Raw genomic sequence first — 52,478 nt, forward strand, 5'->3', positions numbered from 1 at the left:
TGGAGGAGTCTGCAGAGGGGACCTAGGGCTGGACCCGAGGGGGAAAGGGAGCTGCAGAGGCAGGGATGGAGCTGGTGTTGGTGGGGATTGTCCCAAACTCCCAGGATGCCCTGGGACTCTCTGAAGGACCACCGGGGTCTCTGAGTCTTCATCCCTTCGCATCTCTTTGGCCTGCAGAGTTATTTCGGGGACAGTCCTCACTCATGCCAACTGTCCGCCTGATGCAGTCAGGGCTTTCCTCAAGTGGCAGGGAGCCGCCGGCAAGTTTGCACCGAGGCAGGCCCCGCCACGGTCAGGTGACTTGACCCCCCGGGGGGGGCCTTGGTTTTCACCTGTGCCGTGCCCACCCCTTCGCGAGCCGGGCGTGAGGGATTTTTTTTTTAAAAAAAATACCTGCCGTGGTCTGCGGCAAGGCCCAGCCCAGCGCGCCTTGCCCTGGCTGCTTGAAGGCAGGGACAGCCTGATCTCTGAGCCCTGCTCCCCCACCTCAGCCAAGACGGGGTGTAGCCCCTTCCTCGGTTCACTCGACCAGGAAGTCCTTCCTAAGGCTGATCCCGGTCCTCTCCTACCTCCCCAGACTAGGGCTGGGGGTGGGGGGGGGGAAGGGGCAGTTCCCTTTAAGGGCGGTGGGGGAGGGGGCTGCCGGCCGGCCCTCCTTCCGTCCCTCCCTGGATCCAGCCGCTCGGGGGCCCCCCGGGGGCCCTGGCCGGGTGCCAGCGCATGCGCCCGCCTGTGGGCGCTGTCCCGGGCTGCGAGGGCCGCCAGCGCACCGACAGACAGGCCGACCGACGGAGGACTGGCGGCGGGCCGGACAGACCGGGTAGCGCAGGGAGCTGGGATGAGGCGGGACAGTGACATGACAGGCCACATACAGCAGCCCGGAGGGCGCGGGAACCCCGGCCCTGCGCCCTCGCCTTCCCCGGGACCTGGCCCTGGCCCGGGCGCCCCCGAGCGGGTGGCGCTCAAGAAAGAGATCGGGCTGGTGAGCGCCTGCACCATCATCATCGGTGAGTGAGGCGCACACAGGGTGGAAGTCTCGGGGGACCCCTTTGATGGTCCTTCCTCCCGGGGGCCAAGGGCAGGAGACCTTCGAGCACCTGCTGCTGCTGGAGAATGCACTTGACCCCCACTCAGAACTCCCGGCGCGGCGGGCGCGGAGCCTCTTGTCCCCACTTCCCCAACTTCTCTGAAAAATTGCGCCTGGAGGGTGTGTGTTGGGGGGGAGGGTTGTGTGTGCTCCTCCTGCCGCCACCCTCCGCTGGCCTTGCCTTCTCTACGGGGCTTTGTCAGGGCGATTCATCCCTGTGCCCACCTAGGAAACCAATACTTTCCAGGCCTGCCTGGAGTGGGCAAGGTCTGGACTGCAGGGCAGCCTCTCTGCATCGCCACTGGGTGCCGGGTTCAAGCGCCAGGGCACTGAGGACGTCTGTTCTTGGAAAGCAGGGAGGACTGTGGGTAAATGGCAGGGGAGAGCCTAAACCAAGGGGAAATGGGGTCTGGGCTGTCCCTCCTGGCAGACGTGGCCACAGACTCCAAGGTGAGGCAGCGGAGTAGCTAGATGGCACAGCCCTGAGCAGAACAAGCCTCCAGGAGAGTGCCTGCTGGGTCCAGGGAGCTGAGTGGGCACCCTCGTGGCTTGGTGGCATCTGAGTGGGCGCTCTCTCGGCCTGGCCCTCTTGCTCTCCCTTCAGACAGATGGGGTTTTCTGTGTAGGTAGAACATTCAGGAACAAGGACAGTGATGGGAGCGCCTCCCCACCTCTCTCTGCCCCTTGATTCCTGAAGGACTGGACTAACCCTCTCGGGGCAGGGGCTTTTCTGTTCCCCTGTGCCCAAGAGTTTGGAGGATGGGTCTTGGAGATCAATAATTGGGGTCCTGATTGCCCTCTTCCCCACCCACTGGGAGAGGCAGCCCAATCACTGTTCTTCTGCCCTTTGACCTGGAGACCGAGAAAGGCTTGAGGGCTCAGAGGGGCAGAGCTGGGGTCTTCACCTCCTCCTGCTTTGTGCCCCTCGTGAGATAGTCTAGTTGCAGAGATGTAGCGTCTCTGTGTGCCCCTCAAACTCACAGCCAGAAGCGCCCCTGAACCCAAGCTCCAGACACTTCCACTGTCTTGCCCTCTTCCTTCTAGAACGGTTATCTTCCAGGAGCTGGCCCTGATGCCACCCAGGAACCCGGGCCTGGCTGTCTGATAGCAGGAAGGGCTGAATCTGGGGGCTTGGCTGGGTGCTGGTTAGAGCTTTGCCTCCAGCCAACGCCCTTTTCAGGGGCTGTACCCAGTCCCCCCAAGAAGGGAAGCCTACATGTCACTGGCGGTATAACCGGTCAAGGGGCTGGCCGTGTCTGGGGCCAGAGAGGTTCAGAGGGAAGACAGACACAGAGAAAAACAGAGAGAGAGTGAGACAGACAGACAGAGAAAGCCTGGGATCCATGGCTGTCCTGTTTCTGCCTTATCCGCCTCAAGTGAGTCAGAGGCCCCCAGGGTTCCAGCCCTCAAGAGGCCGAGGGTGGTAGTGTAGGGGAGAGAAGAGCGCCATCTTGCCCCTTCTGCAGTCCAGGCTTTGGAGACACTGTGCCCTGGAGCCTGGCTCTGGCCCGCTGGCTCCCTTCACCTTTCAGCCTCTTCTTGCTTCACTGTTCCCCTTGGCCTCCAGAAGCTGAGGAGGGTGGAAGGTCAACTCTGCTAACAAAGATGGTAGACTCGGGAACAGAACTCAAGTTCTCCCCAGCCCAGGGTACTGGGTGCAGGCTTATGGCACTCAAGACACCGGGCCAGGCAGGAGAGAAACCAGACAGGGGAGGTTTGTCCTCAACCAGGTGACTTGGGAGGAGGCCAGATCTGCACTGCTTTCCCCTCCCGAGGCCCCAAGTGTCCATCTCCCTCCATGCAAGGGCCTGGGGCCACTTCTCCCACAGCGCAACTTCCGGTCCTGGGTTCCTCTCCATTCTTAACCTGGGAGCTTGGTCAAAATCACAAGTCTCCAGTGTCAGATTTTAGCAGGACACACCTGCAGAGCGTCCCATCCTTGTCTGTGGGTGACTGTTTTTTATGGGTTGCCCGTTACTCGTTGGCCATTTCCAAAACGCCTGGTGGATCCTCCCAAATGACGCGTCATTCATTTCTCAATATGCCACCTGCCTCATCCCAGGCGGAGGAGTGAGGCTTTCGGGAAGTATGGAGGGTTGGCTGGAGAGAAAAGTGAGACTCCCCTTAACTGCAGGACAATGCTCGAAGCCGAAAGAGCAAGCAAACTGAGAAGGGATGAGGCAGGGAGGAAACAGCTGGCTGGGGTGGGGCTGCATAGGACAGCGGTGCCTCAGACATCCAGACTCTGAGCTCGCCGCCTGCAGGCAGCTCTCAACCCTACCTCCTTTGATTCTCATGCCCACCCTGTGGGAGGGCAGCTTTTGTACCCATTACACAGATAGAGAAACTGAGGCCCTGAGGCTGCAGCCTGCCCCGGGCCCAGATGTCTGTAGGACAGCGATGGAAGTCAGGCAACTCCAGCCGCAAGACTGAGCTACTCACTCACACACAGTCAGCGGTGCCAGGTGTGCTGGACATCCAACAGGAGACAAGGCAGGCCGTTCCCTCTGCTGCGGCAAACAAGGAATGGCCAGGCGTGCAGCCACGGCCAGGATAAGAATGGCGACCAGAAAACTGGGGCAGGGAGGATGGCAGGAGGTGCCGGGGCAGGGTGGAGACTGGAAGGGCTCGGTGGTGGGTTGTGAGCTACCGTAAAGACTTTGCCCTCCCCCACCCCCCGTTAGGAGGTGGGAGCTGTGGAAGAGGTCTGACCTGAGGAAAGATGGGATGGAACTTAGCTCACTATGGAGGAGGAGAGGCCACGGGGATAAAGGCTACAGAGTGGAGGCCAGGCAGGAAGCCACTTGGACAGAGGCGGTGGTGGTTCCGGATGGGGCAGCGGTTGGAGGGCAGAGGGAAGACTCAGTTCTGGATGCGCTTGGGATAGACTGGAAGTGGGGGCAAGAGGGGAGGGTCCAGGGTGACACAGGTGATGGCCTGAGGTAGGGTGGTTTGTCTCTGATTGGTCAGGACAACCTCAGGAAGGAACAGAGCCACAGAAGGGACGGGAATTTGAAGGGAGGCCCAATAGAGGGAAGTTTGTGGTCTAGGCTGAGTTCAGGGGGAAGGTCCCTGCTCCCGTTACAAATTTGGGAAATACCTCGGGGGGGCGGGAGGGGGTCAGGATGAGGTCTCCAAGGGAGCGATTATAGAAATAACAGGGCCAAGGGCCCAGGACTGAGCCCTGAGCACCCAGTGGTTAAAAGTCAGGCTTAAGAGGAAGGAGCTGCAAGGATTCCAAGAGACAGGGCATGGAGATCACACCCGTCATCCCTGCGATAGAGAGGATCATGAGTTCAAGCCCAGCCTGGGCTACATATTGAGATTTTGCTCAAACAAGCAAAGTAAGACAAACAAATAACCCAGCAGAACCCACATCTTAGGAGTCTGGCTAGGATGCTAAATGAACAGCCTGCAGCCTGCCAAGTAACACTAGTTAATGGAGGAAGATGCGGGCCGGGGTTTGCAGGTCAGATTGAGTAGCGGAGAGTCTCTTAGTGACCACAACAAATCCGGGCCTGGAGACTGGGCACAGGCAAGCTCGCCGAGCTTGGTGAGACTGGCCCGGGCAGGCCAGATGGGGCAGTCTCCGCATTTCTGCTCATTGACTCTCCGGAGGAAAGTGGGTTAGGCGAGAGGTGCATGCTGGCCGGTTGGCAACACAGGATACGTCCCGGATGCCCCCACTCACCTCGTTGGTATTCTACCAAGACCTCAGCAGGGCCACCGTCACGCCAGGGAGGGACTGGACACACACTTACTAGAAAGGCCTGGAGGAGGGAGGCAGGCTTCACCCAGGTCTGAGTGCTCACCCCAGGGTGTTGTGGACCCTCTGGGAATTAGACCTCCAGAGGAAAAGCTGGGACACGGGGACTGACTGGGCTTACGAAGGCGGTGAGAGCCATAAGGCTTCCCTTGGCGACCAATGTCCCAGCGAGGGTCAAAGCATGCCAATGTCAGCCGGACGTGGTGGCGGGCGCCTTTAATCCCAGCACCTGGGAAGCAGGGACAGGCTGATCCCTGAGTTCGAGGCCAGCCTGGTTTACAAAGTGAGTTCCAGGACAGCCAGGGCTACACAGAGAAATGCTGTCTTGAAGAACCAAAACAAAGAGAAACAAAACAAGCATGCCAGTGTGTAGGTATTATTAAGGAATCTCTTTATAGCCACCCTCTCAGGCCATGCGGATGAGGCAGGAATCACATTCTACGGGTGATCTGGGAAGCTGCCTGGGGGTTGGGTTTCTTCAGAAAGTCCAGTGATTTGGGCTGCACGCAACAGCAGGGGACAGGGAGCCTGACCAGGATCGATATCCTAAACAGTGTGTCTCCTCTCTGGCAATGTCAGCTCAAACCACCTCTCTGCTGCCCTCTAGCCACGTGGGTCCCACCAGCAGATGGAGAAACTGAGTCCCAGAAGAGAGCACTTGCTGGAGACACACTCCTGCATGTGTTTCTGTGGATCCGGATGTTGCCAATGTCCTGGTCTCCCTGTCCCTCCTCAGTCAGACTGTGTGTACGCCCACACAGGCACCCACGAGCACCTTCTCACGCCACGGGCAAGCGAGTGGCTCATTCTGCAGATTTGACCTCTAGAGTCTACCCCTGTGACCTCCACGTTCTGCCACTGCCTTCCAGAAATAGGTCAGCAAGCACCGTGCAGCAGCCCCAGGGAACAATGGCCCTTTCTTCACTCCTCCTGGAGGCAAGTAAGCCTCATCAGGCCAAACATCTTAATGTGATAAAACCACCCAGAGAAAGCTCAAGGAAGAGGAGTGGGAGGAGACTCGAGGGGCCCACCTGCCTGCCTGGGAGGACCAAGGACCAGAAAACAGCGGTCCCACTGAGGGGACAGGAATGGGGAGTCCTCTGGCAGTCAGATGCCCACCCAAGCACTCTTTAACATCTCCATCCCACATCTTCATAGCTTGGTCCTGATGGGTCAAGGATTCTTTCTCCTTCTCCTCTTTCTCTTCCTTCTCTTCCTCTTTTTCCTCTTCCTCGTCCTCCTGTTAGTCCTCTTTCTCTTCTGCCTCCTATTCCTCCTCCTCTTCCTCTTTCTCTTCTTCTCTCTCTTCCTCCTCATCTTCTCCCTTCTCTTCTCCCTCCTCTTCCTCCTTCCCTTCCTTTTCGTCCTCCTACTTCTCCTCTATCTCCTCCTCTTCCGCTCCTTCCTCCTCTTCCTCCTCATCCCCTTCTTCCTCCTCCTTCTCCAGTGAAGAACTCTGCAAGGGCTGGTTTGCCCACTGTAGGTCCTTTCCAAAAGACAGATCTACTGGGCTTGAGTGTGGGGTCCAAGAATAGAGAGCCCTTAGCCTGCCACTAGCTGAGAGAATGATCTAGAACAGCGCCTCTAGGGACCCTCCCCACATCCATAATCGTAACCATTCAAGCACATAGGACCACCCTCCTCAGCCCCGCCCTTAGCACCTCCCCCCGGCCATCCTCTGTTGCTCATGAGAGCCCACCACCCTCACAGCCCCTGCCATCCTCCCACTCACATGCCACCCAGAGCACCCAGTAGTGTGATGGTTGCTCTGCCACTTGCAAGCAGGAACCTGGAGCAGGTGCTAAAGGTTTGCCCTGGCAGAGCTCTCTGATGCCCCCACAGGACCTCAGAGACACTGGCCGGCACACGAGGTCCTCTGGGCCACATGAGAGAAGTTAAGTTCTGGGTGGCAGCCCGAAGCCACGTGTCCAGAACAATTGTGCACCTCCACATGCTCCCAGGCCAGCCCCGGAGTCTCGGCCACTTGGCTCAGAGCTAATGATGCCCCCGTGACCCCAAAGACCCTGTGTGAGGAGGCGGGGCTTCCCCGAGGGCCGCCCACAGGAGGTACCACCCGGCTGAGCTGTTTAGGGCAATGGGGTCTCCACGGGAGGGGGGGTGCCTTGGAGCCTTGGATGCCCCCAGCTCCAACATATCCAGCTCCTTCCAAGGCCACCCAGCCCCCGCTGGCTTCAAACCTCACTGGCTTTTGGCAAATCCTGTTCCGCCAGGTCCTGAGAACCGCTGCCGGATGGAGCAAACTCAAAGGCCCTTTACAAACCCAACAGCCCACCCAGGCCTCGGGCCCCTGAGATATGGAAGGCGGCTCCTCTCCAACTTCCCCGTCCCCGTCCCCAGAAAGCAGACCAGGGACGTGGCTTACCTCTGAGTGCCGGGACACAGGAACTATTCCCTCCTTATCTGGATGTGTTTGGGGCCCCTGGGATGTGACTGGAACATCAAGTAGGGCGCCGTAGCTGTCCAGACTGGAAATCTGTGTCGGCCAGGGGCGGGGGTGAGGGATGGCAGGGTGGACCTGGAGCGAATGCAGATTGGCAACCATAGCTATGTTCTCTGCCAGCCCGGCCTGTGGACCTGACAGGTGAAGTAAGCAGACACACACACACACACACACACACACACACACTGCTCTACTCGGAAGGAGCTGAGCTGCTGGCTCAACTCCCACACGTGGCCAGTGACTCTAGAATTCTTTCCTGTGAGCACATCCACGGTTTAGGACACAGACTTGCCGACTCTGATGCCAGTTACAGAATGTGGAACTGGGGCATAGAGTCTTTGGGCTTGCCCACTCGCCTTTCTAGACCCGTCTGTAGAATGGCTCATTGGAAAGGCTCAGAGCCATGCAGGCTTGAGCCCTCCTCTGGCTCACAGCATGGTGGTGAGGACGCCCACCTTTGCTCAGCTCCGTGCCCTGCCCTGTGCTGGTGCTCTCTGCAGGTGCTGGGTAAACTGACAGATGACGGCCTCTAGGCTCGGGCACAGAAGGTGGAGACAGAAGGTTCTGTCCGTCGCTGGTGTGGGTGTCTGTGGAGGAGTGGAAGGGGGCAGGCTCCCGAGGGTCATGCAAGGGGAGACTGCCGGAGTTCCGGAAGGGCTGCCTGGCACCCAAGGAAAGGCCTCGGCCGCTCAGCCATTGAGTGGAGAATACAGCTGTATGCTCTGGGCGTCTGGGAAGGGGTTCTGGTCCACTGCTTCTGCAGAGCACACCCTGGAGTAAGTGAGATTCTCAGCGTCCGTTTGACCTCATACACCTCAGCAGATGGAGCAAGGTGGGGCCACGTCTGGGTGTTTCGGGATTCAGCCTGTAGGATACAGCTGAGCAAAGGCAGGCGCCCTCACTACCTGCAGGTGGAGGTTCCCGGTAAAGACACCACCTTGGGAGCCTGCCTCTCTCAGAGTCTTTACGATAGGCCGTTTTACAGACCAGTCTGGAAAGGGCAGAGGGCAAGCCCCAAAGCTGTACGCTCCAGCTAAGGTTTCACATTGTGTAAATGGCAGCAGAGGGTCAGCAGCCTGTGTTCAAAGCCCAGGAGGGACAGGAATGTCTGTCATGGCCTAACAGGAATGTCTGTCCCAACCCAACCATGATGGCTGCTGACAGCCACTAGTACCCCTTTCTCTCCCTAATACCTAAACGTGTTAACAGCATGGGGAAGTAAGGTCTTTAGGTGGGTAGGGGTTGGTGTCTGTGGCCTGGGTTCTAAGTCCCCAGAGGAAAGGAGGAAACAATATGAAGAAATCAAGTAAGAACAAGGCTGCTCTTGGCGCCTTGGGTAGGTCAAGATGCCCCATGAGTGTGGCCAACAGGAGAAGGGCAGGCACTCAGACCCAGGCAGGTCAGGGTCTTGCTGTGGGAGGCCAGCTCTGGCCAGCAAGTGGGAGGGGAACAGATGGCTGGAGCGAGGGCCTGAGCCCAGCCTGTGAGGATTACACCGCAGTGCCTGTCCTCCGCCACTGTTCAGACGGCTGTCCAGACACCTCGCTCACCAGGAGTGGGAACCAGGGGATGGAAGAACTCAGGAACCAGTTCTGGCAGTGGGCCTGTCTAGCTGGGCAAGTGCTACTCCCCATGCCAAAGACTGAAAAAGCCCATGGTGACCCTGGGGAATGGGCTTGGCCAGATCTGAGAGACTCCAGGCTCATTACCGGCCTGCTTTCCTTCTACCTCGGGAAGCCTGAGCTACTGAAGGGACCTCGGCCTCACACAGGCCATCTCTCTCCACAGGGAACATCATTGGCTCAGGCATCTTCATCTCACCCAAGGGCGTCCTGGAACACTCGGGCTCCGTGGGTTTGGCCCTCTTCGTCTGGGTCTTGGGCGGGGGCGTGACAGCTCTGGGCTCTCTCTGCTATGCAGAGCTGGGCGTCGCCATCCCCAAGTCTGGTGGGGACTACGCGTACGTCACAGAGATCTTCGGAGGCCTGGCTGGGTGAGTGTGAAGCCCTGGCAGGGCAGGGGCTGCCCTCTCTGCTGTGGAGTGTGTGTGTGGGTGGACAGAAACAGTGGCCGGGGGTGTCTGGCGGCCTCCCGCAGAGAGCGTGTGTGGGTAACATCAGTGCCCACTCCATTGTGCTGGTGTCAGACCAGCGGTTCTCAGCCTTCCTAATGCTCTGGCTCTTTAATACAGCCCCTCACATTGTGGTGACCCCCAACTGTAACATTGGTTTGTTGTCACCTGACAACTGTAATTTTGCTGCCGTCATAATGCAAATGTCTGATCTGAGACCCCTGTGAAAGGGTCATTTGACCCCTAAGGGGGTCAAGACAGGTTGAGAACCACTGAGTTAGACCCTTGCTCTCTCTCTGAGTCTCCTTTTGCTTTATTTTACTTTCTCTTACTTGGCTTGGCATTCTGGGACGGTCTCACTGTGTAACCCAAGCTGGCCTTAAACTCCAGATCCTCCTGCGCGTCCCTCCCTTCTGGGCTCACAGGCCTGCCCACCTCAGGGCACTCAGTTCAGTGTCTATGGAAGGGACGCTCCTACTCTCTGAAGCCACTAGATGATGCTAGCACTCAGGTAAGGAGGGTCTTTGCTTTAGCAAAGCTATCTGCTGTAGGAGGAGGCAGGAGGGGGGCCAGGGAGCCCTCTCAGGTAATTCACTGGCTCTGTGCTGGGTTGCGTGCGAGCGCACACACACACACACACACACACACACAGACACAATTGTCCCCAAGCTCAAGTTTTTTACAGAGCAGAGAAGAGCAATCCCTCAAACGGGAGTCAACCTAAAAGATCCTTGCTCTGAGGGTGTGGCAAAAGCCAGCAGTTACGCAGCAAGGCCCGTGCACACCGTGTAGGGAAACCCCATTTACACGGCCCTTGCAAGAAAGACATGGTTTTGTTCTGTCATGTTTTAATTAACCCCCTTAGCGCGGAGAGCGTCTTTGTCAGGCTCTGAGAGTATGCGTGCTTCGAGGGTGTGGTGGTCTGCCCAGGGAGTCTTTTCTGCTGTGGGCAGAGGTGGGGCCAGATTCATAGCGGAGTGGGAGGAGATGGGGGACTGAAGTTGCTGTAGTTGTACAGACAAGCTCCATGGAGATTTTTAAGATTCTAACCTAACCCAGGAGGACATGGTAGCCCACGTGTCCTGAGGGTCAGGTGGCTGTAGCAGTGACATCCACCATCACATTCTAAAGGCTCTATAGATGATGGTCTCAGTGATAGGGAAGGGGAGATTTGTATTTTTGTGGGGGCCCGTGGAGGGACCCACAGAGAAGCCTGTTACTGTGGTCTGGGAAATACTACTCAGGGAGAAGGTGAGAGGGTCCTGGACTGCGCTTCATGGGCAGTCAGAATACAAGGGTGAGCAGAGGGGGTGGGCTATCGCTCTATAATGCGTGAGAAGCCAGGGGATTGGGCTATGCAAAAGGGTGGGTAGGGGGCACGGCCATGGATCTAAGATGAGAATCAAAAGGCATGTGCCAAGGGACGCTTCACCTCAGCGGTGGGCCAGGAGCTAACAGCATCCCCAAGATGCAAGCAGGACCACCGCTCTGGACGAAAACAGTCCCATTGCACATACCTAAGCCCCAGTCCCAGTCCCCCCAGGAGATACTGTGGAGGGGAGGTTCTGGTACAAGGGACATACATCACTCCTCTTCCGAAATCAAGGCAGGAACATCGCTCAGGACCAACCAACTTAAACCACGAATTGCTGAGAGCCCTGGATGATGCTCAAGCTTGAAGGCTGGGATTTGCCTGCCTGAGCTCAGGGAACGGCCTGGGGTCAGTTTCCAATGGCTCCAATACCACCTCCCCAGCCTCTGGCAGCTCACCAGCCCACAGGGAGCTGGTTCTCATCCATCCCAGACACTCCCATCCAAGCCAGGCAAGGGGCAAGCCTGTACCATGCTGACCCTTGCTTGTCTGCAGATTCCTGCTGCTCTGGAGCGCTGTCCTCATCATGTACCCCACCAGCTTGGCTGTCATCTCCATGACCTTCTCCAACTACGTGCTCCAGCCCGTCTTTCCCAACTGTATCCCCCCGGCCGCAGCCTCTCGAGTACTCTCCATGGCCTGCCTGAGTGAGTGTCCCTGAGTCTCTGTCCCCCCAACCCTGTGAGGAAAGTGGAGTGGGAGCTCCCAGCCAACACCACCTGTGACATCACCCTTGAGACCCAGGGTTCTGGGTCTGCCCCCCCCCCAACTGCATGGCCTAGATTTGGCCGTGGGCCACCGTGAAGGGCTCTGCCTCAGGTACCCACACCCCTGTCCTCTCCAGTGCTCCTGACCTGGGTGAACAGCTCCAGCGTCCGCTGGGCCACGCGCATCCAGGATATCTTCACTGGCGGGAAGCTGCTGGCGCTGGCGCTCATCATTGGTGTCGGCTTTGTCCAGATCTTCCAAGGTAGAGCCGGGGTGGGAGCACTGGAGGCACTGGGGAGACTGTGCTAACCCCCACGTCTGCACTCCGCAGGGCGCTTTGAAGAGCTCAGGCCCACCAATGCCTTCGCCTTCTGGATGACACCGTCTGTGGGCCACCTAGCCCTGGCTTTCCTCCAAGGTTCTTTTGCCTTCAGTGGCTGGAACTTCCTCAACTACGTCACCGAGGAGCTGGTCGACCCTCGCAAGTGAGTGAAGCACCTGGTGGAAACAGCCGCCCTCCCAGATCTGCTGTTACCCGAGGTTCACGCTGCCCCTCCACTGACCACGCTTGCTGTCGTGACGACAGGCCTCAAGGGAGATCCCTGAAGCTGTGTTCTTCCCTCTCTGCAGCTGCAGCCGGGCCCCTTGTGGGGCCTCGGAAAGACTTGAATGGCATTGTTCTGCTGTGTTCAGTGATCTGCATTTGGTCCAAAATTGTCCATATGCACACAACACGATACTCCATCGGGATGCTCAGCCAAGGACCTTGAGAGGGACAATGGCAGCAGAGGCGCAGGGGCGGGTGGAGAATCTCCAGGGAGACCTCAGACCTGAGGGCTGAGCTCTGAAGGCGTTTGGGAGATTTTCTAGGCTGACTCTGGCTGTATACAAGTTTTTCTTTCTGTACGGACATGAATTAGGCCCTGCCCTCATCCCAGGGGCCTCGGCCCTCATCTGCCCCTCCTTCTGTTAGCTTGTGCTCAGACGGGGGCTTGGGGAAAAGGCAGACAGCAGTATGTCCCTGCCCACCCCCTGGGTGGATGCAGATGGAACTCCAAGGATCCCCCACCATTGTGTCACCAGGAACTGACACTGATGCTCCAATCTCTGTCCCTAGAAATCTACCTCGCGCCATCTTCATTTCCATCCCATTGGTTACCTTTGTGTACACATTCACCAACATCGCCTACTTCACTGCCATGTCCCCCCAGGAGCTGCTGTCCTCCAACGCAGTGGCTGTGGTGAGTGGGGACCTCAGCTCTCTCTCTGCAGCCCCTGCCTCCACCCCCTCCCCCGCCCCATTCCTGCCCTCTCTTCTGTGCCCATGCAGACCTTTGGCCAGAAGCTGCTGGGCTACTTTTCGTGGGTCATGCCCGTCTCCGTGGCGCTGTCTACTTTCGGAGGAATCAACGGCTACCTGTTCACCTCATCCAGGTGACTGGACTGAGGAAAAGGGGAGAGGATGGTATAGGTGAGACAAGGCAGGTGCCTTGCTGTGTACAGGCCATGCTAGGGACTACAGGGAGGGAAAGCCGGGACACCAAACTCTCCAGTAAAAATGTCGGATCCCAGTTTTGAAGTACAGAAAGCCAGGAGGCACGCTGCATGAGGAGAGCTGGTAGGGCCTGGAGGGCGGAGGTCAATGTGACAGCCGGGTTATGACATGCAGCAGAGACGCTCCGAGGCCAGGCTCTGGCCCTTATCCATCTCCTTCCCTGTGCGCAGGCTGTGCTTCTCTGGAGCCCGAGAGGGACACTTGCCCAGCTTGCTGGCCATGATCCATGTCAGACGCTGCACCCCAATCCCTGCCCTCCTCGTCTGTGTAAGTTGGGGAACCCGACCAGCCAGTGCACGTAGCCAGGGACACCTCGCAATGGCGGTTTGGGAGATAATGGCAGAAACCCATTCCTGCCTATGGTAGCTGAGCTAGGGAGGGTGGGGAAGGGGGGACTCGCCTGACCTCCTGACCTGAGTGGGAAGGGCCCAGAGCAGCCTGCCTCGATGGCCGGAAGCAGGTGGGAGGCCAGCTGTCAGCCCTTGGTCCTCTCCCAGTGCGGGGCCACAGCGGTCATCATGCTCGTGGGTGACACATACACACTCATCAACTATGTGTCCTTCATCAACTACCTCTGCTATGGAGTCACTATCCTGGGCCTGCTTGTGCTGCGCTGGAGGCGGCCGGCACTCCACAGGCCCATCAAGGTGAGACTGGAAATAATCAGGGCTACCTTCAAGTTGAGCACCAGAGGCAGGTGTGGGTGACAATGACAGTGACTACAGCATTTGAAGAGTGCAGGGCTTTCCACACACTGGCATACACTCTCCTTAGAACCCCAGGAACCAAGTGTTTTTAACATTCCCAGCCCACAGAAAGGGACAATGAGACTGAGGTCACATGGGCTGCCAATGACAGAGCCTGGTATTCTCAGGATCCCACATGAAAGGGTGACAGAAAAGCACCCACATCTGCATATAAATCCTGAAGATTGCCTGAAACACGAAACACTGGAAAACAGTTGAGCTGTAACCAGGTGTAAACAGAATGCTGTGTATAACTACTATGGACCAGTCAAATCGCCTCAGCAGTTCAGCCAACTGGTCAACCCAGGAATTGCTCCCCAGTGCGCTGGGTTGACACCAGAGGGATCAATGCAGCCCCCAGTTCCCAAGAGATGGAGGAAGTGTCTCTGATCCCCAGGGTGGCGGGAGAACTAGGGTGCTGCCATCGCCCCTTGGTGCTCTCGTTCATCCTTTCTCTGTTAGGTGAACCTCCTCATTCCTGTTGTGTACTTGGTGTTCTGGGCATTCCTACTGGTCTTCAGCTTCATCTCGGAGCCCATGGTCTGTGGGGTGGGCGTCATCATTATCCTGACTGGGGTCCCCATCTTCTTCCTGGGAGTATTCTGGAGAAGCAAGCCAAAGTGTGTGCACAGACTCACAGGTGAGCCGGCTCTTGCCACCATGCCTCTTTGGGGGCAGGTGTGGACATCTCTTATGACGTCACCCCAGAGCAAGGGCCTTCTACCAGTCTGGCTGATGACACAGGATTCCCTCAAAGCTTCCTGATACATTCAGATGTGGCCAGGATTCATCTTTGAAGGGAGCAACTCCCTGCCCAAAGGAGGTGTCCAGAGTTAGGGTCATCCTGTCTCAAAGGAGCAAACCCCCATGTTCTATCTGTCTGTCTTCTCTGTCTGTTCTTAGAGTCCATGACACGCTGGGGCCAGGAGCTGTGTTTCGTGGTTTACCCCCAGGGCTCCTTGGAGGAGGAGGAAAATGGCCCCATGGGCCAGCCCTCCCCATTGCCCATCACGGACAAGCCCTTGAAGACACAGTGAGACCTTGTAGAGACTGAAACAGCGGATTCTGTTTACATGTTGTTTATTGAGGAGGGTTTTGTGTTTTGTTTTGTTTTCAAATTTTTTTTCTGGAAAAAAAAAAAAGAGAGATCCGACCCTTAGAGGCCTATTATAAGGGACTGGCCACCGGGGTCAGACTTCCCGCCTTAGCAATGCTCTGCTAGCGTCTCTGGAAAAGCCTGTAAATAAACAGGGCTGGTTGTTGCTGTGTGCAAGGGGTGTCTATGGGGCCGTGCCTCAGTGCGGGATATGGGCTGCTAGCTGGGAAGGCGCTGTGGAGGAGGCTGTCAGCCCTGGTGGGAGTTGCTGCTTGAACCTGAGGCTGGCTCCGTGAGGCCCATAGGAGACAGTGATGCTCCACCCTTGACCCTCCACGCCACCTTCAACTCAGCCACCCAGAAGAACCCAGAAGTCTCCAGCTGGGGCTGTCCTTCCCATAAATCACAGAGTGGACGCTATTACTTCTGACAGCACAGCCCTGGCTTTGGGTGGGGAAACTGAGGCTCCGAGGCAGGACAGGAAGGACGATACCACCTTCAGTCACCACCTTGGCTCCTATCTCCTGAGAAAGCAGAGAATGGCCTCTCTTCTCATATCTCCAGCCTTGTCGCGACGCTTGGGACTGACCCAGCGGCTAGCAGGCAAAGGGCGCCAGCCTAGCCAGGCCCACGCTGCCCCTGAGGATGGGGCGGAAGCTACTAGCCCACTTTCCCCAGGGCCCCTGTGAGGAGACGTAGCTGAAACACTCACCATGAAGGAGGTCCAACACCCCCCTCGGCCTTTTCAGGCCTCAACTACGGCTCCTGGCACAGTTCTGGGATGTGCAGCTGGTGCTACTGTGGGGTGAACGAACCGAGAAGCCGCAGGAAACATTCCAGAGGGCCTGGCTCTGGCTGTCCCGCCCTTCGGGAATAAACCCCCCAGACTGGAGCGACGGGGAGCAATCTGACGTGACACTCCAAGGACCGCTGTGCTTCTGCTGACCTCAAGGGTGGTCTCAACACCCCACCCTCTTTCCCAGGCCAACCCCCTGGAGCCCCTGCCAGCAATGCCCGTCAAAGCCACAGGGCCTCAGCCCACTCACTGGCTGAGCCCAGGCCCTCCACCGGGGCTGCCGGGTGGGTCTCTGTAAGAAAGACTGCGGAGGCAGGGTAGAAATGACCGTGTATTCCCTGGTTACAAAGCGGGGCTGTGGCAGTCACCAGCGTGTCCGGTGGTCAGCAGACCAGCAGGGCCTCGTCATCGCTAGCCTCCAATACGGGGGAGCACGTTGGTGGGGGGCTCCTGCAGACCCTCAGTGGCTCTGGCAATTGGGGATCTTGGGTGCCGCTGGCAGTGGGAGTCTGGGGGTAGGGGTCTTGGGCCAAGCAGGGCTCTGGAGGTGTGTCCACGGGGGCCGGGCTGTCTTCCTGAGGGTCCTCACAGGCCTTTCTCTCCTTGCCCTCTGGTCTGTACTCTGGGTCTCGCAGGTTCAAGGGTGGGGCTGGCACTGAAGGTCCCACTTCCGGTGCATGGCCGGGGGCACTGGGAGGCCCCGCTCTAGCTTCCCTGGGGCTGCCTGCGTCTGTATGGGGTCCCGGGGGGTCTGGGACAACCCCCGGGGCTGCCTGAAGGAGCCCATCGCCCAGCACGGTCTGTGAGGTACGGGCGGCGGTCAGCAGCGGGATCTGGCCTCGGGGCGCCCGCGGCCGGTGGAAGAGCCGGTTCCAGAGGCGGCCGAGGCGGCGCCGGGATGGACCCCTGCGGGAGGCGTGCCTTCGCATCTGTCGCCGCATGGCCGTGCGGAGGTTCTGCAGCACTGAGGCCTGAGGGTGGGGCGGCAGCTAAGGCGGGGGCCGGGCCCTTCAGGAGCGGCCGTCGGCACACCCCCTTCCAGACCAGACACTGTGCTCCCTCCAAGCACCCTTTAGCCCTTCTTAGCTTGGCCCCAAGGTCTTGGGGACTCTGTGAGACCCTGTAGGAAAGAACCCTGGGCCTTGTGGGACCCCACTCATGGCGACTCACCTGGGAGGCGCTGTAGACAGGGAAGTCCTCAACCGGAGGGATGAGGCCCTGCGCGATGAGCTGGCCATAGGATGGAGGCGCCTCCCGCCGCACAAACTCCGCCTCTAAACGCGTCATTTGGGTCTCAAAGGCCCTGAAAGCGAGGGCAGAAGGGAAGAATAATAGGGGCCTGCCACCACAGCGGGATTTCCGGAGCCCACCCTAACATCCAGACCCAGGCATGCACACACCAAAAACAGGCCCTGGGTCGGGATGACCCACACCCAGAGCTTGGACCATCCTGAGATTTCTCTCCAGGGAAACGGAGGAACGGGGGTCGGGGAGGGGGGGCTCCAGGCCACCATGCGGTGCCCACCTGTACTCCTGCGTGCGCAGGGAGTAGAGTTTGAAGGCGCAGCCTAGGGCAATGACAAGCAGCAGTCCGCATACCAGGCTGCCAATGAGGGCGGCGGTGATGACCTTGCGGGGCACGGCAGCCAGACAGCCATGCTCGTCGCTGCCATCTTGGCAGTCCTCCTGCCCGTCACAGCGCCACGTCTCGAAGATGCAGAGGTTGGTACCGCAGTGGAAGGTGCCGGGCTGGCAGGAAAAGCAGTTCTTCTCGTCGGCGCCGTCGGGGCAGCTCTTCTGGTTGTTGCAGCGATCGGCGGCTGCGTAGCACAGGCCGCTGCCACCCTCGCAGGGATACTGATCGGGAGGGCAGGCCGGGCAGCCCTGCTCATCCCGGCCGCTGGCACAGTGCCACCAGCCGTCGCAGCGCTGCGGCTCGGAGAAGCAGCCCTGCTCCCCGGCGCCGCCATCGTCTCCCTCGCTGCCGCTGCCCCCGCACGGCTGCTCCCACGGGAGGCAGTAGCCCTTCACCTGGTACGTGGCGTTGAAGCCGTGCCCGGCACTGCGGGCGCGAGCGTGGTAGGCCACGGTGAGACGGCCCTGGGCTGCCTCGAGGCTCACAGGCCGGTGGTTGCTGCGGTAGGAGAGGGTCTGCAGCAGGCGGTCGCCACGCTCGCCCAGGCCCTCGTACACCTGGACGTAGTCATCGTAGCCCAGCCGCAGCTCCAGCTGCAGCAGCACGCGCCGGGGGTCCTGCGTGTCCACCAGCCACGTGCAGTGCAGGTCCGAAGGCCCACGGGCAGCGCCAAACAGGTCCGGGGAGGCGAAGGAACCGTAGAAGCTGCCCAGCCGCCGGCCGCACGCTAGGTCGGGGCAGCCGGCCTCGTCAGAGCCGTCGCCGCAGTCCTGGGTGCCGTCACAGCGCCGCTCTACCGGCAGGCAGCGCGTGGAGCGAGCCCCACTGCACGGGAAGGTGCCCCCGGGGCACAGGCTGCCCGGGGGCTCCGACGCGGGGGCCGAGCAGTTGCCCTCGTCCGAGCCGTCCCCACACTCGTCCACCATGTTGCACTGCCAAGGCCCAGGCAGGCACTTGCCGTTGTCACAGCGGAACTCATCAGTCTGGCAGGAGGCCTGGCCCAGCTTCCCTGGAGGCAAAGAGGTGGCATGATTAGACCCCTTCCTTCCAGCACCGGGCCTGAGGCTGACTGAGAGCAGGCAGATGGGTTCAATCCCATCTGGGCCTCCGTAAAAAGAGGCGGGGCCATCGATGGGGCAGAGGCTTATGGGTAGAAGGCTAGGTTCAGTGTGTGAGGTGAGCCTGGGCTGAGGGTAGGTTCCTCCAGCGAAGTGGGGTCAGTTACCTAAGGAGACTCTGAGGCACCTCCAGACATCAGCCCCAACCCCAACCTAGGATTAGCAGGGCTTGTTAGGGGAGCCCTTGAAGAAGCCCGGGGCCAGTGGAAGAGCTGGCTGGCTTCACCTCGGATGTAGGAGAGGCGGAAGCCCTGGGCCTGGCCGGAGCTGGAGGCGTCTGAGTGGAAGAAGATCCAGACGTGGTCACGGGCAGAGATGAAGGCAGGTGGGATGGCTGAACCGCAGAGGCGGAAGGCCTCCTGGCGGGGTGGAGCTGCTGGGCCCAGCAGCAGCCAGTCGAGGGAGCATTGGTGAGACTCCTCCACATCGAAGTTTCGAAAGCTGTGGGCAGAGAGGGTCGCAGGGATGGGTAGGTGGACAGGGTCCTCATGGCCCAGGGCTGCCCAACAGCGGTCAGGCCTGCTCTCATGGCAGAGGCAGCCAGCTAGACCTGACCCACCCAGCAGTCCTCCTTTTATCTCCCAAATAGCCCGGCTCTGCCCCAATCCCAGAGTCCAAAGGCAGCTCCACGAGGGATCGTGGCATCTAAAGCCGCATCCGTTCCCTGCCTGGCTGGCACCCCCAATTCAAAACAGAGTGCAGAGGCCCAGCAGCCCTCTGACACTGCCCCCTAAAGGGTGGTGACCTTTAGATGCCTCTCGCCCTGAGTCAGCTGGGCAGCACAGACTCCCTGGACCGTGCACTAAAGGAGGGGCTCTGCCCGGGAGGTTACTTGATGCCGCAGCCAGGGGTCTGCAAGTGAGACGTTGGCACCAGAGCTGAGCGAAACGAGCCAGAAGCCAGAACGGGCTCTGCCCATCTCGTTCCTGTCCTTCATCCACGGAGTGATTAGACCCAGAGGCTGGGGCAGCCTTCTGGACTCTAGCGTTTAGCAGTATGGCAGATATAACAGAAAGCGAGCCCCTAGCCAAATGTCCCATGGCCACCAGGCCAGGATTTCTAGCTCTTCAGTGACACCCTCTAGCACCTCATCCCTGTTTCCCTCTACCCACGCCTGAGGTCCCTGCAGAAACCCTGACGTGGGGGCTCCATGTCGCCCTAGTCTTAAGCCACTCCTGCAGTGCGGAGGTCAGACACGGCTGCTACCTCACACAGCCAGACCTCCCCCCCAACACACACACACACACACACACACACACACACACACACCGGCTCCTAAGGCTGAGGACTGAACCCAGCCGAGAATACCCAGAGGAGGAAGTGGGCAATGAAATGGTCATTATGCACACGCATGCTTACAGCTCACGCGTGGCCTCATAGGTCTCTCAGATACCTGTTCCTAAATATGCCCACAGACCTAGACACATACATACCTGTCACACACACACACCCTCCGTGCCTGCTAAGGCCTGGGCTTGTACACGTGGCACCCTGCCCTCATTCCTGCTCAGCATATTCACATGAGCCATCTCAGCCACCCCCCCCCCTTACTCTTACCTGATGGTGATCATGTCACCACGGTCACCCTGAATGTACCAGCTGCAGTTAGTGCCTGGCGGGTAGTTGAGGGGCCAGGCTGGGCTGTAGATGACCCCTCGCCGTTCGGTGTGCTGTTCCAGCTTCCCGCTGCAGGCAGCTGTTGGGAGAGAAGGCTGAGAAATGTCCACCCGCCTCTGGAGAGGAGGCGGCCTCTGTGGGGGTGGCGGCCTCTGTGGGGGTGGCCCCCTGCTCATGGCTTGGGCACGTTTCCGCCAAGCCCGGCCAGTCTACAGTTCAAGCCCTCAGGGAAACTGTGTGGGTGGAGTTCAGGACTTGAGGGGGTGGAGCCCCATCCCTGCAGTTTCCCGAAGCCTTGATCCTGTGTGCTCAGCCCCTGCACTACCCCCATCGCAGTAGAGCCAAGAGCAAGACATTTTTAATTCCCCTTGGTATCTGGCACATGCAGATGTGAGGGCTTAAGACCTCGGCTTAGTGGATGTCTTGCACGGAGGCCTTCAGCACGTAGGTCCACACAGGCCACCTCACTAGAGCCCCAGGGGAGCTGGGGTATGCAGTTAAGAGCACTCTTACAGAGGACCCAGGTTCAATTCCCAGCACCCACATGGCAGCTCACAACTGTCTGTAACTCGAGTTCCAGGGGCTCCAGTGACTTTTTCTTCTGACCTCCCTGGGCTCCTGAATCCATGTGGTGCGCAAACATATGCTCAAGGGCACACATGTACACATATAAATAAATAAATATTGTAAAATAACACAGCCCCAGGAAAGAGGGGCTTTGCCGCCTGGCACATATTTACTGGACATCTATCATGCACCAAGCAAAAGCAACAGGCCTGAATAAGCAGGACTGAAAATCTTCCCTGTGGATCTCACAGGGGGCAAGTGGAGTCCAGGTCTCAGTACACCTTGTATGAAATTGCAGTTTGGAGGCTGGAGAGATGGCTCGGTGTTTATGAGCACTTGCTGCTCTTGCATCGGACCAGTGTTTGGCTCCCAGCACCCGCAGTGGGAAGCACACAGCTACTTGTAACTCAGGTGCCCTCTTTTGGCTTCCTGCACACATGCGTACAACCTCTCCCCCCCCCCCCCCACATCTACACACATAGGTAAATTTTTTTTTTAATTTAAAATATGGGGTTTTAATCTAAATGTCTGTGAAAAGCTACTGGAGGTAGATGCCCTGTCCAAACAGAGGCTGGGGAGGCTAAGTGATTTCCCAGAAACACAGCCAGCAAGCGGCGGAGTCGCCTGGCCCTTGGTGGGTTCAGCCCCGCGCCGCGCTGCAGGACCTGCGCTCACAAGCGTTCTTAGAGCACCAGCTGCGTGCCACATCAGGCGTGGAGATGAAGCGGTCGTCGGCATGAGCGACACCACACCTGCCCCGCTGCCTGGGCCACGTGGCGCACCCTTACTCGACCCTCACACGTGTCTCCTATCCAGCCGGTCACAAAGCCTGGGCCCACTCTACCGACGGAAAAGCAAGGCTCCGGAAGCAAACAGTGGCCCTCTCCCCCACGTCTGCCTCCTCGTCTGCCCGCCTCTGAAGCTGCAATCTCCCGCCCCACCCCCCACCCCCGCTGTGGCCTCAGTCTGCGCAGCTGCTGCAGGACGACCCCGCTCTAACCCTCTGCATCCTGACCTCATGTCGGCTGTCTGCCAAACGGCCTCCCATCTCCTGTATCCTTCCCTCATGCCCAAGACCCCTCCCATGGAAGGGAGAACTGTTCCCCACCCTCCCAGCCCACTTTTTCAGCTTTGGCTCCGTGGGGTCCCTTCATTGGGAAGCCTACACCAGCTCGTGCCCCAGCAGAGATCCTATCCTTTGGCCCTCCTCGGCCTCTGTCACAGCAGTGTCTTCCCTCTTGGTCCAGAAACCATTTAGTGGCAAGTCCTCACAGGAGAGCAGGCTGGGACGCTCTGGCCTGACACCCAGGGGCCAGCGTGGCGCCCAACACACGGCGGATGCCCAGCATGAACTACTGATGGTCAGTCTAGTGCCTTCTGAGCATCCCGAGGGGTGTGGTCCCCCTCTCCTCCGTGACCGTGGCGGTCTCAGCTGTGCAGTCTACTCACAAGGGCATCGAAGAGCTGAGTGTGAAATCCATCTTTGAACAAGGTGTGGCGGCTCACACCTATAATACTAGCACTCAAGACGCTGGGGCAGGAGGATCCTGACTTTGAGGCCAGCCTGGGCTATATAGTGAGTTCTGGGTCAGCATGAGCTACATGTGACCCTGAGGAGGAAAAGAAAGAAAGAGAGATTTCAGAAAGGAAAGAGGGACTTGAGGGGGGAGGGAAGATGGAGAAAAAAGGGGAAGGGGAAAGAAAGGGAGAGAAGGAAAGGCCACCTTTGCCCTAACGCAGCAGTGGCCACCCTCAGTTTCATCCTTCTCCAGCATCCATAGTTCTAGCGCAATGAGGTACAAGCTGGTCCTCTGCTCCTGATGCCCACATGTGGCCCTAGGATGCAGCCTCCCCAACCTCAGGTGTTTCGCCAAGGAAACAGGAGGCAGAGCTAGCGGAGCAGGGTCTCAAGAGATCACGCATGGCACCCCCAGCCTGGACCTGACTCCTGCCGGCAGCTGAAGCCGCTAACTAGGGAATCTTGCAGAGCCCTAACTGTCCACCTGAAGTGACCCGGAGAATTTCTCCCTCCTGAAGTGCAGGGCGGGTGGTTCCTGGGTGGGCAGAGCCAGTGAGATGGGGGGGGGGGGGTGTCTCGGCTCTCTTCCTTCTACACAGAATCCACCAAGGTTCTAAGTCAACATCTCGCTCCCTCCCTGTCTCAGCCAGATGCTGTGCCTGTAGCCACATCTGGCCGTTTATTCAGGGTTTGGGTGGCCTGTCTGTCTAGATGCCTGGACCACCGCCAGCCCATGCCAGTCTTTTCACAAAACCTCTACCCTACAAGCCCCAAGGAGTATCACTGTTGCCTGTCTCCTCTTCTCGGGGGTGGGGGTGTGGAGTCACGGGTACTGGACCCATGATTCTACAGCAAGCGGGAGAATGGGTCTGCTCGGGGAGCTCCAGGAAGGCCTCTTGCCTACATACCCCTTGGCAACAAGTTCAGAGATGTTGTCTAGCTTGGCCAATACACCCTGAAACTCCGGCTCTCTCTGACAGCAGCTTCATCTCCACCCCAGAGCACCACCCTAGGCCCAGACCTAAATGTCTCCTCCGTGGACATATGGTGTAAGGATACATCTTATCTGTCTGTGAAACAGAGCCAGTCTATGTTGCTGGCTACAGTTAGAAAAATCAGGAAAGTGACAGTCGCAAGGCGGACAGCTGATGGGGTAGTGGAGTCTAGAGGAATGTCACGTTGGAAGTGAGGATCAGACAGGGTTGATGGTAAAGGCTGATGGCCAGAGCATGGACAGAAGTACTGTGTTTGGGGGATGCTGGTATAGGAGAGCCCCAACGGGGTTCAGGGGTCAGGGAGGGTCCTCTGGGCTTTCTAGGTGGAGACCAGCCTTTGTTCTTACAGATTGTCTGAGCTCTCAGTGGCTAAGCAGGAAAGGAACAAATGGCAGGTTTATAGATGCTGTCATCAGTTGTGGATCCAAAGCATTGTCAAATCCTCCCGGGAGGAGAGGGGCAAGGCTTGATGCAGCAGAGCTGGCAGATCTGATTTCCAGAGGTAACCTGACAACAAGGAACCAGGCTCCCCTCATGCCCAGACACTTGGCCAAGTACCTGAGTAGAAGACAGTGTGAACTTTACCCTAGGATCACAGAGGGAGGCAGGGGCAGGGGTCGGGGGGAAGGACTCAGGGGGTAGGCCTTTTGACCCAGGGAGTACCCGAAGGAGCAAGGGGCAGGCTGAGATGCTTTGAAATGGACCTGGCGTGGGCTGGGAGAGGGCCAGGAGGCAGCAGGAACAGAGGAGAAAGTATCTAGAAATGCAGGCTTGAGGCCCATGCTGGGAGGGGCGGCCTAGGCCGGGGAGAAGCTGGCCAGCAATGCCAGAGGGATCAGAGCTGTATCCCAGGGACACTAGGGCCCACCCTAGTGGGTTCAGCTCCCAACATCGACAGCACCATGCCCAACCACTAGTGCGTGAACAGCCACCCTGGACATGAGTAACGAGAGTCTGCTGGCCCACAGGTCTTGACAGCTAAGGAAGCTCATCAGGAGGGCCCTTCTCTCCCAGACGCCGCTTCTGTAAACCTGGGGGACACATCTGCGGTGCCCACCCACCCGGCAGCAGCAGCAGGGCAGGACTGGTCTCGGGTTCAGGCCTGCAAGATCATCAACCTCCTCTCCCACCGTAGCCTGGCCACAGACGCCCGACCCAGCCAGTGCTTTGCTGGAATCAGGATGCAGAACTGGGCTGTCCTCTGGGTCAGGACATGAGGCTGGGCTAGGCTGGTCAGTGCCGACTTAAGGTAGAGCCCTGGGCCAGCCTGGCTCAGCAGAGGAGGCCCAGCTGCAGAAAAACACAGAGCTGGGGTACCGAGAAGATTACAGGGGGCGGAAGCCAAGTCTCCTGGACAGGCGGGGAGACGCTGGGCCTCTGTGAGTGTCTCCACCGTGCCTCTGCCTGCCCTCCCCACACCTTGTAATCACCACCAGACAGATCTACCCACCTTGAGTCTCGGGGGGATGAGTGGCAGGCTGAAACCTGAAACCCCATGTAGTTCCTGCTTTGCCTGTGGCACAAGAGACAACATCAAGTTCCAAGTCCCCAGGCTCGGGGTCCCACATCTTTACACACACCCCGACACACCTCGCCACAATGTGTTCTTGCCAATTACTTAGACCTTGATACCCTTGGCTCGCTTTTGAGGCAGGGTCTCCCTATGTAGCCCAGGCTGCCCCGGGACTTGCAATCCCCCTGCCTCAGCCTCCCCAGTACTAGGATCACAGGCATGCAACACCACACCCAGCACTAAAACACCATTTCAGGGTTTGCTGAAGACAGCCAGATATTGACTAAATGAGCAAGACGTGGTGAGGTTCTCTTGGCGTATCGGTGGTAGCGCAGGCTACCTCACAACCGACCTGTTCGCTCTCCAAACCGTGGCAGCCCCTCCACAGCCAAGAATGAGTATCTGCGGCTACTCCTCCCTCTCCGGATACCAAACCAGAGCTCAAGACGGTCATCAGATGGCCAGCCAACACTGACAGGCACGAGGCCAACACAGGGCTCCTCACTGCTTTCTCACACCCTGTGTGTCAAGCCCTCGGCTGCACTTTGGCTTCCCCGGAACAAGTCTTTCCCACGCAGAGCAGTAGATGCAGGGCTGAGTTCTTATCCACCATCGTCCTGACTCTTACACACAAGCCAATACCCTCTCTGCCCTGAAACAGAGGGCTAGGTAGCAGGCAGCCAGAGCCTGCCCTAGAATTGGCCTCCACGTTCACTCAAACTGGCCGTTCTAAGCTGTCAAAGCCTGACTGCTTTGCCTTTTGCCTGGAAATCCCACTGAAAGCTGTTGCTTCTGCCTTCTCCTCATCCTGCGTCAGCCTAGCAATCTGTGGAGGCTTGAACCCAGGCTAGGCAGTGCTCCACCACTGAGCCACACCTCAGCCCCTCACTGGGTTATTTTAGGCAGATGCTCTACCACTGAGCCATGCCCCAGACACTGGGGGATTCTAGGCAGAGGCTCTACCAGTGAGCCACACCACCAGCCCCTCACTGGAGAATTCTAGGCAGGGGCTCTACCACTGAGCCATGCCCCAGACCCTTACTGGGGAATTCTAGGCAGGGGCTCTATCACTGAACTACATCCTCAACCCTTCAAAAAGAATATTTTAGACAGAGTCTCACAAAGTTATAGCCAGGCTTTCCTTGAACTCACTCTGTAGCCTAGGCAGGCCATGTCAACCTTTCTGCCCCCAGTCTCCTGAATGGCTGGAATTACAGGACTGTGACACCAAACCAGTCTTAAAAGTCTGTTGTTGTTGTTTTTTCCTCTCTCAATGGTACTGGCCTCTGTGGCACCATTAATAATATGAGCATCCAGTGTCCCTAAGGAACCCCACGGCCCACAAGAGGCAGAATCTATCATCTGCACAGGGCTTTTGCTAGTTTGCTAGTCTGTGGCTAGTACCAAGCCACAGAGCACCAGCCCCCTCTGACCATCCTGGGTCATTGCTTCAATGGGCCCTAATGGCCAGTTTGAGGTAGTCTGGCATTTTACCAAAGAAGTCATTTGTCAGTAAGTTAGAATTTGCTCAGGGCCAACGGCTGCTTCATGACTCTGTAAATACGCACAGGTAATGATTTTTTCAATCAGAGCTCTGATAGCCATCCTCAGAGGTCAACGACCCGGGGCAGGCTTACTCACCTAAGGCAGGAACCGCACTGCTGAGCCTCCCAGTGAGAAAGAGGTTCACTGTGAAAGACACGAAGAGATGTTAGCAGGGGACAGTAGCTCCTAGAACCCAGGGGCACATGTCTGGGCTCCCCGAGACCACAGGACAGCACAGTGGAAGTCGAGGCAGGCCCTCTTCACCTCACTTGGCATAGCCCAGATCACTGCCAGAGCCTCCCTCCAGCCTCCGTCCCTTCTGGGGCAGGCAAAGGCGAGGGGCTCAGAGGGTCTCAGGAGCTGCCCTCATGCACCCAGAGCCAGAGCCAGCCACGTGCTGGCCAGGCACAGAATTAGGCGGTTTCGAGAGCGGCCTCCCACCACCCTGAAGGGCTTCCTGCCTCGATGGGCATTTAGGGGCAACGACACCACCGCCCTCCTCGTACCCCACTGACCTAAACGCAGAGTTTTCCTGCCACCGCCATGAAAGCGGCCTTTGCTTCAACTCTACGGCTCTGCTTCAAGGGCTCCAGGCCGTGACAGAGTCTAGGCCAAGTGAGAGGCAAATCTAACTTCCTGGGGACCCGGGTCCCCACTCCCTGACTGAGGCACTCATGTTTAAGGCAGTCAATCTCCATTTGAGGAAGAACAGGGGCACTAACTTCATCCCAACCCCAGACCATCCAGGCTCTGCTAGGCCCAGACAAGAAGGATCTTACCTCTGCCCTGCCCACCTGGGAAACGCAACAACCAGGACCCAGGCCACCCACAAGAGTTCTGGGCATAGGCCACTTTGATCGGCTCGCACGGGCCTACGCAGTAGCTTCCACCCCACAATACACACACACTCTCACCCTTCTCTATTCTTGGGGTCTAGATGAGAGTTACAACTTAAAATGAAAAGCTTCCCCCCACCCAATATGTCATTTCAGTGGTTTCGGGGAGCCTATCCGGTTCCTGAACCCTCAACAGTGACATCATAGGGTGTCCCTTAATGACCCCAGCTCTTCCAAGGGCCTCCCTCCTTCATCAAGGTAAATAAAGAGCCATGTGGGTTGAGGATTTAACTCCTTCCTTCCCCTCTCCTGCAATGGGCCCTGGGAAAGTGGACAGGAAATTTTCCTCGTCACGGAAGGGGCCTTCTAACCCAGGTTCCAGTCCTGGCAGGCTCTTGGCCCTCCCCAGAACAGACTTCCACCCCTGTCAGGGCTCGACTGGCCTATGGCCGGTCTGGGTCTGGCAAGACACAATGGGAAAATGAGTTCTCCCATCTGCCTCCCCCAGCCCCCATGCTGAGTCCCCATCTTTGGCTAGCTCCCAGGCCTGCCCCCGACTCCAGGCAGGAAGCGGTTCCTTCTTCAAGGAGCAGCAGTCCGGGCCTTTGTCCACAGCTCTAGAGGCCAGAGCACAGCTCAGGCAGGCCCGGCTGAAAGCGACAAGAAAAGCCCAGGCTCCCCCAGGAACCAGCGTTCTCGTCCCCCAGGTCCGGGCCTGGGGCGCTGCTGTCTCGCCCTCCTCGGCAGCCCGAGGATGCCGTGCGCTCTGCATCCTGGGTCCGGGAGCCATCGCTGTGCGGGCTCCGTGCCCTACCCGGCCCGGCCCCGCGCGCGGCCCACTCACCCAGGCAGACGACTGCGAGCGGCGCCCTGGCGCCCGGCGCCCCCTCCGGCCCCGCGGCCGCGCGCTTCTCCATGCCGGGGCGGGCCGCGCGCGGACGCCTGCCGCCCTGCGGCCGGGGCTCCGCCTGGGGCTAGGGCTGGCTCGGCGGCTGCGGCCCGGGTGCGGGCGGCGGCTGCGGCGGCGTCTTTGTGCGGCGGCGGTGCAGGCCCGCAACGCGCGGGGCCACATCGGCCGCGGCGTCACGGGCCCCGCGGGGGCTCCGCGGCGGTCGCCGGGGAAGACCCTCGCCCGCCGCCGTCCCCGAGCCCCGGCCGGCGCGCCCAGCCCGGCGTGCGCGCGGTGACCCCCGGCGCGCCCATCCCCGGGCGCGCCCTAGCCCGTCCGTCCCCGGGCCACCCGCGCTCAGCCGCCCGGTGCCAGCGAGGGTGCGTCGGTGGGTCCCTCCGTCCTCCCGCCCGGCCCCTCGCCGGAGCCTGAAAACCCGGAGGCCGCGCCGCGCCGGCCACGTGACGCGCCCGCCGAGCCGCAGTGGCGCTGACAGGGCGGGCGGAGGCGGCCGGGGCGGGCTGGGGGGCGCACGCCCCGCCTCGGGGTGCTGGACAGCTCCGCGCACGCGGCTCTGATCGGGTCCCGTTAGCGCTGAACCTTGGCCCAGCGGTTAGGGCTGGCACTGCGCCCAAGGTCCCCGGCAGAGCCTGGCCCCTTGATCCCAAGATCTCTTCTCTCTACCGAAGCCGGGACGCCAGGCGACTGTGCCAGGGAAGAGAGGGAGACCGAGGCTCAATAGAAGGTCGGGTGGCACGGAAAGGGCTCCTGGGGACCAAGACAATGAGTTGGAGGCTCTAGACAGAAGCCTGGCCTCTTCCTAATGCCATACATTCCTGGGTGGTTTGATTTGAGCATCCCCTCCTGCACTCCCTCGGCCCTCCTCATTCACCTCATCCTGTCTCCAAAGCGGCTCACTTGTGAAGGGGACACCGTGAGGGGACACTGGCGAGAACCCCAGAAGTCCTCTGGAGAGCCACTTTCGTCCCTGGCCGGCTCCGTAACCCCCTCATCTTCCAAGGAACTGCGATGGTGCGTGCTTTCCAAGTGTCAACCAAGCGGTTGGATCCAGGAAAAGCCAGAATGGACTTAGGGGGAGAACTGAGGAGTTAAGAGGCAACTGAGGTCAGGCGTCCTTTAAAACTAGAACTAAACCAAGTTCCCCAAAGGCCCCTTGGCAAGGAGGCGCCGCAAGCTCAGGCAAGCCTCACCTTCCACACAGCCATGCTCCTGAGCTGGTGTGCGCGGCTTCACAGGCACCATCACCCGTTAAGAGTAGGAAGGTCGAGGAGGACAATGGTCCATTTCTGAAAGTTGTGGACCCGGTAACTCACAAATTCACTGTGCGGAAACCAAAAGCGTCTTGTTTGGGGAGACTGGGTTTTTCACTGTGTCTTCTTGTTCTCGTTCTAAGTCTTTTGTGATTGTAGCCAAAGCAGACTTCTTCAGGGAGTGTCAAGGGTTTAAAAGTAATGAAGTGGGGTTGGGGACGTGACTCCATGGTTAAGAGCTCTTGCTGGTCTTTCACAGAACCTGGGTTCCATTCCCAGTGCCCACATCAGCTCACACCTCTAATTCCAGAGCACTTGACAGCCTTGTCTTCCGCCCTTTTGGCACCAGGCACATGTATAGACACATGCAGGCAAAAATAAATAAATAAATAAATAAACACACACACACACACACACACACACACACACACACACTTGCTAGCCCATGCTAGCACTACACATGATCCAGATCCAGGAAGAAGCAGGGGAAAACCTCTGAGTTTGTGGCCAGACCCTTCACCATCACCAAAGAAAAAAAAATATATATGTTTATAACATATAATATAATAAATTATAATATTTAATAAATATTATATATATATATATATATATATATATATATATAGTAAGCCAGGAATTCCATTTCCAGGTACACATTTGAAAGAGTTTAAAGAAGGGGCTCTAGTAGGGATGTGTACACCATGATTGATAACTGATCACTAACTGTAGCTAAAGCATGGAAGCCACCCAAGTGTCCTTTGGCAGATGAGTGAGCAGATGTGGTTGGGCATACGTGACTGCGTGATGGAATATTTACTCAGTCCTTAGAAGGATGGACATTCTGGTCCGAGGTGCCATGAGGACGAATCTTGAGAGTGTTCTGCAAGTAAGACAATCCAGTCACCGAAGGGCAGAGGCGACTCCACTCAAATGAAGTGCCTAGAGCAGTAAAAACCATACAGACCGAAAGCAGAGTGGTGGCTGAGAGGAGGGGACATTTTCTTTAACGAGGGCAGAGTTTTCAGTTTGGGAAAATGATGAGGTCTACAAATGGATCGTGGCAGTGGTTGTGTGAATCTATCTACGCTGTCTATTCGTGTAATTTTTAAATGGTTAAATGGAGTTATAGGGCTACAGTTCAGTGGTAGAGCCCCTGCCTAGAATCCCCCAGTGAGGGGCTGGGGCGTGGCTCAGTGGTAGAGCCCCTGCCTAAAATCCCCCAGTGAGGGGCTGGGGTGTGGTTCAGTGGTAGAGCCCCTGCCTAGAATCCCCCAGTGAGGGGCTGGGGCATGGCTCAGTGGTAGAGCCCCTGCCTAGAATCCCCCAGTGAGGGGCTGGGGCGTGGCTCAGTGGTAGAGCCCCTGCCTAGAATGCCCCAGTGAGGGGCTGGGGCATGGCTCAGTGGTAGAGCCCCTGCCTAGAATCCCCCAGTGAGGGGCTGGGGTGTGGCTCAGTGGCAGAGCCCCTGCCTAGAATGCCCCAGTGAGGGGCTGGGGTGTGGCTCAGTGGTAGAGCACCTGCCTAGAATCCCCCAGTGAGGGGCTGGGGTGTGGCTCAGTGGTAGAGCCCCTGCCTAGAATCCCCCAGTGAGGGGCTGGGGTATGGCTCAATGGTAGAGCACCTGCCCAGCATGTGTAAGGCCCTGGGCTTTATCACCAGCACTTTAAAAAAAAAAAAGTTTAAAATGGTAAATGTCACCTTATATGTCGCTTACTGCTAGTACAAAGTTAAAAATCAAAATGCAGTGCATATGGTTGTGACAGTATTTTTGTATGAGCTCTGTGAGAAGGGTGGCCTCCTGGGTACTTAGGGCAGCTTCCTGGTGTCCCTGTCATCCAGGAGCCTCGGTCTTCCGGAGCAGAGTTGGGGGTCACCGTATGAGGCACCCGGGCCATGTTCATGTGCAAGAACACCCATAGCCAGGTATGTCTAGTCACATTCTTAAATCCATTGTCATCTGTTTGCACTTTTAGTACATTTATTTTGTGTGCACATGCCATTGTAGGTGTGATGGGGTCAGAGGACAACTGCGTGGGTCCCAGAGATCAAACTCAAGTCATCAGAGTCATTGGCAAGCCCCGTCACCCAAGGAGGCATCTCCCTGAACCCCATTGCACAGACCACAGCAAAAAAAAATCATTTTTCCTTCAATACCGTGCAGTAAATTTAAAGCATAGGCTTGGATAGTGAGAGGAAAGGTTTTAGAAGCACCATTCAAACATACACACATGCATACAGACATGTACACACACACACAAACCCACAGAAGCCTTTATTGTCACAGAATGTAAGTGCTAGGGCACCTTGGCTTGTGTGACCTTCTGAGTGCAAGTCCAGATGTCAATCAAGAACCTCCCAATGCCTTGTTGGAGCCTTGGGAAGTGTGGGGAAACAGTGGTCACTGATGTGTGGATTTCGGGGAGAGTCAGTCCAATCTTTGTGCACCTCACAAGCCCTGCCCTGCTGAGAAGCGAGTTAAGGGGTCTACCAATGCCTGCTCCTGGGCCTGCACCATCAGGACAGCTCTTGGGTTGGGAAGCTGGGAGCTGGGATCCCCAAGGAGGAAACAGCTGCCGGGTCCTGCGGTGTCTGGCCCTTGCTAATGCCATGCCGGTGCCTGTTTTGCTGAGCCAGCTTCCATCAATCACCCCAGAGCCTCACCCTCCTCTGAATGCACACAGACTTCCCTGGTGGCTGGGAAGGTAGTGAGTGGTACCACAGTGGGCAGAAATGGCCTCCAGCAGCTTGAGGAGGTTGGAAGCTACAGGAGTAGGGGTGGGTGAAGGGATCAGGAACCAGACATTTGCTTCTGAGTTAAACATGCCAGACAGAAATGCTTGGCAGCGTCTGGGAGGCAGGTTCCAAATCGACAAAACACCATTGTTGTTGGATTTTTTGTTGTTGTCGTCGTTGTTTTGGGTTTGTTTGTTTGTTTGTTTGTTTGTTTTAAACAGGAAGGGGCTATCCGCTGACTCTGAGGTTCACGGGCCGGCCAGGAGGAGCTCCCTGGATATAGAGGTGACATATGTTTGTTTGTGGCATAAACAAAAGGGCCACCCGGGAGCAACTCTGTAATACATGCTAATGTTATTTCAGCGATCTTTTCCATCTCCTATTTGGATGAGTTTTCATCCCCATTTTTTGGTTAATTTTTTTGAGTTAGCATACAAAACAGTAGGTTACATCATGTGTATGTATGTGTGTGTGTGTGTGTATCATTGTACTCTGCTTATATTCACCCTCTATTAACTCTTTCTTGTCCCATGCCCCCCCCTTCTCACTGGTCCCCTTCCTCTCCCAAATACCCCTGTACATATATGCATGTGTGTAGGTATCTATGCACATATATATGAGTGTGTAACTGTATGAGAAAACACACAATGTGTTTTTCTTTCTCTCTCAATTACCTTCTCTTGTTTTCCTCTTCCTTTAGACCTCCTTACCTCCCCCACCTACACCCCTTTCTATTTTTGTGTTTCATATAGAGGAACCGGAGAGATGGTTCAGAACTTGCTGCTTTTGTGGAGAACCAGGTTCGGAGGATCTGATGCCCTCTTCTGGCCTCCTTGGGCACTGCATGCATATGGTGCACATACATGCAGGCAGGCAAACACTCATACCCACAAACTAAAAAGGAGCGCATCTTTTCAAAAGTTAACTTACTGGAGAAGCGTCTCAGTAGTTGAGAGCACTGTTGATCTTCCAGAAGACCCAAATTCGGTTCCCAGCATCCATATCAAGTGGCTTACAACCATCTGTAACTCCAGCTCCAGGGCTCTAATGCCTCTGGCCTTCCCAAGCACCTCCATTCACAGGCACGTGTCCACATGCACACACATACACATGATTAAAAATAATAAGAATAAATTTTAAAGAGTCGGTCACATTACTAGCAACCCCCAACACCATCTATCCCCAGAACTTTCCCCATCTCTTTTCACTTCTCTGAAGCAGTCAAACCTTAACCCACACTTCCCTTTAGGCCCTGGCAAGCACCATCTCTGTCTCATCTAACTGGAATCATATAGTATCTGTTCCTCTGGGGCTGGCCCAATTGCTGTTGAAAATGCTCATAAGCATATTATTTGCAGCAATGGACTCGCAGTCAGCAGTTCCGCCTTCCCATACAAAGATCTGCTCCTCTGCTTTTAGCTTCTGCCCTGCACAGAAGGCAGGGCAGTCTCGGACCTAACCGGCCCTAGAGGCTTCCTTTCCAGACAGAAACCCCGCCTTTCAGTGTTGTGAACATCGCCAGGTTGTTCCGACAGGATGGGGTTGTTCCAGCTTCCTCCCTGGACGCCCAAAGCATTCTGACCTTCTTGGTGACGGCAGGATTGGCTTGTCTTCGTTTAACGGCAGCACCGCTCAGCGATTCTTAAAGCCCAGTTGCAGACCGATGCAATGAAACAAGCATCTCGATAAAGCAAATCACGCAGAGTTTTTGGCACGAGGCTGCACCAACATCCATTGGCAAGGACGATGGATGTTTAAAACCCAGTGTGCGTGCCTCAATCAAACCTCACTTTATTGCCAGGGACCGTATGAGCTGCTGGGAACGAGGCCCTAATAAGCTTCCTCTGTGCAGGGTTGTGCAGACCTTCAACCTGGGGAGAGCACGGCTCTCTACGGAGCACATATTTCCATTTGCCTTTCTCAGTTGTGTAGCCCTACCTGGGATGATTTACTTGGAGGGAAACAAGCCTTCAGAAATAGGGAGAGAGCAGAGCACAGTGGCACGCACCTGCCTTTAACCCCAGTATTTGGGAGGCCGAAGCAGGTGGATCTGTGTGAGTCTGAGGCCAGCCTGGTCTACAGAGAGAGTTCCCTGGCAGCCTGGTCTGTGCAGCAGGACGGTGCCTCGCAAACAAAGAAAGCAGCACCAAACCCCCACAGGAACAGAAAGACATTGCCTCTCTGGGTGTCTCGGGACCGCACGCTTGTGCCACATGCTTGTCAACACACAACTGACTCCCTCAGCAAAGGGCTTCCAGGCTATTTCATTGTTTTTCAATTAGTGAATCATTAATACCTTAGCAGCCAAAATAATTGTGCCAAAAAGCTTCTTGGTGTCCTTCCAGCTCCTAAATCTAAAATAACAACCAAAAAAAAAAGTAAGGTAACCCTCACTGCAGACACAGATTCCCATTCCCTGAAGCAGCTAATGCCAAGCCCTTTAGCATTGTCCCTGGCACTGAGTGCAGACTGAGGTCATCACGTCTACCCAGCAAAACTGGACTTCCTTCCTCCACGCTTGAATCCTGTACCTTTCACGAAAGAAGTTATGTTTGAAAACAAAACAAAACAACAGAAAACAAGGGAGTAAGCCAGGCATGGTGGCTCACTCCATCAACCCCAGCTTCTGGAGGCAGGAGCAGGGAGATCTCGTGTGAGTGCAAAACCAGCCTGTCCTACACAACAGTCAGGCCTTCACAGAGAGACCTCGTTTCAAAGGAAATGAAGAGAGGGTGATTGTGCCTGTTGTGTGACCATTTCCTCCAAGATGGTAACATTGCATTCTACAGACAAGTTCCTTAAGTAGAGAGGTAAACAACTCAAATGACTTCAGGAAGTCCCTGAAGCTGACCAAATTCACTACCCTTGCCCCCTGTCCCCCTTACCAAGAGTTAACAAGCCAAGCTACAAAGAAGACTCTAAGACCAGATCAGCTGCCGGGAAGAAACAAAAACCAGTCCGACAGCCTGGAAGAGTGTCAGACCAACGGAGCCACCTGGAAAGGGCACTCCCCAACCTGATCTGCCTGCAGGCTGTGCAGTGAGCTCCAGGTTCCCAGCTTGGGGTGGGCTCTGATGATGCAGATGTTTTTTAAGTCATTTCTGCTCCTGTAAGTAACCCCTCACCCATATTCCCGCAAGTAACTCCAATAAAACTCATTTTGTTCACCAAAATGGATTTCATGCTTTGGTCTTCCTTGGCTCCCTATCTGGGAATGAGTGTTGTATCTCTCTGGGAAAACTTTGGCCACACAACGGTCCATCCACTTCAACTCTAGACAACAGGCCTTGGAAACATTCATCCCCAACATTCATTTGATCCTTATATAAATAGCATTTCATACCATTGAGAAAACAAAAAGTGCATCCTTTATTTTCCTTTTTTCCCTTTATTTCGCCCTATTATGAAAGAATAAAAGAAGTGTTCTCATTTGCCTTAATGCTGTTGGCAGGAGCCAAAGTCTAGTTAGGTTGTGTGAGACGTGTGGCCGCAGGTGACCAGGAAGTTGTAACGTTTGAGCGATGGGCAGAGAATGAGCCACCAAGAACCGCCGAGAGCTCACAGGGCCTGGGGAGGAGGGTTAGCTGCAGGGATGATGACATTGATGGCAGCAACGGTGCTGGGATCTCTAAGGACACTGGAACAGCTTCTGCGACAAGTTCATTTCTCGGGCCCTGGGAAGGCTCATGGAGTTTTGTGTCTGCTCTTACGATATCATGTCACACCTGTCTTCCGAGCACCTGCTTCAAGTGAGAGCCTTGCGCGGAGAAAATTAAAGAGGACTCCCCTCATTCATCAAAGTCCACAGTGAGGAGAGTGTGGTTCGCCCTGGCCACTGCGGCTTCAATGGTTACTATTGATTACCGACTTGACAGTGTTGTGGGATGTCCACCAGGGGAGACTGCCTGGACATGGGTTTAAGCCAACAGAAAGTCTTTAGCAGCTGGTCAGTGACCACACTTGGTGGTCTGGATCCCAGTGTAGCCCCAGGTCTTTCTCAGGGGGAGTTTTTAAGCACAAAAACCATGTCCTGGGTTGACAAGCTTCAGTTAACAAGAACAGTTAGCCAGAAGCAGAACTACATACAGAAGCCAAAAAGCGAGGTTAGCACATTTAGAGACCTTCCCAGAACTATGAGCTTTGACAGATTAGGTCTTTGTTTGGGTTTTGGTAGGTGGTGCTGTCTGCATGCTGAGTTTTATAGCTTGAATGGTTCTTCCATCATGGAGTCTGTTGTGCTAAGGTCTGGGGCCTGTTACAACAGGACTTAGAGTCATCCTCTTGGCTGGGAAAATTTGTATATATATATGAATTATATATATATGTATATATATATATATACATACACACACACACACACACATATATATATATATATATAGAGAGAGAGAGAGAGAGCACTTTTTATCTTTTTTCAGGTCACAAGTTGCTGCTGTCTTTTTGTTTGTGGCATAGTCTCACTCTGTAGCCCAGGCTAGCCTGGAACTCACTACTCAAACTCTGTTTCAGCCTCCTGAGTGACAGAATCATGAGTGGCCACACCCAGGCGAGCTGGGCAGGGCCAGGTGATCGGATTCTAACCGGGTGTAAGAGCAGGTGCAGTCTGTGGTTCTGATTTGGCGTGCAAGGGACAGGCAGCTGGTGAAAATGAGGTGCTGAGCTGGACGTGGTGACCCACAGTGGAATCCCGGCCCTTTAGAGGAGGAGTCAGGAGAGTCCGATGTTCAAGGCCAGATCTGGCTATAGATCACAGAGAAGCATTGAGGCTAGCCTGGACTACCTGGGGGGAAAAGACAGAAAGAAGAAAGAGCAGGGGTGGGAGCAGCAGATGGATAGCTTAGCTGTTCAAACACTTTCTATTCTATTCCAGAGTTGGGTTCCCATCGCCCACATCACATGGCTCACAATCACCTGTACCTCCAGCTAGTTCCAGGGCACGCCATGCCTGTGACCTCCAGCCACACGCACACGCACAGCTCTGTACATGGACAAACACACAGGCAAACAACAATGATAAAGTTAGTCAGATTCAAAACCCACCTGCCCTGAAGCATTGAATCTGAGCCTTGCCACGAGGCTCCTGGTGCAGAGCCGATGGGGCTCACTCTGAAATGGCCTGAGCGGGCATCCTTTTGCATTTCCGTTACTCTTGCTTCATACGTAATGCCTGCTCTCTGCATGGAACAAGCAAGGGCACAGTCAAGCAAGACAGTAAGAGCAAACATGGCAGCAAAATGACCCTGCTGCTCAGAGCTCTGGCAGACACTCGGTGAGTCGGTGCTGTTAATTCATGTTCTCCATCCAAGGCTACCTGACAGAGAGGTCGCTCGAATCCCACACGGGAGGCGTCAGGGAAATACTTGAAGTAAAAGCAGGGCTGGGGTACAGTATGGGCTCAGCATGTGTGACACATTACACTTAATCACCAAGATCAAAACAAACAAACAAACAAACAAACAAAAACGATAAAGAAATTGGAGCTAGAGAGAAGGCCCACCAGGTAAAATGGTTCTGCTCTGGAAGCGGACCGAAGTTCGGTACCAGCAGCCACACTGGAAGGTTCACAGGGTTTTGTCTCCAGCTCTGGGGCATCTGACACTCTTCTGGCCTCTGTGGGCACCTGTACACACTTACATACGCTCACTCACACACACTCTTATAATAAACCTTTAAAAATTGATTAAACAATTAAATTTAATGATACACTTTAAACAAATAGGCTCAAAACAGCATCATTTCAAGCTCTGAGAAAATTAATTTTTCCAAATTAATAATTCAATATTTTTCTTTTAACGTTCTCATAAGAAGTCTCCCAAACCCAGTATTTCCCCCTCACCTCTTCAGGCTCGCCTCAGTCCAAACGAGCCATAGCTCTACTGCTCAACACCGAACTTTCTGATTATGACAGCCCTGACTTGTCATCTCAGCTCTGGCAAGATCAAGCCAGGAGGATTTTAAGTTCAAGGCCAGCCTTGGTTATGTAGTTTCAAGACTAGCCTTAGATGTGCTGTGGGATCCCGTCTCAAAACACCAAAAGTTATAGCTATAGCTCAGTGGTGGAGCCCTTGCCTAGAATCCCCCAGTGAGGGGCTGGGGTGAGGCTCAGTGGTAGAGCCCCTGCCTAGAATGCCCCAGTGAGGGGCTGGGGTGTGGCTCAATGGTGGAGCCCCTGCCTAGAATTCCCCAGTAAGGGGCTGGGGTGTGGCTCAGTGGTAGAGCCCCTGCCTAGAATCCCCCAGTGAGGGGCTGGGGTGTGGCTCAGTGGTGGAGCCCCCGCCTAGAATCCCCCAGTGAGGGGCTGGGGTGTGGCTCAGTGGTGGAGCCCCCGCCTAGAATCCCCCAGTGAGGGGCTGGGGTGTGGCTCAGTGGAAGAGCATTTACTGAGTATGCACATATGAGGACCTGGGTCCCATCTACAGCCAGAATAAACAACAGGGATATAATCTCCCTTTCTTCCTCTGTCCCTCTCTGTCCCTCCCTCCTCCCTCTGTGTGTGTGTGTGTGTGTGTGTGTCTGTCTGTCTGTCTCTCTTGTCTGTGTGTGTGTACAAATACCCATGAACAGCTATCAACAGAAAGCAATCAAATTAAATCTAAAAGACCCCAGCTGTGGCTAGGAATCCAGACAGAAGCCTTGGGGCTCTTCTTTCTGGGTGTGAGAGCTCACAAGGTTAGCCCTTGGTTGTGGCCCTGAATGCCACCGACAGGATCTTGCTGTGGCACACACACAAGCTGCTGAACTCACTTGTGCCCCCTTCTGGACACAGGCTGGCAGGTGTATGTTGAAGGAGGAGGCACCACCAGGCAAGCTGACAGTACTGGTCCATGCCAGCACAGGCCCCTTTCAGCTACTTAAGGACATGGGAACGCTAAAAAGAACTCAGAAATATTTCCATCTGGTCTCAGAAACCACCACTAGACCAGGCTCAGCCTGATTCATTAGTGTGGGGTGGAACCCTCAGGGTTCATGAGTCCAACACCAAACAGTAAAAGCAGAAAATGCTGGACGAACGGGATGAACTTATTTTGAAGAACCAGGTAAGATCAGCCTTCAGGGCTGGGTCACAACCCCTCCCTCCAGTTTGCCTGTCTGGGACAAAACACTTTCTTATAAATTAACCCTGGCCCCACCTCCATGGGGACAAGCAGTGTTGGAGATAGAACCCTAGGCAGTGCCCTACCACTGACCACACCCCAGCCCCTCACTGGGGGATTCTAGGCAGAGGTTCTACCACTGAGCCATATTCGCACTGGTCTTATGGTAAAGATTCTTTCACCAAAAAACTATTTTTACAACTTTCTTTTTTCAGGTAAGAGTAATACAAATTCTATATTTAAAAAAAAATAGGAAAATGTAAATACAAATAAATAAAAACTACCCATAACTTAGTCAACAATCTACATTCCTAAGACATTGGTGTGTATTTCTTCGTATGTGTCTAAATATCTTCACAAATGCACATATTTCCATCCGTATTATACAAACACATATGAGTTTTATTTATTGAATATTTCAAATATACAAAATAAGTTTTGTTTGATTTATAAGATAATGAACCCAGGCTTGGCAAGTTGGCTCAACAGCCATCTTAGTTACTGTTCTGAGGAAATACCATGACCACAGGAACTCTTATAAAAGAAAGGATTTCACTGGGGCTGGTTTCAGAAAGCTAGTCCATTATCACCAGGGCAGTGAGCATGGTGGCACAAAGAGAGGCGTGGCGATGGAGCAGTACTAGACCTTTACATCCCGATCCACAGGCAACAGATAGAAAGGGATGGACAGACAGACAGACAGGGGATCTGATGTATGCTTTTGAAACCTCAAAGCCCACCTCCGTTGCTGAAGTGGGTATCAGACTCTAGAGGGCTTCTCTACCCCGGTTAGTTCCAAGTAATCAAGACAGAGACCTTTTAGTTTAATCAAAGCATTAAGGCACCGTAACTGGGCAGATATCAACCCTCTGGGCTATTTTGCTATTTCCCAGATACATACCCCAAGTTACTTACAATAATTGTTCCTGGCTGGGTTGCTTCTCTTCCATCAGGCCAGCCCTCATGACCACGCCCCAAGGAGACTTTCTTCTCCCCAGCTTTCTCACTTCCTTCTCTTCCCCCTCCCCTTTACAGTTCCCATCTGCCCCCAAGCCGGGGAACCTAAGCTCTGCCTACTTCTCTTCTGTCCAGCTATAGGCTGTCAGCAACTTTATTTAACCAGTCTGTTGGCATACTTTAAAAAAAAAAAAAAAAACCTCTTATTTACATTTTTTAAATCTTTTTCTGTCTACACCCCAATCTCTTCCAACACCCCAATGCTAGGTAGGAGAGAGAAAGGGATAGTGGGAGAGGGGACGTAATTCTCTTAGCTGCTTCCGGTACTCTTAGCTGCTTCCGGCTGGTTAGGACCAGCAGGTTCCGTGGAGTCAGTCCTCGTTTCTGGAGATCTCCAACTTCTTGTCTCACAACAGCAACCAAGAGCAGCAAAGGGGGAAGCAGGAGCAGCCTTATCCTTTCTCAGAGTTTCACACTGTCTGGGCTCTGGCATTTATTCTGTCTCCAGAGTCCTCAGATTTGAACTATCTACAGCTGGCAAAGAGCTCCTCTCAGAGCCCATATGAGGCAAACACTCCGCTGCTGTGGACCATGTGAAGCAGCCCCACACCCCACCCCTGGAACTAAAACGAAAACACGTTTATATCTACAACACCAGTCAGAGAATATTGGCCAAGTTTACACAGCATCACCCGGTAGATGTAAGAATGTGTTCTCCTGGGCTGCAATCAGATCTTGGGGGCAGTAGTTTAGCATTTGAATGCATAGCACCAGACCAACCCCCATCACCCCTTCAGTGACACACCTCCTTCAGCAAGTCCACACCTCTTAATCTTTTCCAAACAGTTACAAACCAGGGACTAAACCTGCAAATATGAGCCTATGGGGGTGGGGGGGGCATTTTATTCAAACCACCACAACAGCAAAGGGGACTCTGTGTTCTGTGCCCAGGACCCATATGGCAAGAGAAAACTGATTCTCACAAGTTCTTTAATCTCCAGAAATGTGTCCTGGTAAGCTCAATCCTACCTCATAAGCACACGAAACTAATGAACAAAGTATAATCACACAGAAGAAAAAAAAAATGAACAGTTTTATTCTGTTAGCTGATGCCATAACATTGGCTATTGGTAAAGGTTAATTTAGCTCACAGTTTTGAGAATCTGAAAGTTCCAAGTTGGGCAGCCCCATTGGCTCAGGCTTTGGGGTGGACTTGAGGGCCCATGATGGCCCACACAAGAGGAGGGTAACCGATTGCATAGTGAGACAGGAAACCACAGACATCCAAAAGTCAGGCTACCTTTTTCACAGCTACCCATCCCCGTACGAACTAACATGTTCCTCAAGATCTATATTGACTGAAAGGGTTAAATTAGCAGAACTAACTCCATGTTGATTCTCAGACTCCATCCCAGGTTAGCTTGTCCCTGGAGTATCTTCGTTCCCACCCTTAAATTCTGAGAAAAAGAAACAGAATGTTCTGTTCTCAGCAGCTTGCAGCTAGACACAGCAACTGAGGCAAACTGATAAAGACAGGGTCGCTTAAGAAAACATAATTTGTTCCCAAGGTCCCAGTGCTCCTCTTGGCAGGCTGTTCCTCTCTGTGGTTTGGCCAGGTGCTGTCAACCAACGAGGTCAAAGTGCATTTCGTTCCTTTACCTTTTGTCCAGTCATGTAACGCTAAGGCTTGGAAGCCCCTGCTTGTGGTTTTTCCCTTTAAAACACCTCGTTCCCTTGGAGCTGGCTGTCGCTCTCCCAACCTGCGGTGTCAGAAAGGATTGCGACCCAAGCTCGAGCTTGAATAAAAACCCTTGTGTGTTTTGCATTGGACTTGTGTTCCTCGTGGTCTCTTAGAGGTCTCATGATCTAGGTGTAACATTTTGGGGCTCATCCGGATCCCCCAGACCTCCAGGACCACGACGCAGAGGGTCTTGCGCTGGCCAGTAAGTGTGTAAGTGTCTCTGTGCAGTGTCTGTGTTTGTGTTTACTCTTGGTTCTGAAAAGCCGTGAGGTGTTTGTACAAGAGGCAAGACGTGACTAAGAGCAGAACAGCTGGATAGTCACAGCCATGGGGGTCAAGGGAGACATCCCTCACCCTGGGATGGATGAGGAATCATACCCGCCAGTTTTGGTAGACGAGGAATCCCACCCTCCGTTGGACAGATTTTGGGTGGAGGACAGACAGCCCCACCGTCAGTTACTCTCCTCTCTGTGCTGCTTTTCGTTTCAGTGGCAGGAGTCTGTGAGTCTGAGCTTTTGGATTCACTTCGGTTTTCAGTCTTTCTATTTTGTTCCTTGTGTTTGTGTGTCTTTGTTTGTATTGGACTGTGTCAGACTCTGTGAGACAGGCTACTTCTAACTCCCTAGGCTCTGGTCTCTGGTGGCACAGGTCTTCCAGGAGTCAGGTTGCTTGGGAATGCAGCCCACCTGTGGAGAGGCTTCCTTGCAGGCAGGCAGCTCTTGAAGCAGCAACAGCAGCTTCTCAGGTAAGACAGCTACAAGCCTCTGTGGTCATAAGAATTGCATTCAACAGGTAGCAAGATGTTCCTCCCTTGAAATTTCAGCTAAAAGAAGCAAAAATGAGTTCTGTCTGTCTGTTTTGAATTTATAAGTTGACTATGTTTTATATGTCTTGGATACAGATTATTGGTTATTAGGTATGTTAATATTTTACATGATTTCTGTCCTGTCTTAAAAACCAGGTTTGTAAAAAATAAGGTTTGAAACTCTGTTTATATGAGATATTAGAGCTGCACCTCCATGTTTGTATACAAGAGCTTTTCTTGCTGGCAGCCAAGAAGATTTGGGCACAAAGACAGATTACTTCAACTCTGGATTATGGTATGCTAACCGCTGGCCCACCACTAGGGCCCAGCCTAAACTGTGGGCAAAGCTGAGGATACCTGGAGAGTCATTGTTTCACGTTGCTAAAGGCAAGGTGAGATCAGTCTCTCATGTTCTTCTTTTCCACAGAAACAGTCTCTCATCTTCTGTGCCAGATGGCCAGACTGCCTCTGCTCATGATGCCGTGAGACAACCGAAGCCAGGGACAACTGCCTAGATGGTGGACTGACAAGTCAACTCTGTCATTTTGATTGATACATAAATTCATTTAGCTTAAAATTTATCCTTCTCAGGTCTCTGATCACATTGATGGCTAAGCTAAACTAATGGTAGCTTTGCAGCTAAAAAGCAGATAATTAGATCCATGTTAATTCATTGGTCAATTCATTAGCTAGTTAAACTACTGGGTACTAGATCTCTTATTTAGAAAGGCAAAGAGGTTTGCCTTGCTCACAGGCTTCATGTTAATTGCCTGTGTCTTTTGGTGAATAACTGGATAGAAATATATAAAGTTTATATAAGGTCTGAGGATATAAAATTTAAGTTATGAGGATCTAAAAAAGCTGAGGGTCTAGGAAAATGTTTCAAAGTTGATAAATGCAAAAAAGATTGGAGGATCTAAATGGATATTTTAAGGTATGTGAATGTGAGTTGTAATGATATAAGAAAAATAATTTAAGGCATATTAAAAATGGAAGATATTTTAGATTCCCCCTTCTATGCTATTGTTATGCTTATGTAGTTATGAGATTTCAGAAGTTCAGAGTTTTGACATTGATCAGTAGAGTTCTGATGAGCTGATGGAGAACTGACTGCTTTATTATCCAGTCACAAGCTCAAGATTTTAATTTCCCTTTGGTTGTCTTCTGGAGATAGACCTACAGGAGCTTCTCATCATGCTGAAAACCTCTGTCTAATGTGTATATCTCTGACCTAAAAGCCACAGCTTTCACTAGATCTTAATGGCACAAGTCTACTGCTGTCTTGTAGACGCCTGTTACCTTCTTTTTCTAAAGTATGGATCTCAATAAATAAAAAAAGTCATGAGACCTGGATCTGCCATAGATCAAACGGACCCCAGACGAATTTTTCCCTTGGTCTTGGGATTCCTCACTTTCCCCGTTTACTAGACAAATTTAACTTCTGTCTCTAGTCTGAATTTGTCTCAGCAGATTTTCACTTGGCCAACAGACTCCATTCATGGATCAGCTATGGATTGCAAGCTGGGATCTGAACTTGCTGAAAGCCAAAGTAAACCAGTCCAGCCAATGTGATGGCTCCCTGTCTCTTCAACTGGATCGCTAACTAGATGGTGCCCTGTTGCCCAGCCTTTCAGCCTTCCTGGGTCCTCAATGTCTCTGCCCCAATGTCAGCCTGAAGAAATTTCAGAGGAGAGATTCATCGTCCTTTATCCTACAGGCTGAAATGCTAAGTTAAAAGGGAATCCCTGACCTTAGCTATGATCTCGGGGACCTGCTTAGCTGGAGCAGGAACTGGTATTGCAGCACTGGTTATACAAAGCCAAAATTATAACAGCTTAAAGTCAGGTATTGATAAAGATATTCAATGTCTTGAAAACGCAATCACCCGTTTAGAAAAGAATTTTGATTCCCCAGCAGAATTAGCAGAACAGAAGGGGCTGGGATCTGTCATCTTTACAGTAGGGCAAGCTGTGTGCAGCCCAAAGAGAGAAATGTTGTTTTTACATAAACCACTCAGAAATGATTAGGAGATCCTTAGCAAAAATAACAAAAAGCCTGGAGAGACACTGGAAAGAGAGGATTCCGGAGGATGGTTTAAATCCTGGTATAATAGTTCTCCTTGGCTCAGGTTAGGGAAAACCTGGCTAAATGGGAAAAAGAATACAAAGCAAGCCAAAGCTGGCTTGAATCTTGGGTTAGTGCTTCCCCTTGGTTTACTGCTTTGTTACCTGTCTCAACAGACCCTTGCTGATATGGTTACTCGTGCTTACCCTCGGCTCCTGCATATTAAATAGTTTGATTGCCTTTGTGGGACAGAGGTTGGGAACTATTCAGTTAATGGTGATGAGGTCCCTATATCAACTACTCAATACTGAGGAGTCAGGCCTCTAAGGAGCCCAAGATTGGTCTCCATAGTTACTAGTAGAGGAGGAAATGAAAGGGTTAACTTAGCAGAACTAACTCCATGTTGATTCTCAGACTCCATCCCAGGTTAGCTTGTCCCTAGAGTACCTTGGTTCCCACCCTTAAGTTCTGAGGAAAAGAAACAACAGCATGTTCTGTTCTCAGCAGCCTGCAGCTGGACACAGCAACTGAGGCAGACTGATAAAGACAGGGTCGCTTAAGAAAACATAAGTCGTTCCCAGGGTCCCAGTGCTCCTCTTGGCAGGCTGTTCCTCTCTGCAGTTTGGCCAGGTGCTGTCAACCAACGAGGTCAAAGTGCATTTCGTTCCTTTACCTTTTGTCCAGTCATGTAAGGCTAAGGCTTGGAAGCCCCTGCTTGTGGTTTTTCCCTTTAAAACACCTCGTTCCCTTGGAGCTGGCTGTCGCTCTTCCAACCTGCGGTGTCAGAAAGGATTTCAACCGAAGCTCGGGCTTACATAAAGACCCCTGTGTGTTTTGCATCGGACAAGTGTTCCTAGTGGTTTCTTGGGGGTCTCGTGATCTAGGCGTAACACTGCCGATTTCATGAGCACCATTTCCCAAGACCTAACCACCTTCCACCAGGCCCTGTCTCTTAAAGGCCCCACCACCTCCATGCCATCCCAACTGGGACCAGGCTTTCGGAAGTGAGCTGACACAGGTAGAGACTCATAAAACGTGAGCCTAAACCCAACTGTGTTGAAAGCTGTGCAAAATTAAGAGTGGGCTGAGCACGTTAAGGAAGGACGGATTGCTGGGATGCTTTTTGTTGTGGTTGTTTCCAGGCAGGGTCTTAATACACAGCTCAGAATTGGCCTCAGAGTCATGATCCTCCTGTCTCAACTTTTTAACTCCTTTTACCACGACTCTTTTTTTTTTTTTATCAGTTACATTTTATTAACTCTGTATCCCAGCCGTGTCCCGATCCCTCATTCCCTCCCAGTCCCTCCCTCCCTCCCTCATCTCCACCGTGCCCCTTTCCAAGTCCACTGATAGGGGGGACCTCCTCCCCATTCATCTGATCCTGTTTTATCAGGTATCTTCAGGACTGGCTGCAAAGCCCTCCTCTGTGGCCTAACAGGACTACTCCTCCCTTCGGGGGTGGGGAGACCAAAGAGCCAGTCATTGAGTTCCTGTTAGAAATAGTCCCTGTTCCCCTCACTTTGGGAAACCAATTGGTTACTGAGCTACCACAGGCTACATCTGAGTGGAGGTTCTAGGTTATATCCATACATGGTCCTTGGTTGAATGTCAGTCTCAGAAAAGACCCTGTGCCCAGATATATTTGGTCCTTGTGGAGCTCCTATCCTTTCCCCATCAGACTAACTCCCCTTCTTTCTTATGATTCCCTGTACTCTGCCAAAGGTTTGGTCATGAGTCTTTGCTTTGAAAACACTGCTAGTTAGAGTCTTTCAGATGTGCTCAGTAGACTCCTGTCATACGTTCAATGCACATCCCATCTGTCTTTCTAAACGAGGATTGATCATCTTACCCCATGTCCGCTCAATTGATTATCTTTTTTAGGTGTATAGATTTCATTATGTTTATCATATCTTATAGGTCTATATAAGTGAGTATATCCCATGTTTGTCTTTCTCCTTCTGGGATATTTCACTCAGAATGATCTTTTCTAGATCCCACCATTTGCCTGCAAATTTCATGATTTCTTCCTTTTTGATTGCTGAGTAGTATTCCATTGTATAAAAATACCACAACTTCTGTACCCATTCCACCGTTGATGGACATCTGGGTTGTTTCCAGGTTCTGGCTCTTACAAATAGAGCTGCTATAAACATGGTTGAGCAAGTGTCCTTTTTGTGTACTTGAACAAACTTTGGGTATATACCTAGCAGTGGTATAGCTGGGTCTGGAGGAAGCACTATTCCTATTTGTCTTAGAAAGCGCCAGATAGCTTTCCAGAGTTTACCACGACTGTTACAAACTGTGCATACCATAATCCCTACACTCAAGCATTCGGGTTATTTATTTATTTATTTGTTGCCTAGACTGGTCCTAAACTCTTTGGCTCTGGACTCCCTGTGCCCCGCCCCTTGCTGGCAGCTGAGACCACAGCCTACACATCTATCTTCAGAATGGTTTTTAGTGCATTTTAGTGTTTCTGTACGAGTTCTTTGAGAATTTCATGCAATGGATTTTGATTACAGCTACTCCTCTCCTTAACTCTCCCAGCTCCGCCCCCACCTCTCTCATTCCATCCCCTCACTTTGTGACCTCTTTTAAAATATGTGTGTGTGTGTGTGTGTGTGCTTCATTTTATTTATGTGTATGTGTGTCTTCCTGGGCAAGCTGCACCACTCTCTAATGACTAAGCACTCAAATATATGAGCTTATGGGGGCCATTCTTACCCAAGCCACCACACCCCCTGGGGATAATGGGAGGCTACTCTATATGATAGGCCTAGAATTATGACATAAGCACATCTAGATGTCTTTGGTTGGTTGGTTTGTTTATTTGTTTTTGTTTTTTGTTTTGTTTGTTTTGTTTGAACCAACAATTCATACAGCCAAGGCAGGCTGGCCTCAAAATTGTTGTGGTCTTGAACTCCTGATCCTCCTGCCTTTCAAGGGCTGGGATTGCAGGTGCACACCACCATAGCCAGCTCCTGTTTGTTTGTTTGTTTCTTGAGGCAGGTTTTTTCTGTATAGACCGGCCTCAAAACCTGAGATCCACCTGCCTCTGCCTCCCCAGTGCTGGGTTAGTTTGCCACCATGCCTGGCTTATTTTCTTATTTTTAAGACAGGGTTTCTTCTATGTAGCCCTGGCCAGCCTAGAATGCAGCCTACAGAAATCCACCTACCTCATCCCCGTCCCTTTCAGGCTAAGAAAAACCCAGGCTCTCTTTGTGTGGAAGCTCCGATTTAACCCCTGCTTAACCCCTGCGCTTGGACGGCAGAGGTGGATCCTTGTGAGTTGAGAGCACCTTGGTCAATGTAGTGTGTCCAGGCCAAAGCTACACAGTGAGACCCTGTTTCAAAGGACAGGAAGAAGGGAGGGAGAGAGGGAAGGAGGAAGGGAGGGAAGGAAGGAAGGAAGGAAGGAAGGAAGGAAGGAAGGAAGGGAGGAAGGGAGGAAGGGAGGGAGGGGGAACAAAGAAAGAAACAAAGGAAACTGAGCCACACCCAATCAACTTTTAGGGTGTTCCATCCTAGACACTGTCCCCAAAGGGCACCTCTCAGGAAGATAAGCCCCACCCCACCCCCCTGCCTGGCAGGAGTGACCGTCTCAAGTGAAACCATCTGTCCCCTGAAGCAGTAAGAACATCTCAGAACCCTGCTTGTCAGAAGCAGGACAAGGGCAATGATCACACAGGCCACACCAAGACTGGGACTGCTTGGCTCTGAGGGACTGACGTGCTACCTTCTCTCCTTCCCAGCCCAGCTTTTCTCATTGGGTTCCTTTCGCCCTTTCAACCACCTCTTCCTTTTGCTTTCTCTGGGGCGAGGGGAGCTGACATGTGGAACCCGGGGCCTGTTTGACAACCCTCACCTGAAACCATCCTTAGCTGGTATATACAGGGGCTGAGCCAAGTACGCTCTGAAGATGTATTCAAAACAAGACTGGCTGGGGGTGTGGCTCGGTGGGAGAGCCCCTGCCTAGAATTCCCCAGTAAGGTGTGGCTCAGTGGTAAAGCACCTGCCTAGACTTCCCCAGTGGAGGTGTGACTTGGGATGAAAGTCCTTGTCTAACATTTGATTCCCAGCACACAGTGGGGGAAAAATGGTTAAAATAGTAAATTTCATGTTATACGTCTTTTACTACAATAAAAACTAACATCACAGAATCTTAAGACGTGGCTGAGAAATGTGCCCGCTGTTTTCCGCTGGCAAAGGACGCTGCAGTTGCTACCGTGCCCGCAGCTGCCTGTGTCAGGACGCTGCAGCTCCTGGAGCTCCTTGCCTGTTACACGTAGGTGCTGCCGCTTCTCCCATCCTGGCTGATACTTCTCACTCACTCAGCTCGAAGGTGCACCGTAGGATGATTGGACTGGTCGGGTTAGGGGCTGGGAGGACGGGCGCCCTCTTCTGGCCGCCATGAGTACTGCACACATGGATCCCACTCATAACTACGGACACTCACAGACATTAATCTTTTCATAGACATAAATTTTAAAAAGACAAAATCTTTTTTAAAAATTACTCTCTTAGTTAGAGTTTTATTGCTGTGAAGAGACACTATGATCATAACAACTCTTATAAAGGAAAGCATTTACGTGGGGCTGGCTTCCCAGAGGTTTGGTCCATTATTGTCCTGACAGGAAACATGGCGGAGCCCGGGCAGACGTAGTGCCTGAGAAGGAGCTGAGAGTTCTACATCCGGATTGTCAGGCAGCAGGAGGAGACTGAGACACACTTCCTCCAACAAGGCCACACCTCCTATGGTGCCACTCCCAATAGGCCTAAATGAGGGCCATTTTATTCCACTCCCTTGGCCCCATAGGCTCATAGTTATGTTCTAATGCAAAATGCAACTTCAAAAGTCTCTGTAGCATACAAAGTCTCTTCCCTGTGAAAGCCCACAGTCTCACAGAAAGTCAGAGATTCACGGAAAAGCTCTTATCTGTAATCCCCTATAAAACCAAAAGCAAAAGGCAGATCACATACTTCCAAGCTACGATGGCACAGGATATACATTACCATTCCAAAGAGGAGGGACAGGAGCACAGTGAGGAAATACTGCACCAAAGCAAGACTGAAAACCAGCTGGGAAAACTCCAAGCTCTGCACTCCATGTCTGACGTCAAAGCGCTCTTCAGATCTCCAACTCCTTTCAGCGTTCTTGACCGCAGCACAGGTCTCTCTCTTGGGCTGGTTCCACTCCCTCAGCAGCTCTCCTCAGCAGGGAACCATGACTCTGGCATCTCCAACATCTTGGGGTCTCCAAGGCAATCCAGGCTTCACCTTCACAGCTTCAAAATGGCCCCTCTGGGCTCCCATGCAGGGACACCCCTGACACACACAAAGCTGCTGGCCTCAGCAGCTTTCCTCGGTTGCGGAGGGAGATCCTATAACCCCTTTCCTCTGTCCTTGACTCTAAAGCCGGAACCTGGTGGCCAAATCTGCCAAGTCCTGATGCTTGCTGAGGCTGGGGCATGGACTCCTTCTTTAACTGCATCTTTACCAGCTTTCTGCTTTCAACATTGCCTAGGCTTGGCTGTCCTGGAACTTGCTCTATAGACCAGGCTGACCTTTGAACTCAGAGATCTGTGTGCTTCTACGTCCTGGGTGCTGGGATTAAAGACATGTACCACCAAGCTTAAAACTAAGGTTTTCTTTAATCCCTTTTTACAAGTTGGAAATTGAGCTAAATAGGGTCTTGCCCTGATGTCACCACTCCCTTTATCCCATTTAATATCAGCTTTTTCTTTAATCTGTTTTTCTTCTTTTTTCTTTTCCTGTTTTTCTTCTTAAACACAGGACTTCGCTCCATTCCATCCCGGCCCCCTTTTGTCCTTGAACTTTGTAGTTATCCTCGCCTAACCTACACTTTTTCATTATAGACCTTCAGAAGGGTAAGCACTACAGACCACGTGACACAGTCAATACTAGGCTGGTTTGAGGTTTCCTCTGCCAACAGAATCAATCCAAAACTCTTCATCGTACCCTCAGGCAGACTTTTCAGACAAGGGCCAAAAGCAGCCACATATTTACACCAAAATATCACAAGAACAGTCTCTAGGACACTTACGACATTTCTTCTCTGAAACCTCCTGATCCCGGCCCCTACATCTCAATTCACCCTCAGCACCACTGTCTTCCCTGTTCCTACCAGGATGACCCATTAAACCCCAGTTAAGGTTTTCAACTGCTTTTCTAATCCCAAAGTCCCCAAATCCACCTTCAACGAACGAAAAGCATAAGGCCTGCCACGGCAAGCCCCCACTCCTGGTACCAACTTCTGTCTTAGTTATGGTTTTTATTGCTGTGAAGAGACACCATGACCAAGGCAACTCTTATAAAAGAAGACATGTAATTGGGGCTGGCTCACCGTTTCAGAGGTTTGGTCCATTCTTGTCATGGCGGTGCCAACACTAAAGACACTAGATGTTAAATCTGAGGAGAAGATTAAATATCTATCCATTTAAAAACTAACCATGATAACAACCCTGTCTGTAAAATTTTAAAAATTACGTTTGAAGAGTAACATTGTTTCACAGTTTTTCAAAGCTCTTTCCCCATAGGCCTCACGGGAGGGAGGTCGGGAGGGAGGTCACAGCTGTTCTCATTCAGTCTGTTGTGACCTGTTATTTTGGGTGATGAATGAAGAGATCCTGTGAAAGGAATAAGCAAGAGGCTGCCGTGGGGACCTCGGAGGGGCCGGGCCAAGGATGCTGACAGGATCTCTTCTGAAAAGCTGACATACTGAAGGCTCGCTGAAGAGATGGACTTTTCCCCTAGACGACCCTGGAAACAGCATCCCGAGCCCGCCTGAGGAAGGAACACCTAAGCACTTTTTATTATTATTATTACTATTATTATTATTATTATAATGGGGCAGGGACAGGGTAGGTTAACACAGGCCTGTTTCTCTTTCCTGGCTTTGCTACTGCTTGAGGATGCTCAGCCAATCAGATGTCTACCCAGGCCGCTGTCACAATTGCTTTCCTTCCTTTAGAGTTCAGCCTCCCTCAGCCTCAGGCTCCCTCAGACTTACATGACAACATCTCCAATTAGTTCCTGAATTAGGTAGCTTTTGACTACTGTAGAAAAAACGCCTGCAGTTTCTAGTCTGTGGAGGGAGAGGGGGACGGAGAGGGAGTGAGACCTGACCCCAGCTATTTCCTTTTGCTGGGCTCCAGCCCCCAAAGTCTCCTCCCAAACAGCCCCACCAGCTTGGACCATGCTGGTCATGTGATCCTGTGAGAGACATTTCGAATTCAGACCATAACTGCATCCAACAGGCAAGTGTCCCGAACCTTAGCACTGATGGAGATGAGCTAGAATTAGGTCAGCCCCAGAAAGACTCAAGCTTGCTTTCCAGTAAACCCTTCACTGACTGCATTCAGCCCGATGTCCCTGTCAACTCTGCAGAGTGTGGAAATATCCCTCATACTTTCCTTGGCAGTGTCAATCAAAACATCAAGTTGCAAAGGGCTCTGTGTGTGTGTGTGTGTGTGTGTGTGTGTGTGTGTGTGTCTTTCTGTGTGTCTCTGTCTCTCTCTCAAAAAACTCAGACTCATGGAAGAAGCAGAAAGAATTGTCTCTGGAACAAGTGAATTTCTTTCTTTTCTTTCTTTTTCTTTTTCAAGACAGGGTTTCTCTGTGTAGACTTGGCTATCCTGGACTCACTTTGTAGACCAGGCTGGCCTCAAACTCTCAGAGATCTGCCTGCCTCTGCTTCCCCCAGTGCTGGGATTGCAGACACGTGTCACTGCGCCCAGCTTGTGAACTTCTTGTTCATTCCAGCTCATAATAATTCAACTCAATAGTTGTCAAATTGTCAAGCAGAAATCGGTGTTTTTAAATTTCAGTCTTTTCCCCCACAGCCCCTCTCCAGCAACCCGGCAGCGGCTCCGCTGACATACTTTCCTGGGCACTGTGTGT

General features: G+C 53.6%; 2 protein-coding genes and 1 long non-coding RNA gene across 6 annotated transcripts; 2 read left to right on the plus strand and 1 right to left on the minus strand.

Moving 5' to 3' along the window:
• Window positions 1-734: 734 nt before the first annotated feature.
• Slc7a10 (solute carrier family 7 member 10) lies at window positions 735-15,036 on the plus strand. Of its 3 annotated transcripts, none has more exons than XM_021641947.2 (11): window positions 735-1,007; window positions 9,103-9,307; window positions 11,253-11,404; window positions 11,602-11,727; window positions 11,797-11,950; window positions 12,583-12,706; window positions 12,796-12,899; window positions 13,191-13,287; window positions 13,518-13,667; window positions 14,229-14,406; window positions 14,670-15,036. In XM_021641947.2, the coding sequence occupies exons 1-11, from the start codon at window positions 839-841 to the stop codon at window positions 14,801-14,803; spliced, it is 1,593 nt and encodes a 530-aa protein (XP_021497622.1). In that variant the 5' UTR covers window positions 735-838; the 3' UTR covers window positions 14,804-15,036. The 3 variants fall into 3 exon arrangements, with proteins under 3 accessions (XP_021497622.1, XP_021497630.1, XP_021497638.1); XM_021641955.2 differs by having other exon boundaries at window positions 14,288-14,406; XM_021641963.2 differs by lacking the exon at window positions 13,518-13,667 and having other exon boundaries at window positions 736-1,007; window positions 14,288-14,406.
• Lrp3 (LDL receptor related protein 3) lies at window positions 14,830-28,387 on the minus strand. Of its 2 annotated transcripts, XM_021641927.2 has the most exons (8): window positions 27,849-28,387; window positions 26,265-26,312; window positions 24,561-24,623; window positions 19,970-20,108; window positions 18,639-18,853; window positions 17,184-18,303; window positions 16,829-16,961; window positions 14,830-16,629 (listed from the first exon to the last, which is right to left on the minus strand). In XM_021641927.2, the coding sequence occupies exons 1-8, from the start codon at window positions 27,919-27,921 to the stop codon at window positions 16,042-16,044; spliced, it is 2,379 nt and encodes a 792-aa protein (XP_021497602.1). In that variant the 5' UTR covers window positions 27,922-28,387; the 3' UTR covers window positions 14,830-16,041. The 2 variants fall into 2 exon arrangements, with proteins under 2 accessions (XP_021497602.1, XP_021497611.1); XM_021641936.2 differs by lacking the exon at window positions 24,561-24,623 and having other exon boundaries at window positions 27,849-28,386.
• LOC132647135 (uncharacterized) lies at window positions 28,384-35,061 on the plus strand. The gene is made up of 4 exons (XR_009585421.1): window positions 28,384-28,925; window positions 31,004-31,087; window positions 32,119-32,182; window positions 32,650-35,061. It is a non-coding gene; the product is annotated as an uncharacterized LOC132647135 (long non-coding RNA).
• Window positions 35,062-52,478: the final 17,417 nt, after the last annotated feature.

The sequence above is a fragment of the Meriones unguiculatus genome, chromosome 14 (assembly GCF_030254825.1).
Source record: "Meriones unguiculatus strain TT.TT164.6M chromosome 14, Bangor_MerUng_6.1, whole genome shotgun sequence".
In the NCBI taxonomy this organism is placed as follows: Eukaryota; Metazoa; Chordata; class Mammalia; order Rodentia; family Muridae; genus Meriones; species Meriones unguiculatus.

Coding starts and splice junctions, on each gene's coding strand:
- Slc7a10 (XM_021641947.2), top strand. CDS start 839: ATGAGGCGGGACAGTGACATGACAGGCCACATACAGCAGCCCGGAGGG. Junction 9,308..11,252: donor ATCTTCGGAGGCCTGGCTGG/GTGAGTGTGAAG, acceptor GCTTGTCTGCAG/ATTCCTGCTGCTCTGGAGCG. Junction 11,405..11,601: donor ACTCTCCATGGCCTGCCTGA/GTGAGTGTCCCT, acceptor TGTCCTCTCCAG/TGCTCCTGACCTGGGTGAAC.
- Lrp3 (XM_021641927.2), bottom strand. CDS start 27,921: ATGGAGAAGCGCGCGGCCGCGGGGCCGGAGGGGGCGCCGGGCGCCAGG. Junction 18,854..19,969: donor GGTGACATGATCACCATCAG/GTAAGAGTAAGG, acceptor CTCTGCCCACAG/CTTTCGAAACTTCGATGTGG. Junction 16,630..16,828: donor CTGTCTACAGCGCCTCCCAG/GTGAGTCGCCAT, acceptor CCCCACCCTCAG/GCCTCAGTGCTGCAGAACCT.